Source organism: Pyrus communis, chromosome 1 (genome assembly GCF_963583255.1).
Source record: "Pyrus communis chromosome 1, drPyrComm1.1, whole genome shotgun sequence".
NCBI classification, from domain to species: domain Eukaryota; kingdom Viridiplantae; phylum Streptophyta; class Magnoliopsida; order Rosales; family Rosaceae; genus Pyrus; species Pyrus communis.
The window spans coordinates 42,598,376-42,666,863 of NC_084803.1; the positions used below are offsets into that span (position 1 = coordinate 42,598,376).

At 37.9% G+C, this 68,488-nt stretch overlaps 9 protein-coding genes and 1 pseudogene across 11 annotated transcripts in view; 2 read left to right on the plus strand and 8 right to left on the minus strand.

Annotated features, from left to right (window-relative positions):
* Window positions 1–4,196: 4,196 nt before the first annotated feature.
* On the minus strand, window positions 4,197–10,807 carry LOC137713020 (MACPF domain-containing protein At4g24290-like). Of its 2 annotated transcripts, XM_068452258.1 has the most exons (9): window positions 10,513–10,807; window positions 10,062–10,365; window positions 9,280–9,518; window positions 8,193–8,394; window positions 7,256–7,324; window positions 6,940–7,126; window positions 5,750–5,916; window positions 4,687–5,409; window positions 4,197–4,540 (listed from the first exon to the last, which is right to left on the minus strand). In XM_068452258.1, the coding sequence occupies exons 2-8, from the start codon at window positions 10,320–10,322 to the stop codon at window positions 4,723–4,725; spliced, it is 1,812 nt and encodes a 603-aa protein (XP_068308359.1). In that variant the 5' UTR covers window positions 10,323–10,365; window positions 10,513–10,807; the 3' UTR covers window positions 4,197–4,540; window positions 4,687–4,722. The 2 variants fall into 2 exon arrangements, with proteins under 2 accessions (XP_068308359.1, XP_068308352.1); XM_068452251.1 differs by having other exon boundaries at window positions 4,197–5,409.
* A 3,496-nt stretch (window positions 10,808–14,303) lies between these two features.
* On the minus strand, window positions 14,304–20,661 carry LOC137748978 (autophagy protein 5-like). Of its 2 annotated transcripts, none has more exons than XM_068489170.1 (8): window positions 20,367–20,661; window positions 20,081–20,205; window positions 19,657–19,723; window positions 18,041–18,130; window positions 17,754–17,841; window positions 17,032–17,172; window positions 15,794–15,916; window positions 14,304–14,800 (listed from the first exon to the last, which is right to left on the minus strand). In XM_068489170.1, the coding sequence occupies exons 1-8, from the start codon at window positions 20,469–20,471 to the stop codon at window positions 14,442–14,444; spliced, it is 1,098 nt and encodes a 365-aa protein (XP_068345271.1). In that variant the 5' UTR covers window positions 20,472–20,661; the 3' UTR covers window positions 14,304–14,441. The 2 variants fall into 2 exon arrangements, with proteins under 2 accessions (XP_068345271.1, XP_068345264.1); XM_068489163.1 differs by having other exon boundaries at window positions 15,794–15,928.
* A 1,418-nt stretch (window positions 20,662–22,079) lies between these two features.
* On the plus strand, window positions 22,080–23,250 carry LOC137728229 (RAF-like serine/threonine-protein kinase PRAF). The gene is made up of 2 exons (XM_068467076.1): window positions 22,080–22,263; window positions 22,397–23,250. The coding sequence occupies exons 1-2, from the start codon at window positions 22,080–22,082 to the stop codon at window positions 23,248–23,250; spliced, it is 1,038 nt and encodes a 345-aa protein (XP_068323177.1).
* Window positions 23,251–23,420: 170 nt separating this feature from the next.
* Window positions 23,421–27,363, minus strand: LOC137713084 (stromal 70 kDa heat shock-related protein, chloroplastic-like). The gene is made up of 8 exons (XM_068452339.1): window positions 26,682–27,363; window positions 25,908–26,160; window positions 25,720–25,799; window positions 25,228–25,370; window positions 24,996–25,094; window positions 24,653–24,842; window positions 24,099–24,497; window positions 23,421–23,983 (listed from the first exon to the last, which is right to left on the minus strand). Exons 1-8 carry the CDS (start codon window positions 27,192–27,194, stop codon window positions 23,573–23,575), a joined length of 2,088 nt encoding a protein of 695 aa, XP_068308440.1. The 5' UTR covers window positions 27,195–27,363; the 3' UTR covers window positions 23,421–23,572.
* An 806-nt stretch (window positions 27,364–28,169) lies between these two features.
* Window positions 28,170–32,099, minus strand: LOC137713103 (stromal 70 kDa heat shock-related protein, chloroplastic). The gene is made up of 8 exons (XM_068452362.1): window positions 31,492–32,099; window positions 30,601–30,853; window positions 30,402–30,481; window positions 30,117–30,259; window positions 29,916–30,014; window positions 29,516–29,705; window positions 28,952–29,350; window positions 28,170–28,863 (listed from the first exon to the last, which is right to left on the minus strand). The coding sequence occupies exons 1-8, from the start codon at window positions 32,002–32,004 to the stop codon at window positions 28,453–28,455; spliced, it is 2,088 nt and encodes a 695-aa protein (XP_068308463.1). The 5' UTR covers window positions 32,005–32,099; the 3' UTR covers window positions 28,170–28,452.
* Window positions 32,100–35,447: 3,348 nt separating this feature from the next.
* Window positions 35,448–36,704, minus strand: LOC137724850 (uncharacterized; annotated as a pseudogene).
* A 670-nt stretch (window positions 36,705–37,374) lies between these two features.
* On the minus strand, window positions 37,375–40,448 carry LOC137746922 (cytochrome P450 98A2-like). The gene is made up of 3 exons (XM_068486935.1): window positions 39,898–40,448; window positions 38,571–38,968; window positions 37,375–38,422 (listed from the first exon to the last, which is right to left on the minus strand). The coding sequence occupies exons 1-3, from the start codon at window positions 40,391–40,393 to the stop codon at window positions 37,778–37,780; spliced, it is 1,539 nt and encodes a 512-aa protein (XP_068343036.1). The 5' UTR covers window positions 40,394–40,448; the 3' UTR covers window positions 37,375–37,777.
* A 4,336-nt stretch (window positions 40,449–44,784) lies between these two features.
* On the minus strand, window positions 44,785–47,743 carry LOC137745907 (cytochrome P450 98A2-like). The gene is made up of 3 exons (XM_068485943.1): window positions 47,206–47,743; window positions 45,777–46,174; window positions 44,785–45,632 (listed from the first exon to the last, which is right to left on the minus strand). Exons 1-3 carry the CDS (start codon window positions 47,699–47,701, stop codon window positions 44,988–44,990), a joined length of 1,539 nt encoding a protein of 512 aa, XP_068342044.1. The 5' UTR covers window positions 47,702–47,743; the 3' UTR covers window positions 44,785–44,987.
* A 4,212-nt stretch (window positions 47,744–51,955) lies between these two features.
* On the minus strand, window positions 51,956–56,388 carry LOC137741540 (cytochrome P450 98A2). The gene is made up of 3 exons (XM_068481238.1): window positions 55,805–56,388; window positions 52,944–53,341; window positions 51,956–52,842 (listed from the first exon to the last, which is right to left on the minus strand). The coding sequence occupies exons 1-3, from the start codon at window positions 56,301–56,303 to the stop codon at window positions 52,198–52,200; spliced, it is 1,542 nt and encodes a 513-aa protein (XP_068337339.1). The 5' UTR covers window positions 56,304–56,388; the 3' UTR covers window positions 51,956–52,197.
* Window positions 56,389–59,454: 3,066 nt separating this feature from the next.
* LOC137713218 (uncharacterized) overlaps window positions 59,455–68,488 on the plus strand; it is a 9,453-nt gene continuing 419 nt past the window's right edge. Inside the window, exons 1-4 of the mRNA XM_068452499.1 lie at window positions 59,455–59,619; window positions 60,007–60,092; window positions 60,183–60,244; window positions 60,584–60,669. Coding sequence (XP_068308600.1) covers window positions 59,539–59,619; window positions 60,007–60,092; window positions 60,183–60,244; window positions 60,584–60,669 — 315 coding nt within the window. The 5' untranslated portion in view covers window positions 59,455–59,538. The remainder of the gene's footprint in view (window positions 59,620–60,006; window positions 60,093–60,182; window positions 60,245–60,583; window positions 60,670–68,488) is intronic.

Here is a 68,488-nt window from a genome sequence, read left to right on the forward strand (position 1 = left end):
TGCATCTGGATCATTGTTTTAGCTTGGATAGGATCCCTGACATGATAAGTTAACCCAACGAGCTCTTGTATTTTGCGTTTGTAATTAAGATTGAAACAGAAAATGAGGGTATCTTGGCAAGCACATTGAAAAAAATTATTCAAGCACCAAACTAAAACTCGGAGATTTGACAAACAAAATCAAAGCACTGCAAATAACTATTAATGCATGAGTCACCATATCAACTGCAGAACTTCCCTTTTTAGTTCCAAATTCATACAGTATTCGCGAAACACACATTACTAAATTACTAATTGTATACATGTTGTAATTATACTGCTTTGCACTTACCTGTAACTTGAAAAACTAAAACGTTAAGGCAGATGTACTTGATCGACAGTTGAATTTTGATCTGTAAAATGACCAAGAAGAATGCGGTTATCTACTCAGCGAGTCACCATTTTATCAACAGTGCTCCATTAACAAAATCATGCCTAGCGATATAAAGATTTTGAACAAAATAAGCAAATAAATATGATGCTACACAGTTGTAACATTGATACATACTTTAGCATCTAAATAAAAGCTCAATTACCAGAAAATGGTGGATGATGAGATTGGTAGAATTCACTCAGTGTTATAATTTGTAACGATCTGAAAGTGTCATGGATCCCGAGATGTCAAGATTCTGCAGTGGTCTTTTGAAAAGTATGGCAGGGTTTTTAGCTTAGGGCAGGCATGAATTCCTGGAGAAGAAAGGCATGGCATGTTTACTGTGAGTTCACAATCGTCTTTCTTCCACCCTTCCACGCCTTCCCACTCTTCCCACTCCGAAATTTCATAAAAGCTCAGTTCCTTCAGTTTCGGGAACACTGAGGAGGATGATTTGAATGATGTGTATTCCCAAAAACTCAGCACCAACCTTCTTCACTCTTTCCATCCATCGTAGTGTCAGTCTTTCAAGGGACGGCAATTTCCCAAGAGGAGGCAAAGTTCACACTCATCCCAAGCACAAAGAGTAAGGATTCTCAAATTTTGCAAAGTCAGAGCTTTTTTTTTTTTTTTGGTTTAAGATTGAACTGCGTTTGACTATTTAGTGAACGCTATGTTTGTAGCTCTTTTTACTTATTATTAATGACATTTTTAAACTTGCAATCAATGAGTGCTAAACTTCGTTTTGATTTAAGTGATTGTTTTCTAGTGTCAATACATTGTCTTACCTTTTTTTAAACTATCCCAAGGAAGGGGCCTTTTATAAATTTCGCATAAGGCCCCCAAAATCTCAGAGACAGCCCTACGTTTGAGGCGCAAGGTATACAAATTGTACAAATCGCAGATACTGTCAGGTAATGTCTCCAAACCAATATTATCACACAAATCAGCATGCCTCAAGTGTATCAAATCACCAATCTGCTAGAGTAGTTCTTTGATGGAGTAACCACTCCAATTTAACGTCCTCGGACCTTTCAACTGTGAAATAAAAATCAAGTCTACTGTTGAAATTCTTAACCGAGAAGCTCTGAGAGTACGTATGTTCTTGCGACTGTGAGATGAGATCGAAAGTGGACGTTGGCCATAAGGAACAAATGTTAAGGTCAAATGGCGAACCTTATCACCCAATACCTCTATTTCGTTCTTACCACCCTCAGCTTCCGTAAGCAAGCATTCATTCTTGGTGAGAAATTGTCCGATATCATGCATTTTGCAACTTATAACTTTACCACTATAACAGTCCTTAAAATCTTGGAAAAAAACCGTGCAGCTAAGTTATCAAAAAAATGTGTTACCAAGTATTCCTTTATCTTTATTCTCATTCCAGTTAAGATAATCTTGTGCTATCCACGAAGTAATCAAATAATCTTTGTCAAATACCTAACCTTTTGGAAAAATAGCACAAAATAAAAGGCAACATTTGATTGTTGGGGCCAAATCATAATAATGTAATAAGAGTGGTTGGAAAACTTCTTGCTCGAACTCTTCTAGCTCCCATATCTTGCTATTTAAAACATCATTCCATTCTTCATTCCCTTATCGTGCATGAGACTACCTAAAGCCTTTGCAGCAAGAGCCAACCCTTGCACTTCTTTACAATATCCTTGCTTATATCTCCAAACAAGTTAGACTCATCCAGTTCCTATCAGAAAATGTCATGTCATGTCATTGAAGATTGACAAACAATTTTGTTCACCAAATTGATCATGTGAGTGGTTGCTCTCATCATACTTGCAACCTTTTGTTTTTGAGTAATCACCAATATTCTACTACCTTTAGCACCACCATGCATTAGTGGTAGTTTTAAATTACCCCACTTCTTACGGTCTTCTGTCCAGACATCATCTAAGACAAGCAGAAACATTTTGCTCTTGATGGATCTAGACTTACATTGCAAGACATGGTCCAACTCATTTGAACTTGGGGTCTTGTTACCACAAATGGCATTGGCTATCTCAATCTCATCAAAAGAGTCTGACACACAAACCCATATTCTCTATTGAAAACGAGCTTTAACATTGTCATCGTTATATGCTAACTGGGCCAAAGTTGTCTTCCCTATTCCTCCCATCCCTACAATAGGGATGATAAAGGACTCCCTTCCGTCTTCACTACTATCATTCAACAGCCCCTTCACCAACATGTCCTTTTCAATTTCCCAACCAAATATCTTAGATACGTCGACAAAAGACGATGTTTTCTGCCGTTGAGGTTGTTGAATGACTCTTTCTGTGTGTTGAAAATTATACATTTCTCTTTGCTTAGCAATCACGGTTAACCTATCACTCAAATCTTTGATCTTGAGAGCAATGTATTGCCGGAAAATCACCGGACCCCAACTTACATGGCCAAAACAAAAGCAACGGGAAGAAATAGAGAAGCATACCTTCTTCTTAGGTTCTCTTTCTCGCTTGTCTTATTGTTTCAGAATTTCAGTGTTCCACTCGTCCAGCACGTCCCCCAATTCGTAGGGTATTTGCTTCAGCTTGTCCAACCAGTTTCTGACGCTGGCCTCCTTTACTTGCCTTTGCTCTGCATCCTCCAGCGCAGCTTGAATATCATTGAGATTGCTAGTGAAATCTTCTTCTTCTTTCTTGACGTTCAAGACTAATTTCAGCTCTCCTTCGATGTATCGATAAGTTGCTGAAGCCAACCGTTGTAGCAGCATGGAAACGAGCGCATCCGCCATTTTCGCGTAAGAAGAAAGAAATTGATTGAAAGTGGAACGAGAAGAAAGAGCAAGTGTATATGAACAAGAATTGCACGACTGCTTGTGCTGTTTCCTCCAGCAAGACTAGCAAAAACGCCAACTCTAATTATATATAATTAAGGGTATCGTCGTTAGAAATTAGAATTAAAGATAACGTAGAAAACTTGATCGAGGTCATGGAGGATTGAAGGCAGATTGTCTGCCCTCCTGATACAGTGCCCTCCCCCATGCTCTCCTATTTGTACGGTCATGGTTAAGCTATGTCAACATTTTATATTACTATTGCTTTTTGTCTTATTATTTCTATAAAAAAATTAATATAAAATGTTGACGTGACTTAACCGTAACAACATAAAATAGGAGGGCATAGGAAGGGCACCATATCAGGAGGGCAGACAATCTGCCTCTGGGAGGATTAGGACAGCCAATTTCCCCCCTTTTTTTTCAGATAAAAAGAATAATAAGTTTCAAGTTAACTTTATTAAACAATAAATGCCAATTATTGCTTTTTTTATTTTTTTATTTTTTTATTTTTTACAGACAATAACGTTAGCGGGTTAAATTGTTTAAATGTTAGAAACAACCGAATAAGTGAAAATCGAGCCCGCACCAAAGTATATAGGTATTATTGATTTAGGCAGGATAAATGCCAATTATTGATTTAAGCGAGAAGTCTTAAGTTCGATTATTGCCAAATGCGAATTTAAATCACATTATTGCCAGCACATTGTGAGACTAAGATCACCCCCTTTCCTCCTTAGTGTAAATAATACTATTTGTTTGGTTAAAAAAAATAAAATAAAATAAAAAACATTTCAAACTCAATAATTCAAAGAAAAACCCAACTTAAGGCGAAAGATTTTTTTATTTTTTTTTGGTCCAATCAACTCTTGGAAGTGTTTTTCTATAAAGTGGTTAAACAAAACTGCCAGCATTACTAAATTGTCTTCTCTCTCTCTTTTTTTTTTTTTTTTTCCTTTTAAATGTGAAAATACCCAAAAGAATAAGACTAGAATTGATACCTGAATCACCCAGAGGCATAATATTATATTAAGGCAGGCCAAGGAAAAATGGATAGTCTACAAGGAAGACAGATGAGACCGCCTCTTTTTTATGTTCCGGTAAATTCATCCAAATCTGGACATGGCGCCACCGCGCTCGTCACGCCTAATCACTACCGCCTCTTCCGGTAAATTCATCCAAATCTGGATATCATGCCACCGTGCCTTTCGCGACGCCTAGTCGCTAGTGAAAGCCGAAGCTCAGCTCTTGATACACACCCCATCCAAAGATTTACACCATATAATTTGCAAAGGGTAGAACCCTGCCCTGTTCTGAACTTGTGAAGGTCAGAAAAATCTACATTGCAAAAACAAATGACATCGGAGGTGAGAAATGAAATATACAACACTACCGCAACAGCCTCGGCAACTCTCACAGTATCGAATACCACCACCCCACCCCCGGTTCTTCCTCCCAGTACCAAACATCTATACCATTTTTACTTTTTTCCAATTTTCTTTGACAACACACGGAATCCGCTACTGTCCCTCCAACTCTTCTTCGTCAGGTAATATTACAGTCAATAGAGAGTATTTCACACGGAGGGATATCCTGCCCTTCTCAACCACAAGCCTTGCCCCAGAGACAACCCAATAACCCGGAGTCTCCTGTGGCCCTCTTACCATCTCCGTTGTGTCAACGAATTTCCGAAGCTTTGGGGCTTGGATGGGAACCGGAGGACCTCCAGGGTAAACGGCTGAGTTTATGTTCACATCTGCTGGCCGTGGAGGTGGTTTCTGAACTGTTGTAAAATGATGGCTGATTAGTGTTGATATGAGCCCGGACTTATGTGCCAAGCCTGGTGATCCATCCCACTCAGGATGCTTTACCTTTGTCGCACCAGAAACAGTAGAGAAGCGGAGTCTCAAGAAGAGGATATTCTTTATTCCATAATTCTCAACCTGTAACTGGGCTCCAGTTACTATTGAAAGATCCTCATCAGACTCCACAGGGGCAGTGCAGACATGGGAAAAGTTCTTCCACTGGACTTTCTCATAGTATTTACGATCATAGGAATCACGACGAAAGTTTCCATTTGGATCATCTTCGAGTTGGAAGGTATTTGGAAGAGAGGTGAGGTGTTGTAAGTGAATGGCCAAACGGTTGCTTCTTTTGCCCTCTAAATACAGTCGCAGACCAGTCACTGGCCTCTTTCCCACATCAACCTGATATCAACATACAACAAATAAGATTTCTGCCGGTAAGGAAAACTATTCTTAAGCACGACAAATACTCATGGATCCTTTTCTCTTTTTCTGCTCAACAGTCAAGAGGTTTAGTTTATGCCATGGAATTATTGGAGCATCATAAGAGAATGAATAGGAAAGCAGTAAATGACCACTCAAACAGAAGCCATCCATACAGCATGTAGTTTTTCCCAAGTTAATGGATGAATGTCTCATTTGGTTCAAAGTTCGAGATGATAAAAAACATAAACTTAATTAAAACACTCATGCAACAAAACTTTACTTCCGCTTAAAAAAAAAGGTAAAGGAGACACTTTACCAGACTGGTGTTGACGTAAAGTTTGGGCCCCATTAAGCTAAACTGTAGAGATACATTGCTTTGTTGCTTCCGCTGTGGACCAAGGGGCAGGTCACTAAAAACTGGTGCCCATTGCCTTGGCAGCTGAAACTCCAAAAACTGATGGAGTTCTTCAATTGGTGGTTTATCTGTAAGAATAGAATCAGAATAAAAATTTCCACATGTTAACTTCTGCCGTGTTAATATATATATTTGTTTCTAAGAAAATCATGTTGTCCTAGTTGATATTTTATTTCCTAGAAGAGAAGAAAATACGGTGAAGAATATTTTTCTCCAAATTACAAATAAAAGCATTTAGAGCTATGCATACGCATTTGAGATATTTTATGTTTAGGAAACGCCTTTAAAGTAAATTAGTTGTCTCTATTTAGTTTCCCTAACAAAAATATAAAAAAAATCCAAACAAGATTATGGTCAGAAAAATAATTGTCATCCAAGAAATTTATGTCTAGAAAAAGATTTAAGAAAGAAATGAGCATTAGAGATTTGGCTAGACTTTAGCTTGTGGCTTTTAAGGGGCTATAAATAGTGCCCATGAAGTAAAGCTGGCTACTTGTAGACCCTAGAGTTTTTTAAAAGGCTGTATAACAATTTTAAAGGTAGTGTGGTGGCTGTTCCATTGGAGAATTTGCATAAATTTGTTTAATAAAATAGATAGAACAACAGACCCTTGTACCATTAATTCCCCTAAGAGGGAGGTTGTGGATTTGTGTCCTACCACCTAGTGTTCCTTGGTATCACACCTCATATTAGGACTGCACATAATCTTGAACAAGCATCAGCGACTAGAAACCTGAAATTAGACTCAAGGGCCATAACAACAGCCGATCTTCAGAAGAAAACCCAACTCCTACAACTGAACTAAGTAAATACAAATCAGCAGCTTCCAAAGGCACGTGCTCACAAACACATGCTGCCAAACTGAAATGAGACCATGCATCCAAACAAGATTCCACTTGATCAATGATCCAGACTGACAATCTGGCAACCTAATAAACCAAACTATTTGGTTGAAATTTTAGTACGGCACTTACTATTGTTCAACATAGGAGCCTGCTATTATGACGCGCACTTATGAGGGTCAAGATTTTCAAAGCAGCAAATAGAAAATAAAACGTAAAAGTGACGCAAACAGAAAAACTTTTGCTTACATCGTAAATAAAGGTTTATGGCATGGCTCAAGAATCCACTCCCAGGGACTCCATTCAACAGAGAAGTAATTGGTATAAATGACATTGTGATCACATCAGGCTCCAACTGAACACTTTGTAACCATTCATTATGGGATATATTTCTCATCTCACTTCCACCTCTCCTCTTGCAAATGATTAAAATGTCCTGCAATTAAAGTAACTTAGAATTGAAAATCAGAAGTGAAAAAGTAGGGATTTATTTTATTTATTTATATATATCTGATAACCGACGAAGCCAGTTAGACAATCAACAAGGTTTAGTAACTATACGCACTTCCTTGTGTGAATAAGAACTTGATGGACTAGTATCTGCAAACCTTAACCGCTGCTCCCTGATTTCAAACTGAAAAACAAATGATTAGATAAGAAACTTTTTTGAACGGGATAAAAAGGATACATAACTTATGCATGTTGAGTTAAGAAATTAGAATACAGTAGAAATAGAGAAAAGCAGACTTAGAGCAAATTCAAGAGAACAACTTTTTAACTTAATTCTTGTATTATCAGTACTAATAAGAAAATCAGGGTTAAATTACAAGGAATGCCCTATTTATAAAGTCAATCCATAGTTGAAGAAAATAATTATATAAGCAATTCAAAGTAAAATCTCACAAATTCCTGCCAAACTAGCTTGCCACCTATGCTGCAAACACCACAATTCTCATCGCCTACTGGTTCCATATAACAACATTTAATCATTGGTTGATTATACTCTCTTATAACAATGAAACTTTCATGATAAACATTCTTCACACAAAATGAAAACTTTAGGAAAATAAAAAAGTTTGCACGTCTTAATCTATTATGGATTCATCAGAAGCTTTTCTTTTCAAATCATTTTGATCAACTCACAAATTTTGGCACACCTAGGAAAGGATACATCCTTGGTATCCAGACACCGTACACTTACTAGAAACTCTGAGATAGCAAGATTCATTATTACACTCACAACTACGTTCAAACACTTTTTAATCCATTTTTTTAGAAACAGGTCATTACATTGACAACTACTTTCTCACCATAAACTAAAAAACAACTATTTTATTATCTAATAAAGTGGACAGGATTCCTTTTAAAGAATTAAGAACTAAAACTAATAATTATTTAGCAGTCCCAACTTAACGTAAGGAATCAGATTGTATGCTTACAATTCATTGGAACATTTTAAACACTCAGCTATTAAATGAGATAAAATTAACCACCATACGAACCTTGCCATTCTTGTAACCTTGTTCCGAAGGCATACCATACCGACCATTGGCATCTAAAAACCTTTTATCTGCCATATCCTTTAGTTTTTTCTGTATATCAGCCGGTTGAAGAGTTGAAGAATGCTGCTGTTTCATATATATAACATCTTTCCCTCCCATCTTCACACCAACAACAATATGTGTTCCAAATCTCTCTATAAACCTAGAATAAACATAAAATATCAAAAAACACGTTCCAATTTCCAAAATTTTAATACAGTCAACATGGATATATATATATATATATATATATCATAACATGCCTCGCAGAAGACTCAATCCCATCTATTACTGCATTTTACTAATGCCATACAGATTATACCGATAAATGCATCAACATGAAATTAATTATTTCGCTGGAGAACCATGACACCCAAGTATTGCAGGAATATGCATAAGCATGTAACATGCTTAAGGTCCTCTGAATTTAATGCAATTTATTTCAGGCAACAGCATTTAAAAAAAAAAAGTATTCAACAATCAAATTCCCCTCTTCAATGGGGATTCAAGACTAAGATCAGTTGATGAAACGAGAAGAATATGTCCCATGAAAAGGTGGAATAATGCAGGCAGAAGGAGAAGGCATACAAATGACAGATACAGAAAATTTCACAAATACAGAAACCTCACTTGGTACAGATTTAAAAGGTAAAGTATATATATTGGACAAGCTTTGTGAAGCCTGATTCTTGCTTGTTTCTTTTCTTATTTATTTCCCCTTTTGTAACTTCCACAAAACAAGAAACATAGGCGCATGGCATAGGCAAACAACTAGCATATGAAGTACATTACAAAAACAAGCTTCCTATTAGAAGTTAATAAAGGGTAGTTCTATCACACACCCATTTTTACTTTCCACACACCCCTCTCAATTTTCGGGCGTCGGATTGAATGAATTGAAGATCAATGGCCAAAAATTAACAAGGGTGTGTGAGAAGTAAAAATAGGTGTGTGAATACACTTTCCTTAAGTAGCTCTATATGAAGCTTCAAAGACGGAGCTTAGCATTAATGTTGTAATTTGACTAAAAACTCCAAAAACCTCTCACCTTGCTAATGCAGCAGGTTCCCACGATGATGGGACTGCTTTAATAACATTCTCACACAGTACCATCTGAGATTTTTCCAGTGCAACAGTATAGAGAGTGATGAACACCCCATCAAAAGCAAGGGTCTTAGTGTTGGCTGCATCTTTCTGCCAACTACCTGAGAAATCAAACATAGAATTGAAGAGACCTGAGGGTATTTTTCCAGTCAACGATATTTCCTGATTGAACTGCTCTGACATCTGCAAGAGAGAGAACAAATTTAATTTCTCCTCTACTACCGCTTCAATGCTTAAAGTAAAATCACAGTTGCAAAACAAGATTCTACGAAAAGAACATATATTTTACTGAAAAGGCGGCCTCACCGCAACCCAATCCCCATAACCAAACAATATGAAGCCTGGATTTTGCCATATGACATTTTCATTTTCGTCTCTTATTTTCTTGGGGAAGGGAGGAGTGGTAACACGCATTGAGCTATATCAATGTAGTGTTCATTTTCAAATTAGTTATATATCTTTAATGATCAGGTAATCATAAAACACTTTATACGTATAACATTTTTCGCTTGATGTCTTCCGATCCCAATGTGAGTCTTATATGTCCTCCACTACTACTCTAGATTGCATCCAACTTCATAAATGTTTTAAAACAGGCCAAGCCGTGACAGCCACACATTTGAACATTAGGTTTAGATTACAAAACTTCAAGAACGACATGCATACCAAAAATTAAATAAATAAGAAAAACATGCGAGAATTGTGATTAAGAAAAACTGAAGATACCTGTTGGAAAGAGAGAACGTCGGACCTGAATCGTGTGCGCTCTCCTTTATCGCATTTAATCGATTTGGGAATATTTGGGATGGTAATCCCACCGGGAAGAACAATCTCGTGGCCTCCATCGTCATCGATTTCAATCAATCGAGCAGTGTGAGACTCCCCTTTACAGTACTTGAGCCTTAAATCAGTGGATACATCGTATCCACGCCCAATCGATGCAATTGCAATCTCAGCAGCTTCCGGAGCTGGAGCCTTAAGTGCCATCGCTCAGCACATCGCTCTCGTTCACCAAATCAAGATTAAATGTCTGCATTACATCCAAAAATTGAGTTTATACATAACAAAAAGTTCAAATTCAGAAATTATCTTTCTGCGGAGACCATAAATTCAGCTGAAAATATAGAAAAAATGGACAAATTTTACAGAGAAATCAGATCGAGGCTCAAGAACTAACCAAAAATTGAATTGAATTTGCGAATGTTGACGAGGATTCAATGCACTTTTTTGAGTGGAGCTGAAACGCCGTCGTTGTAGTCGGAATTCCCGCGAATTGCGCAATGCCAGTGCGAGATTCGGCTTGGATTGTGCAAAAACTTGGGTTGAATAGTGGACTGACTGGGTTTTCGAAAGAGAGAGAAACCCTAGTCACACAGGCAGAGAAGAGATAGAGAAAGAGATAAGTCAAATGAATGAGTGAAAAGCACGGGAGTGATGAGGGAGAGAGATTGTAAAAGTAGGAGTTGTGGAGTTTGACCGAATTTGAAAGAATTTGTTGACTCGTCGTCAATGACAACTGAGAACCAGAAAAACAGAAAGTAAAGTTTCTTAGTAGCTTTTAACTATCAGTTTACGATACTGTTTAATTTAATAAAAAATTATATTTTTACATTAAAAAATTAATTTTGATACTATTTACTTCACCCTTTATTTTGTCCTTATCGTTAAAATTTAAAGTTTTCAAATCATTTTCATCAGTTTTTCCTACTTTTTAAGAAAACTAATGAAAACGTCGAAAAGTTAAAAAAAAAAACTTTAATTTTAATAAAAATATGACAAATAAAGATGTAATAAATAATATTAGGAAAAAAATTAAAATGTGGTTTTTCATTAAAAGTGAACAGTATCGAAAATATTTCGTTAAAACTTCCTACTTTTTATGGGTTCTAAGGTCGAGAGAGCTATGTCAGATTAGTTAATGGCGGAGTTTAAATTTACGATGTCAATCGAACACTTTTGTATTATTGTGATAAAAGGTCACTTGCAATTGCTCATGACATTTATGAGGAAGATAATTGTTATTGGCTACTACGACCAATACAGTTCTACATAGAATTAAACCTTAAACTCTTAATCCAACAGTCATATGTTTTCAAATTTAGATGATTTTTTATAAACATGATATTTGAGGGAAGACAGTTCAGTTCGTTGAAATACATTACGAAGTGATTCTCATAAAAATGTGAGTAAGAAATTATATAAAAAAAAATGATGTCACATATCTATCAACTGACCAACCTCCCAAAAAAATAAAAATATAAAATGGAACCATTTTTCTACAGCTCTACCCTACCTGCATTCGTTTCCAAATCTGATATGTTTCACTTTTTCATCTGCACTGCACTCCAAATACCAAATGGTCAAAAATCTGCCGACCTGTATTAGTTTTCAACTTACATGGCCTCTCATCCACAACTTGTCTCCCTCCAGCTTCTTCTCACCTTTTACAGGCCCATCCTTTCTGCCTTCCATATTTCCATTCCTTTGTCTTTATATATACCTACTGCAAATTATCATCTTCCTCCTCATCCTCCTCCTACCACTTGTCACTAGCTCCACTTTCAAACATACAAAAATGGGTGGATATTCGAAGATCAAAATCATGGGTGCTGGTAGTAGTAGTCGCTCCCGAAACTCAAGATCCATTGACTTCTCAGATCTCCAATCATTTTCCAAAACCCAGAAATCTACCCCAAAAAACCCTACCTCCTCAAAGATCCAAGAAGAAACCAATCTCAATCTGCAGCACATGAAGAAAAACAACCCCACTCATGATTCTTCTGAGGAAGATTGTCAGAACAAAGGCAATGGTGGAGAGAGGTTTGGCACTCATGTTATGCACAAGAGGAGCAGCTCAGTTTCTTCTTTTTCTTCTTCTGCTTCTGCTTCAGCAACTGGTTTAGGTTTAGGTTTAGGGTTTCAATCAGCATTGAAGGGAGCATTCTCATCCATGAGAAGATCTTCTTCTGTGTCAGAGAGGTATTGCAGGATCCATGACCAGTCTGCAACTACAGCTTTGACATCTTCCATTGATGGCAATGAGGAAGATGATGAAGATCATCAAGCAACAAGATCTACCAAGAAAAAACACAAGGGAGGAGGCAAGATCCTCAAAGTCTGTAAGCGCTTTTTTAGAATGTAGCTATTCTAGCTTGTAGATTATTATTATTGTTCAATGAGTGAAATGTATTTGGTTTTAAGAAAACTAATAAAAATTACTTGAAAACTTTGAGTTTTAACGATAAAGACAAAATAAAGGGTAAAGTGAATAGTATCATGATTGACTTTTTAATGTAAAAATGTGGTTTTTCGTTAAAGTGAACAGTACCGTAGGGTTTTCGTTAAAACTCCCTTTGTTTTTTGGTCTCAGAATGAAATTTAATTTAATATATATTATAATACTTAATGTACCGGATCGTCTTTTCGGCACACTAAAAAAAATTTCTCACACTGGTGCACTGAGCTCTATATCTTATTTTTTGGTTGAGCAATGAGAATTGAGATCCTCTTAGTTTTTTGTTTGAGCTTTTGAGGAGGAAAAGTGGATTTAGGATGCTGCCATTATTGGACAATTAAAATCATATATCTCAACTCGTCTTTGTCAACCAAAAACTAATGAAATTACTATTATACTGTATAAAAGAATCAAAAGAAAATATTAGAAAAGAAAAAAATGTAAGCGTTAAAGTATTGCATAACCAAATTTGTCTTTTTTTTTTTTTTTTTTTTCTTCTGAACCTCACAGTTATGAGCCATGCAACATATCAATACCTAAACTCACATCTCCTCTCTCTCTCACTTACTAGTCAACCCCCTTTTCGTCGATGCCTGCCGTTAAAAACAAATAGCTCCTCCAAAAAACAAAATAAAAGATAAAGAAACAACTATTGGAGGAAAAAAATTAAAAAAAATGTTTGTTTAATAAAATATTAGCACACAAAGAAAAAGTAAAAAACATAAAGACATGAATATCATGTTGCACCGACGTACTTGAGATTCGAAAACCCTCTGTATGAATAATAACTAGAGGCGTGCTATCCAGTATTCACACATCTTTTTTTATTTCTCACACACCGATGTATGAGAAGTAAAAATGTGTGTGTGGATATCACATCCGTATGAAAAATGATCATCGTTTGATCATTTTGTTGAGGATCCTAGGGATTCCGTGATCGTAACCCGTTCATCATACATCAGATGGTCATAAATCATTTCAAAATTTAAAATTTAATATTAAATATAAATAGTACCTAACAAAAACCGACCGCACAATGTACGATGAACGGTCATGATCACGGGATACCTAGGATCCCCAGAGAAAGGATCCAGCGGGGATCCTTTTCCCACCCGTATAAAAAAAAACATGATTCGGGATTTTTGCAATGACACCAGTCTTTGTCACATTAAACATCAATGTGTGAGAAATAAAAAATAGTGTGTGGATGTCACATCCTTGTAACAACAACATGATTCGGGATTTTTCAACGGCACCATTCTTTGTCACATTAAACTAAGAAAACGTTCTGATGATGCATGCATTACATGTGAGCCAAACGGTCGACTTTAGATGTTAAAGAACACCGGGTCACCTTAGCATGTGTATTTGAAAAGCGACTTTCATGGGAAAGGTTTACCGTCTTGTTACGTCTGGTTCAAGTTCTTTAATGCATTTTAATGTGAAGAACATTATTGGATCGAGACTCCACATAACGATATACTCTTATCATATAAGTCTTTCTCGTGTGTTTGCAAGTTTTTGACTGAATCTAAGGAGAAAAACTTGTGAAGGAGCACCGTGACCGCAACTCACAAAAGGATAAGACCACCTGTGTTTTGGTCGCGCCAGAAATCATGATGGTCTGATCTAAGACCTTTTCTAAAGGAGCTTAACGATGGCATGAGAGAGCAAGAGAATACCAAAGAAAAAAGCACAAGCCAAGATGAAAAAGAAAAAACACCTAGAAAACCTGAAGTGAATGATAGATATATACCGACAGTTAATCTTCTGTACACTTCTATACAGTAAAATACATTTCAAAGTCCCCAATGGAAGATGCCTCGCTTCGCCTTGTGTTTTAAACGCGGCGAAATGATTCCAAATGCAACCTACCTACGCATGCTATTGATTTGTGGTACTTTCAAATACACACAGATATGAAGAAAGTGCTCGGGGTTCAGTAAGTTGTTTGCCACCCAAAAGAACGGTATCTCCAATTTCGGCTCAATACCTTGGATACGGACTAGTTTGATTTCAGCATCATCGTATTGGTTGCAAGACTTTGTATGTTCGCTTGACTTTTCTACTTCCTCTTTGGCTCCTATATCGCTCTTGATTGCATCTTCAGAGGAAACCTTTTGTTCATCCTCCTCACCTACCGTTGGTGATTCTTCAGGGATCAAGGATTTGTCAGGAAAATACTCTGGCAAAAGGCTCTTGATTGCATCATTTAGAGTGAAGCATCTACCTGTAACGCAAGATAGATGAACTCAGTCAAAACTTAAAAGATTGAACCCTAATATGATCAATCTGACATGCTCAGCGGTACCAATTTAATCAATAAATTGATGAGGCCACCAACACATTTACACCTGGAACTGATGTAAAATTAAGCATTCACTTATGTGAGACATGACAACAGTTCCTGTTCGGGCATTCTGGTCGTTAAGTACACCCACTTCCAGAGGCCAGGTTGGGAATCAAGACGCGGCTTTGTGTCAAGCATAAAACAAAAACAAAAATAGAAGGAGAGATTTGATGTCTGTCTGTCTGTTTAACATGCGCACATGCATGAACGTTTATGATTGAAGTCTGTCTCACTGTACTCAGATCTCATCCTCCCAAATCTAACAGATCATCAATTTCAACGAAATAATAAGCCACATGATTGACATTCTCTCTTTCAAATAAATAACAAAATCCGTTGAAGAACTAAGCAACCAAAATATAGAACTATGTAGCTGCAGTAGCCAGGACGACTGGCAGAAAAGAGAGAATAGATTTCCAGCCTAGAGTTTTTTACGAGGAAATGTTTCTTATACCAAAAAGGTGCCAAGAAAACCATTCTTTCACACTTATTCAGACATCTTTTTTAAAACAGTGTAGGGGAAACGCTTAAATGAGAGCTTGATTGGTAAGAAATCAAGTGTCAGTTAAACCCTACCAGCTTACCCAGAACAGGCATGAAAACTAAGAATATGATGTGGAATCCAATTCCAAAACAAAACAGGTCATGGAGTACCGTGGAAAGAACTGCAGTCCATGCAGCTTCAGTACAAAACAATCCACAAGAAAGTAAACAAAAGGTGTTCTTTCCATCACTGACCATATTAATAGGTAGGCCAAGTCTATTTTCTATTAATTGAAAAAATCCTTGTTCATAAGTTTACTGCAAAATGTAAAGGGAAATGAAGCACATATTTCTGAGAAGGGTTTATGAGAAATAAGAAAGCTGCCTTACCTCCTTCTCCTCCTTGTATCTCAACAGGCCGGTTAATGTAAGAGACTTTGTCCCAACTATCAATCTGAGGTGCATCTTCTAAATCATCAAAATCCTCACCGACACTCCAAACATATAAACGAACTGGAACACGACCTAAGAAAGATCAATCATTTGAAATTTAATTACAACATTAATTGCGTATCTAAAAACCTTCACTTCAATTTCAAAAGTATGATGCTCTTTCAAAGTTTTTGTCATTCAATTTTAACCTGGGCTATTAGACAGAGAGATTCAGGTAAAGGGATACAACCTAAATATCCACTTTAAGTCTATACTTGATTAACACTACGCTATACACCCTTTTGCAGTTCTTTCTTATTACATATTGCAAGTCTGCAACTACTTCTAGGCAATTAGAAGCCAGAGTTGCTCCAAAAACCCAAGACAATGTTTCAGTACTGTTCTTAGTCCCACATGATCAACTAAACTTGGTAGTGATGCAGGAGCATCTAGGGGGCCTTCAGGATCTAAGGGGCCTTTGGTTCTAGTTAGTTTTCTGTCATTGTTATTTCCTTGTCCTTATCTGTCTTTCTTGAATTTTAGTATTTTCGAGGGCTAAGATTAAATAGTTATCTGCAGTAACGCTAGTACAAATACTCTCTCAACAGGCTCTGTATGCAGTTTTTACCCTTTTTAGAAATTACAGACTAGAGAGTTTACCTTGGGTCTCATTGCCCTAGAACATAATGATCAACATTCCAACTTTGGTCCTATTTCCCTTTCTCTCTATTCATATGCTTGTTATTTGCTGGTTTTGCACTGCTGCAGCAACCAAACTGCCCAAACGCTTCTGTCCTACATCAGTCTGCCTAATTACTTCAACCCTAGGTCCAGAAATCTCTCTAAAACCTTTAAAATTCCTAAAACTCCACAGTTTTTTTAACATTTTGCCATCAATCAACCTAAGGCGAAAAGTTTTAACAACCTCTTGTTATCTGAAATCTCAAAAGCTAGAATAGTAACACATAAAAATTTGACACAGGTCATCCCAAATAGAGACTGTACAGAAAGTAAGGAACTGATGATAGCAATGGAATTGAAGCAAGGCAGCAACTTCAAATAAGGAGTGGGTTGGAAGTAAGGTGTGGGCTTATAGTTCAAGTTAGGAAGATAATATGAAGTTGTAAAGAGATTTGGCTGGAAAATGTGAGCACACCAACCATGAAGACAAGCTAGAACATTAAATCTTCGCTCACCTGCCTTCACTTGTCCAGAAACATCAGTTTCGCCCATATTTGGTCTGGATTTTGGAGAGCATGAATTCTTTGCTGCCCATTCTTCCCCAACAGTTCCAAGCTTAAGTTTAGAAGATACCCGGAAGTAGGCTTCCAAATTACCTCCAAAAAAAAAAGTTTGAGGAAGTGATTAAGCTAAGACGGCTCATTCATAAAAGGCACATCCACAGCCATAAGTAGAAATCAGACAATTAAGACCTGAATCAGATGAAACAAAGGGAAAAGAAGGGAGGAACCATGCATAAGCCATAATATTAGCAGAATACAACCTTAAGAAACTATGTGCATGCACGAAGGTCTGAATGCAAGTCTTAGAATGTAAGCATCAACCCCAAAACCAATGGTGGACAGGTGGCAAGATCTATTACGCACACATTGCAAGACTTCCATCTCCAATGTGGGATAGTCTCAACAAAATGATAGTGCTACGTAAACAGTTATTACCAAAGTTTGGTGACTAATGGTCAACATTCCACTCCAAAGATTATCCCTATATAAAATGTTTAATTATAGGTAACATTTTTTACAAAAATTTATACAAATTTTCTTATACCTTCTCAAATATATGTAGATATAAAATATCTCGTAGATGGGTAATCACCTATATTTGTTCAACTTAACTAAAACGAACGAACCCAAAAAAATGTCACAAACTCCAAATCAGCAGCAATTAGCAGGTATACCATTTAAGACTGAACGCCAAAGCTCCACCTGATCTGGCTGAGACATGTTCATCACATTCTTACAGTTTCCATTTATTATATATGCAGCCTGCAGATTAAGTAAATGCCATTAAAAAGTAATTTAAGGACATCTGCATTGTCATACAAGACTTTCCAATGAAAAATTGTAACTTTATCACTAGATCCCAAACTAAACAGTAAAATCAAACTGAGTCAAATACAATATATGGCAAGAAATAAACAGTTGTATAAATAGACAATATGAATCTAACAAAAGAATCCCTGACCTCTTTCAAAGAATTGATAAAGCTCCACTTTACACTATCTTCACCATCACAAGGAATCAATATGTTCCCCGGATATCCTGTAAAATGCACCTGCACAAAGATACAAAATTGAGAGCTGATTCCCTGTAGCACCAGAAGAAAAGGAGGTGGTGCAAGACAATTTATAAAAAATAAAAAAGATCATCACAAAATATTGTTGCTTGATTCCCCGAAACTCCCCAAATCCACTTTGCAGACTTGGATGAGAATTTGGCGCCCTTGACCTTGGGAGGCAGAAGACTCTAGCAAATAGCTAGAGGAATCAACCCCAGACCACATGGGAACAAACAACAGGTATGACCACTCGATTACACCTCATTGGCAGATAATCCAAAAATATACAAAACTCCATTCAAGGTGTTGTGTACTGTGATGTAAATGAAATGACAATGAAATGCTAAATTTACGCGTCCACTCATCATAAAATTATTGTTAAACATATTACATGGTCCATCCAAACTTATCCTCTACACACAAATGTATAGTTAGATGTATGTGAATCCTATAATTAGTTTATACCAATTAACCTACTAGGCTGATAGCTAAACTAGTTTGTTTAAATTGAGTTATAACCTTTAGAAATTTACTGAGAGAAAAAATATTAGAGCATTACATATCGTATAAGTAACATCTAATCAGTCTAATTCAATTATTTGTGAAAAAAATGGAGGATAACTATTACGTCATTGGTGGTAAGTAATGCTGGTTGAGGTAACAGCAAGGCGTGGCAGTGCTAGTTAGATGGTGGCAGGGATGGTGGTCACTGTAACACCAGTGGCAGAAACAGTGTAGCAATAGAAATGGTGGCAAATGGGGCAAGTTGAAGTGGTGGCAGGCAATGATAGTGGCAAAATGCAGTATTGTAGCACCAGTAATGGTATTGAAATGTTGGGAGAAGATGATGAAAACCAAGTCTTACTGGGTTCGATTAGAATTGGCTAGGTCCCATATTCATTCAAACGAGAATTCGGTTTTCCCACTCCCACAAAACACACCTGGCCATTTTTTTGAGATTTCCCAAACTCCACCAAAACAAGAGAATAAATCTTGATGCCACATAGCAGCTTGATAAGTGTTTGTGACAATAATTTCTTGGGTGGTGCTATCCACACACCCATTTTTACCTCTCACACACCCCTCTCAATTTTCGACCGTGAGATTGAATGAATTGAAGAAGATCAATTGACCAAAATTAACAAGGGTGTGTGGGAGGTAAAAGGGTGTGTGTATAACACTACCCTAATTTCTTATCTGCTTATCTGTAGTAAGTTAGTAACTCCAAAACGTTCAGCCTTAGAATAAAATAAATAACTCCGTAATGTCCAAAATCATTTACCAAGAATAACTTCTGAAATACACTTATGCATGTATGTGGTTTCTGATAGCCAGCCATCTCCTATTTACATATAAGAGAACCAAACGCAGGTACGATTTCTGTTCATAATTCTGCATTTCTTTTTTGTGACTAATTTCCTCCTAAGTTTCTATAAAAGCTTCCAACGCGAAACTAATGGCAGCCTCATCAAATTTGAAACACGGGAATGAAAAAAGATACCCTGATAAGAAAAAATATTTACCGTGAGATTCCAAGGTCTTTCTGGCTCTGCACATAGAAGATCAAATAGAACTCCTGTCGGTATATACCTGCAAGAAGCTCTTGCAATGTTATGAAACAAATAAAACTAACACGAACCTAACAACTTATGAAAGCATCGTGCGCTAGTCATTCACTCTTTCCTCCCTCAGTCACTTCAAAACACGAACTTCTGGCACGCAAACCTTAAACAGGCATGCAAGATCATTTAAAGAACCAAAGGGGCAACAACAAACAATTAGAGAGAAACCAAAAATCTAGTGCCAATTAGACTGGCAGTCACTAACATCAAAAATCAAATGGCATATCAATTATCAACACTTTGTTTCATATACGAAAACCATCACATTGAGCATTGTAGCAAAACCGAATTTTCGGGTATGGAAAAAGAGGAAATGGGCGCATACCATTTCAAGGGCAAGCCTTTGTACTCGAACCAAATGGCGTCTAAGCGAGGAGGAAGTGCAGAGCTGAAGTGAGGTTTTAGAACCGAGGCCAACAATGGCAGATACCCAATCCGAGGAGCTAAGATCTGAAATCAAACAAGTTACAGAGAGAGAGAGCAACAATCATAGTAAATTAGGAGGGTAATCGGAGGCATAAATGGAAATTTTAAAGAGAGAGAGAGAGAGAGAGAGAGAGATATATATATATATATATATATATATATGTATGTATACAGAGGTTTAGTACCAGGGCAGGTGGGGGAGCAGGAAGAGTGGCGACGTCGGATTCATGGAGATGAATCTGCAGAGGAATTGCTCCGCCCCATACAAACCTCTGTGCTTCCATATCCATATTCTTCTTGTCTTCCTTGGCACAATTCTCTCTCTCTCAAACGGTGTCGTTGTGCTTCCGCTTCCACACAGAGACTGAGTTTTACACCGGCGAGAATGCGAGGAGGAGGAGGGATGGAGGGAGGAGGAGTCCACAGCCCACTCGCTATGTCCTCTTTGCGCTGCGATCGTATGCTTCTCTCATACGTATAAAATGTTATCAAATTGTAAGCGTAAATCGAATTACGTAAGGAATTAATAAACCTTATTTATTACGTGGTTCAATACGTAATTAGTTAGGCTATTTTTTATGTAAGTCTAAAGTTTATACAGAGTGTTTTAACGCATTGGCGGAAAATAATAATCTATGAATCATAATGCAGATTCAATTTTCACTAATTCTTATTTTCTGATCCATTAACGTTGTTGTTTATAAAAAAATAATAAATAAATAGGTGCTTTAACGAGAAGAAAAAATATTTTAATTTCTCCTCCACTTAATCTATATTTTATTCCAAGAGTCTCATATTCCAATTTCAAATTAGACAAGTATAAGTTTTGATTCCATTTGGTATCATGTTTACTGTAATTCCTTTTTACTTCCACTGCTATAACTTTGATATATGATTTTTTTTTTTTTTTTCATTTAGAGCGTGGAGTTTTATACAAAAAGTATCGATGCAATTTGTATATGAACTATTTTTTTTATAGACGATTGGATCTTCTCCACTAAACGTCATTTTTACTCAAATGATGGAGATTTGAACTTGGATGTAAATAGGCAAGCATAGTGCTCTAACCAACATGACTAAGCTCTAATTTGTGGTAGTGAAGTCATTTAATGTCAATGTACTTAATTCGATCAAATTATATCATCATAAGAGTCGATCAGCTTTTTCTACCAATAGATAGTCCTTTGTTGTAGCTCATAAAACACAAAATGTAACTAGTAGTAAGATAAAATAGACGAGCAAATAAGACGGATGGGCATGGCAGCACTCAGAAAAACTAATACATCACTAGCTAGAATTGATAATCGGGAAGAAATTGAGTGAGTATAGGTAATAGTTGAATTATATCCGAAATTTGTCCCTAATAAAACGGACCATATACAAAATGTTTGTGGGTAGGTGAGTGATGAAATATGCGTACGAAATAAGGGATATTAGCGTTTCCGTTTCATGCAAGTCATTCTTATTCTCGTACAAAAACGAGAGATTTAGGGAGATCCGTAGAATTTCATTCAGGAAAAACCTAACAAGAAGCTTCTCTCTCTCTCTCTCTTTCCGCTATTTTTGGATGATTCTTCTCAGTCTTCAAAATTCTCTCCCCAATTCAATCTTCTTTCTCTTGCAACTGCGCCACCCCTCGTCCGTACAAAGTAGGCTCTAATTAAGCATAATGGGAAACAAAATTTTTGTATAAATTTTTAAATAATAAAAATTACAAACATTTTATTAATTTTATAATTCTTTTTCAAAGTCGGATTTTGATGTTTTGATTGATTAACGCCATCGTTGCAGATTCCGGGGACTTTCATGACGGCGATTCAACGTCCCTGAGGAAGAGGGGAGGGGGGCTGCAGTCGCAGACTCGCTGAATTGATTAGTTACATATTTTGACATGAAAAATGGCCGGTGAAATTGGCGGTAGTTGTGGCGGTGAGAATGACGCGCCGTCCTCCCCCAAAAGCCGGATCAAGTTCTTGTGCAGCCATGGCGGCAGAATCCTACCCAGGCCCGCCGACGGGCAGCTCAAGTATGTTGGAGGGGAGACTCGCGTCATTGCATTGTCCCGCGGCATAACATACGCAGGTGCGCATTTTGTTAGTCTATTTGTTTCTTTTTGAATTTTAGGTGAATGAGATTTGAACTCGGAACTTCATAACCATACGAAATTTCTAAGAACATATATGTCTAAAGGTACATTGCCTTATCTACGTTTCAGAGTTGATGGAAAAGCTGAGTACGTTGTCTGACGGGGATATGGTGTTGAAATACCAGCCAGCCATGGAAGATCTCGATGCTTTGGTCTCTGTGAGAAACGACGAAGATCTAAAGCACATGCTCGACGAATATGATCGACAAGAGAGCGATGGCAGCCCGAGGCCAAGAGCATTCTTGTTCCCGTCCAAGCCAATCATGATCGAGAGTCCAACCCCGCCGTTGGAACACCAGCTGGAGCAGCGTTACATTGACGCCATCAATGGAATCATCCGATCGCCACCAAAAATGCAGCCTCCACCGCTGCAGCAACAGCAGCAGATTGCTCCGGTTGCCCCAAAGGTCATCGCAAGTAGCCCCATGGGCAGCCTTGGCTTATATTCAGCGTGTTCATCGCCAAAATCAGCATCTCAATCAGCATCCCCTGAACACCACGCGGTTGTGGCTGACATGAGCACGGCAGGTCACCGGTTCACGATTTCACCTCCAGTGCATAGAGTGCACAGCTCTCCAAGTATTTGCAGTGCATACCAAGGCCATGTTCAAGGGCGTCACCAACACCCTAACTACCACCAAAACCACCACCACCACCACCAGGCGTACCAGTCTTCGTTTAGTGCAAGAGCACACCACCGAGGGATTAGGACTCCACCTCCTCTGACCTCGCCAGGTATATCGGAGTCTGGGAGCGCAAGGTGCTCGTTGATGGGGCCGAATATTTCTCCAGGTCAAGGCCAAAATCATATTCCTTCCAACTTATCTCCTAGTAGCAACAACAGTAGTCCTAGATCATCACTAAGACTCAGTGGTGGCGGAGGAGGACGAGGTCATGAAAGCCTCCCTCGAAGTCCTAGATAGATTGTGTTGGTTTGTTACTATTGGTATTGGTTTTCACTGCTAAATCCTGTTCTTTTGCATTTAAATCAATCGACGCTTTAACCAATTTGCAAGGGCTCTAATCGCCGTAATGTTTCGGTATCGGTCTTCTTAAGTCCTCTATTTAAGTACAAGTAACTAGTCCTCTGTCATCTAAACAACATTGTTTCTCATTCTCCATAAAACAAAAATGACACAGTATCCCCAACACCACGATCCCATCCCGGCAGAATCATTCTAATATACACATTTAATCTAAATAGTATAAGCAAGAAGGCTACTAACTTCTGTCCAACGGTCTTGCTCACTTGCTGTCCGTGAAATCTGCATCGATAACATCACCGTCGGGTCCCTTGCCGGATGATGAATCTGAAGACCCACCAGCTTCAGAACCGGGTGGAGTTGGCCCTGCACCAGCACCAGGAGTGCCGGGCTGGTTGTAAAGCGACTGGCCAAGCTGCATCACTTCCTGGTTAAGGGTAGCGATGGCATCTTTTATGGCCTGAGTTGAACCCCCTGAGACTGCATCCTTGAGCTCTCCAAGTTTTGCCTCGACCTTTCCTTTAACTTCGGCTGGAACCTTGTCTCCCAGCTCTTTCAGTTGCTTCTCTGTTTGGTAGATAACTGAGTCAGCCTGGTTCTTTGTGTCGATGGCGTCTCTCTTCTCCTTGTCTTCCTTTGCAAACTTCTCAGCTTCGCTAACCATCCTTTCCACCTGTACATTTGCAGGCATTTCTCTTAATATAATTCAAGACTTAAAAAATGCAAACGAGTAGTTCCAAATTTAATATCACAAAGCTGACAATTTTAAAACTTGCTAGTCGACTAACCTCGTCACTTGGCAAGGTACTGGCACCAGTGATGGTGATGTCTTGCTTCTTCCCTGTGCCCTTGTCCACAGCAGCTACGGATAGAATACCATTGGCGTCAATGTCGAATTTGACTTCAATTTGAGGAACCCCTCGTGGTGCAGGGGGAATACCATCCAAACGGAAGCTCCCAAGAGACTTGTTATCTCTAACAAATTCTCTTTCTCCTTGAAGGACATTAATCTCCACACTTGTCTGCCCATCTGCAGCTGTTGAAAACACCTCCGACTTGGAGGTCGGTAGAGTCGTGTTTCTTGGGATGATCTTAGTCATGACGCCACCAAGAGTCTCCAAACCCAGTGATAGTGGTGTCACATCCAAGAGCACAATGTCACTGACATCTCCAGCTAATACACCAGCCTAGAATCAAGCGAAAAAGGGATATCGTCAATACGATAATAGCAACAGAAAACACAAAAAATTAAAAAATAAAAACCAATAACTTCACAACAATAGTCTTATAACAATGGACATAACATGTCACCAAATTGAAGAAAGAAATCATAGAGACCGACCTGAACTGCAGCTCCAAGGGCAACAACTTCATCAGGATTAACTGTAACATTTGGTTCCTTCCCTGTCACCTTTCTTACAAGCTCCTGCACAGCTGGTATACGTGTTGAACCACCAACAAGTATCACCTCATCTATATCTTTCCAGGCAAGCTTTGCATCCCTCAAGGCGGTTTCAACTGGTGTTCTAAGCCTAAAATATCAACAAAATTATAACTTTACTTTAGAATCAAATATATACATTAAGGCATCAAAGGGGATACATTGAAATTAGCAACCAAAAAAGCTACAGCCAAATATGCAGATATCCACAATCTCAATTGCAAATTGAAACAAAGGTCCACACCTGTCGAGCAGATCTGAGCACAACTCCTCAAACTTCGCCCTTGTAAGAGTTGTCTCAATGTGCTTCGGCCCATCTGCAGTTGCAGTAATGAAAGGCAGACTGGAACATAACAATTATCACCGATAAAACATTGTTAGGAATGAAAACAGCCCAGACAGATGATCACAAGAGAATACTCAACAGCTGAAAAATGCTTCAGAATAATGAAGGTTCTCAGATATTGGCAACATACCTAATGTTAGTCTGAGTCAAAGTTGACAACTCCATCTTGGCTTTCTCAGCTGTCTCTGTCAGCCGCTGAAGAGCCTGTTTATCCTTTAACAGGTCTATTCCTTCATTGCTTTTGAAGTCTGCAGCAAGCCAGTCAACAATCCTCTGCAAAATAACAACATAATCAAAACCATATCACCATTTAGGCCTCCAAACTTAAACTAAAAGGAATAAAGTTTTTAAATATAAAATGTTTAAGAACTCGTTTGGATGTGTTTTTAAAATGATTGAAAGCGCTTTTAGAGAAAATATTTTTGGGTTCCAAAAGCAGTTATGTGCTTCTTCCAGGTAGCACTTTAAGTGCTTTTCCAAGATTTCTTTGCATGTACACTAAAAATTTGTTATAAAAATATTTTCACCAAAAGCGCTTTTGGTCATTTTAAAAGCACTTCCAAACAAGCTCTAAGTGTATAGTCATGCATAACAAAATTTAGAAGAAATAGCGAATCCAAACCTTATCAAAATCATCGCCTCCCAAATGTGTATCTCCTGAAGTAGATAGAACTTCAAACACACCATCACCAACCTCAAGTACTGTAATGGAAGGAGTGCAATTTAGAAAAAGATTTAACAAAAACACACAAACCAACATTTGCACGGCCATAATGGATAAAGAACACAACCCAATAACAAACACTGTACCTGAAACATCAAAAGTACCACCTCCAAGGTCAAATACCAAGATAGTTTCATTGTTCTTCCTGTCAAACCCGTATGCTAAAGAAGCAGCAGTAGGTTCATTTATAATCCTAAGAACTTCCAAACCAGCAATACGGCCGGCATCTTTTGTAGCAGTTCTTTGAGAGTCATTAAAGTAAGCAGGCACAGTGATCACTGCTTTACCAACTTTATCATTCAAAAACTTTGAAGCATCATCCACAAGCTTCCTCAACACCTAAACCAGCAATAAAACTAAGTTCAACAAAATTTGACAGCTAAAGTACATTGTTTCCAAAAACTAACCAAGTTATGTTAGCAGAACCAGAATCATGCAAATGGCACACTCCAAAAGGTTAAATAATTTTGAAGGTAACTGCGGAGCGCCGTAAAGTTTAACATTTCAAAATTCACATTAGCAGACAAGAAAAAAGGGTTTCGAAGAACTTAACCACCACCAACACGAAATTACCATCAACCTTATTCATTTTCCGAGCGGCCAAACAGAACTGTAAGTCAATTTCGCAACACTCATCACCAAAACTACAAAAACAACACCCCACCACTGTACGACCACCATTGACTACCAACAAACGACGTCAAAAATCATAATTTTCAACAAATTAAAACGTAATAATACCACAAATTACTCTAGCAACTTCCCCTTTATTGAAATAAGTAAAATTTCAACAATCCCACTGCTAAAAAACACAGAAGCAAGAAAAAAATAAACCCAAAAATGTCAGTAAAAAATTATACCTGAGCTGAAATTTCTTCAGCGGCGAACTGCTTGCCGATAGCAGGGCAGTCGATCTTGACATTGCCATTCGCATCCCTTACGACCTTGTACGACACCTGCTTCGACTCCTCGTCCACCTCAGACATCCTCCTCCCGATGAACCTCTTCACGGAGAAGAAGGTGTTCTCGGGGTTCACAACGGCCTGTCGTTTGGCAATCTGGCCCACAAGCCTATCCCCGTTCTTCGTATACGCCACCACGGACGGCGTCGTTCTCTGGCCCTCGGCGTTGGTGACGATGGTGGGCTTCCCGCCCTCCATAACCCCAACGGCGGAGTTCGTCGTTCCCAAATCGATTCCCACAACTTTCTCGTTGACTATCCGGAGCGGCCCCACCCTTCTGACGCCGTTGGGTCTCACGCTCACAAACGCCTTCGACGGCGTCGTTCGGCCCAGTCCCTGACCGAAAAACGCCGACCTCGGGGTTGTGAAATTGGGCTTGGTGCTGAGGACGTTGATTTGAGAGGTAGCCATTTTCGAGAGCTTTCAGGTGAAATTAGGGTTTACTATTGAGTAGCAGAAATCCTAATCCTTCCCTAGGTATTTGTAGAAGGAGAAAAGCGAGGAGAGAGGCGAAGTGAACCGAGAAGATGAGTGAAGCTGTAGAAGACGGAGGGTTTTTTGAGGGAGAGGGAGAAGGTTGTAGAATGATCTACTGCCCGTGAGATTTTTGATTGACGGGCAGGGGTTCCTGGCCGTTAGATTGCGAGCTGCCCGTTGGAAGAATCGGGGTCTTTCTTTTATTTTCTGGTCCCTTCTTTTTGGAGGCATGGGCGGCTTGGCCCTAACCGGATTAGTTTGGACTTATTTCTTTTTTTCTTTTTTCTTTTTTTTCTTTTTTTTTTTTTTTTTTTCTTTACACTAAGGACGTGGAGATATGCTTAGTTTTACGATTGATTATTAATAATGTGATTTAAATTTACTTTTAACGAAAATCGAATAAAAAACTTTTTATTTACGATTGAATAGAAATATTACTAAATCGTAGTATTAAGTGACATAACTTATTTATCTAAAACCTCTTTTCTTAAAAAACGCTTAGAACTAATTTTTAAAGAAGCACATATCAAAACTTTACAAGTGATTTTTGTAAGACCATAAGCACTTTTAACTTGCAGGGCTGATTTGACATTATGATGCTTTTAAAAAAAAAAAAAAACTTATTAACAAATCTGAAATATCAAATGTGTTTGGTAAAACAAATTCATTGTCAATCACATTAGAAAAGTACTAACTTCTAAAAAGATAGCTTTTTCACCTCTTGTGATAACAAATCCACACCTCGGTCTTTTAAGTTTTTAATATTTTTCTTCTTTAAATGTTAATGGTATGTAGAAAATATTAAAATATTATAAAAATATAGAAAAAGTAATTTAAAGTGTGAATATAGAACGTCGGTTTTTACTGCTTAATGCATACATGGAGCCTGATCTTTTTTCAAACTAAAGAAATTAATAATGCTCTTCTGCATTTAAATAAATCGATGCTTAAACAGTTTGCAAGGGCACTAATCGCCCTAATGTTTCGCTGACGGTCTTCTTAAGTCCCCTAATTAAGTTCAAGTAACTGGTCCTCTGTCATCTAAACAGCATTGTTTCTCGTTCTCCATAAAACAAAAATGACATACTATCCCCCAACACCACAAACCCATCCCGGCAAATCATTCCCCTATACACATTTAATCGGAATAAAATATGAAAGAAAGCCACTAACTTCTGTCCAACAGTCTTGCTCACTTGCTGTCGGTGAAATCTGCGTCGATAACATCACCGTCGGGTCCCTTGCCGGATGATGATTCTGAAGACCCACCAGCTTCAGCACCGGGAGGAGTCGGCCCTGCACCAGCACCTGGAGTCCCGGGCTGGTTGTAAAGCGACTGGCCAAGCTGCATCACTTCCTGGTTAAGGGCAGCGATGGCATCTTTTATGGCTTGAGTTGAACCCCCTGAGACTGTCTCCTTGAGCTCTCCAAGTTTTGCCTCCACCTTTTCTTTAACTTCGGCCGGAACCTTGTCTCCCAGCTCTTTCAGCTGCTTCTCTGTCTGGTACACAACAGAGTCAGCCTGGTTCTTTGTGTCGATGGCGTCTCTCTTCTCCTTGTCCTCCTGTGCAAACCTCTCGGCTTCACTAACCATCCTTTCCACCTGTACATTTGCAGGCATTTCCCTCAATATAATTCAAGATTTCAAAAACACAAACGAGATGTTCCAAATATAATATCACAAAGCTGACCTCATCACTAGGCAAGGTACTGGCACCAGTAATGGTGATGTCTTGCTTCTTTCCTGTGCCCTTGTCCACAGCAGCAACGGATAGAATACCATTGGCATCAATGTCGAACTTGACTTCAATTTGAGGAACCCCTCGTGGAGCAGGCGGGATTCCATCCAAACGGAAGCTCCCAAGAGACTTGTTATCTCTTACAAATTCCCTTTCTCCTTGAAGGACATTAATCTCAACACTTGTCTGCCCATCTGCAGCTGTTGAAAACACCTCCGACTTGGAGGTAGGTAGAGTTGTGTTTCTTGGGATGATCTTAGTCATGACGCCTCCAAGGGTCTCCAAACCCAGTGACAGTGGTGTCACGTCCAAGAGCACAATGTCACTGACATCTCCAGCTAATACACCAGCCTAGAATCAAGTGAAAAAAGGTATCATGGGTCAGTACAATAATAGCAACAGAAACTGTCGCATAAAAGATAAAAATAAAATGAACCAATAACTTCACAAAAATTGTCATATAACAAAGGACATGGCATGCCACCAAATTGAAAAAAGAAATCATAAGAGACACACCTGAACTGCAGCTCCTAGGGCAACAACTTCATCAGGATTAACTGTAACATTTGGTTCCTTCCCTGTCACCTTCCTTACAAGCTCCTGCACAGCTGGTATACGTGTTGAACCACCAACAAGTATCACTTCATCTATATCTTTCCAGGCAAGCTTTGCATCCCTCAAGGAGTTTTCAACCGGTGTTCTAAGCCTAAAATATCAACAAAATGATAACATGACTTTAGAATCAAATATTTCCAGAGCTCATGGAACCAAAATTATACCACCAAATATAGCAACCAAAATACATTCCACAACATTAGGCATCAAAGGGGACATCTTGAAATTAGCAACAAAACAAACTACAGCCAAACATGCAGATATCCACAATATCTGAGCATGTTGAAACAAAAGTTCACACCTGTCAAGCAGATCTGAGCACAACTCCTCAAACTTCGCCCTTGTAAGGGTTGTCTCAATGTGCTTTGGCCCATCGGCAGTTGCAGTAATGAAAGGCAGACTGGAACAAAACAATTATCAACAAACAGATGACCACAAGAGAATACTCAATGGCTCAAAAATGCTTCCAAATAATTAAGGTTCTCAGATATTGGCAGCATACCTAATGTTAGCCTGAGTCAAAGATGACAACTCCATCTTGGCTTTCTCCGCTGTCTCTGTCAGCCTCTGAAGAGCCTGTTTGTCCTTCAACAGGTCTATTCCTTCATTTCTTTTGAAGTCTTCAGCAAGCCAGTCAACAACCCTCTGCAAAATAACAACATCATCAAAATCATATCAATATTTAGGCCTCTAAAACTAACCCAAAGGGAATAAAGTTTTTAAATATAAAAGGATCCGAGTGTATAGTCATGACATAACAAAATAAGAAGAAATAGTGAATCCTAACCTTATCGAAATCATCGCCACCCAAATGTGTATCTCCTGAAGTAGATAGCACTTCAAACACACCATCACCAACCTCAAGTACTGTAATGGAAGGAGTGCAAGTTAGAACAAGGTTATACATAGATCTAACAAAAACATGCAAACCAACATTTGCACGGCCATAATGGATAAAGAACACATCCCAATAACAAACACTGTACCTGAGACATCAAAAGTACCACCTCCAAGGTCAAATACCAAGATAGTTTCATTGTTTTTCCTGTCAAACCCATATGCTAAAGAAGCGGCAGTAGGCTCATTAATAATCCTAAGAACTTCTAAACCAGCAATACGGCCGGCATCTTTTGTAGCAGTTCTTTGAGAGTCATTGAAGTAAGCAGGCACAGTGACCACTGCTTTGGTAACTTTATCATTCAAAAACTTTGAAGCATCATCCACAAGCTTCCTCAACACCTAAACCAGCAATCAAACGAGATCAACAAAATTTGAAACCAAAGGATTACATTGATTCTGAAAACTAACCAAATTTTATTAGCAGAACCAGTTTCATGCGAATGGCACACTTTAAAAAGTAATATAATTTTGAATGCAGAAGTGGAACACCGTAGAGTCTTAATGTTTCAAAATTCATATTAGCTGACAAGAACAACTGTTTTGGAGAACTTAAATATGCAGTTAGCCTTCATCACTGTTATCTATACATGCAATTTTAACAGCAGCGAAGCTCAGTTGTGCTTAATTCTACTCACCAGCTTCATTCAATGCAAGTTCTACATAGTCCATTAACCACAACCAAAACAAAATTACCATTAACCTTATTCATTTTCCTTCACTTTCCCAGCGCCCAAACAGACCCGTAGACAAGTTTCGCAACACCCATCACCAAAACCACAAAACAACACCGCACCATTGTAGGACCACCGACAAACGACATAAAAAAAATCATATCTTTCAACAAATTAAAACGTAAAATACCACAAATTATTCTAAAACTTAACCACATTGATATAAGTAAAATTTCAGCAATCGCATTGCCAAAAACACAGACGCAATAAGAAAATAAACCCACGAATGTCAGTAAAAAGTTATACCTGAGCTGAAATTTCTTCAGCGGCGAACTGCTTCCCGATAGCAGGGCAGTCGATCTTGACATTCCCATTCGCATCCCTTACAACCTTGTACGACACCTGCTTTGACTCCTCGTCCACCTCCGACATCCTCCTCCCAATGAACCTCTTCACCGAGAAGAAGGTGTTCTCGGGGTTCACAACGGCCTGTCGTTTGGCAATCTGGCCCACAAGCCTATCTCCATTCTTCGTATACGCCACCACGGACGGCGTCGTTCTTTGCCCCTCGGCGTTGGTGACTATGGTGGGCTTTCCGCCCTCCATAGCCCCAACGGCCGAGTTCGTCGTCCCCAAATCGATTCCCACAACTTTCTCGTTGACTATCCGGAGCGGCCCGACCCTTCTGACGCCGTTGGGTCTCAGGCTCACAAACGCCTTCACCGGCGTCGTTCGGCCCAGTCCCTGACCAAAAAACGCCGTCCTCGGGGTTGTGAAATTGGGCGCTGTGCTGAGGACGTTGATTTGCGCGGAAGCCATATTCGAGAGCTTTCAGGTTGTGCAGAAACCCTAAACCTTCCCTGGGGATTGGGAGAAGGAGAAGAGCGAGGAGAGAGAGGCGAAGTGAACTGAGGAGATAAGAGAAGTGGTATAAGAAGGGTTTTTCGTGGGAGAGAGAGAAGTTTAGGTGTTGCCAGCTACCCGTGAGATGGGTTCCTGGCCGTTTGATTGCGGGCTGCCCGGTGGAGCAATCGAGGACCTACAATTCGGAGGCGTGGAACGGGCTCTGCTTCAAGGTAAGGATGTCGCATTGGGCCTAACAGATGGGCCTAAGACTTGTTTCAAGGATGTTTTTTTTTTTAAGAATCCGATCGATTAAGTGCTCGTTTGAAATTAATTTTAAAATAGTTGAAAGTGTTTTTATGAAAATATTTTTGAAATTAATTTTTAATAAAAATGCAAATATTAAAAAAATATTTGAAGTTCTTTTCACAAAAAATACATAAATAATGCTTCTTGTAAAAATCACTTTAAATCATTTTAAAAGCACATTGAACTCGAAGTATTTTTTGTAAGATCATGAGAACTTTTAACTGTTTTCGCGAGACATGGTCAGTGATAGATTATTGGTTAACTTATTCGTACTTTTATAAATAAATTTTTTTGGGAGCCAAGTATTTTGTTTTTTTCATGTATAATTACAAGCAAAGTTGACACTTGTTGGATTATTTCGTTAATTACTTTGCTTGTATTCCAAGACATTGTATATATAAAAGTGGGTTGACTCTATTAATGAAAGTATCCAATTATTATATTTGTATTATTTGTTTAAGTTTTATTTTGTGCATGTGTGCACTCTACCTTCAAAACTCCAATTTTCTTCAATTTATTTGAGAAATAATAAAGGAACTTTGAGATTCTTCTTAGACTTTTTGTCACCTCACAGTTTAATATAAATTCTCATGCAAATATTATAAAATATTATATAAAAAAATATAAGGTAACGAAAAGTTCATAAAAAAAAGTCTAATATTAATTCTCATGTGAATATTATAAAATATTATGCAAAAAAATGAGATAACAAAAAGTCCATAAAAAATCTAATTTTAACAAAGTCTCCTTAACAATTATCTTTTTTTTTTTTTTAGTTTTAATGAAACACTTCCGGTACTGTTCACTTTTAATAAAAAAATCATATTTTTACCTACTATTCACTATACATTTATTTGTCATTTTTCATTAAAACTAAAAAAAATTTGAACTTTTCGTTTGTTTTTTTTTTTTTGGCCATTGGCCACCAGCCTCTCCTCATTGGCCTTTTCAGCTGCTTCACCCCCCCTCCCAACGTCATCAATTATGTTGAACTTACTACCGTCACATCCCGGCCCTGGTGGGACCACTTCCCGGGCCCAACTCCACTACCGTAGCACGATATTGTCCGCTTTGGGCTTACCATTCCTTCACGGTTTTGTTTTTGGGAACTCACGAGCAACTTCCCAGTGGGTCACCCATCATGGGATTGCTCTAGCCCCCTTCTCGCTTAACTTCGGAGTTCCTACGGAACCCGAAGCCAGTGAGCTCCCAAAAGGCCTCGTGCTAGGTAGAGATGGGAATATACATATAAGGATCACTCCCCTGGGCGATGTGGGATGTCACAATCCACCCCCCTTAGGGGCCCGACGTTCTCGTCGGCACACCACGGCCAGGGTTAGGCTCTGATACCAATTTGTCACATCCCGGCCCGGGCGGATCACTTCCCGGGCCCGCTCCACCACCGTAGCACGATATTGTCCGCTTTGGGCTTACCATTCCCTCACGGTTTTGTTTTTAGGAACTCACGAGCAACTTCCCAGTGGGTCACCCATCATGGGATTGCTCTAGCCCCCTTCTCGCTTAACTTCGGAGTTCCTACGGAACCCGAAGCCAGTGAGCTCCCAAAAGGCCTCGTACTAGGTAGGGATGAGAATATACATTTAAGGATCACTCCCCTAGACGATGTGGGATGTTACAATCCACCCCACTTAGGGGCCCGACGTCCTCGTCGGCACACACGCGACCAAGGTTAGGCTCTGATACCAAATTGTCACATCCCGGCCCGGGCGGGACCACTTCCCGGGCCCGCTCCACCACCGTAGCATGATATTGTCCGCTTTGGGCTTACCATTCCCTCACGATTTTGTTTTTGGGAACTCACGAGCAACTTCCCAGTGGGTCACCCATCATGGGATTGCTCTAGCCCCCTTCTCGCTTAACTTCGGAGTTCCTACAGAACCCGAAGCCATTGAGCTCCCAAAAGGCCTCGTGCTAGGTAGGGATGTGAATATACATATAAGGATCACTTCCCTGGGCGATGTGGGATGTCACAATCCACCCCCCTTAGGGTCCCGACGTCCTCGTCGGCACACCACAGCCAGGGTTAGGCTCTGATACCAATTTGTCACATCCCGGCCCGGGACGGATCACTTCCCGGGCCCGCTCCACCACCGTAGCACGATATTGTCCGCTTTGGACTTACCATTCCCTCACGGTTTTGTTTTTGGGAACTCACGAGCAACTTCCCAGTGGGTCACCCATCATGGGATTGCTCTAGCCCCCTTCTCGCTTAACTTCGGAGTTCCTACGGAACCCGAAGCCAGTGAGCTCCCAAAAGGCCTCGTACTAGGTAGGGATGAGAATATACATTTAAGGATCACTCCCCTGGGCGATGTGGGATGTTACACTACCACAATATTTTTCTTCCCTTTTGAAGAAGTTGTCTTAGTGGTCACTCAATACTACGATCTGGTGGTATTTCTCTTTACTTAAAAGTGAGAGGTCTTAGGTTCAAATCTCGTAGATGACGAATTTGATACCAAATTAGGTTGCTCATTGTGTGACTTAGTCGAACTCCCCCTCTCTCTTTAGTGTAAAATATATCGTTGTACTAAAAAAAGAAACACTTTTGGTGATGTAAAAGTGCTTTTAATTATTTTAAAAGCAGGTTTTAATAAAATGGTATTCCATGTTGACTGCTCGCACTTAAATACATACCATATAATGTAAAATAATGAAGTTATATGGGTTTTATTTTTATACACTGCAGGGTTATAATTCACTCCTTAGTAATGGAATAATGGATAACCAATTAGCAAATTAACGGGTGCACTCAATTGGAATTTTAAGGATTTTAAGAGAGTTCAAGACATCGATTTTGAGAGAATTTTTATATTAGGTTTTAGAGAAGTTTATAAGACTTCTGTCATGAAGAATTTTTTTACAAGGAGCACTCAATATGCTAAAAACCAATATATACAATAAGTAAAATCATGTATTCATAGGAGGAAGGAAACGTATTAGTCCCAACTAATTAGGGTAGTTTCTCTGTCCCCTTCCATCAAAGTTCAAATTTCTCTCCGTATATATTAGAGTGTTACAAATATATATATGTGTGTGTGTGTGTGTGTGTGTATGGGGTGTCATATCCACACATTTTTTTTTTTACTTTTTACACACCTTTCTAATTTTCGGCCATTGAATCGGATAAATTGAAAAAAATCAAATAACAGAAATTAACAAAGTATATGTGAGAAGTGAAAAGGGGTGTGTGGGTACCACATCCCTATATATATCGAAAGGGATCTGCTCCGGATCCTCTCCTCCTAATCCATCAAATCAGGAGATTCGTACCGTTGAAATTTGATCCAACGGCTACAAACAGGAACCCACTAGTTATAATAACTTCAGTCGTTGAATCAATTTTCAACAACACGGATTATCTGATTTGGTGGATTAGAATGAAGGAATTCGGAGAGAATCCCTTTCCATATGTCTCTATCTTGTAAGAGGTAATAAACCTAACAGCCTAAACTTTTCCGGCAAGCATAAATGCCTTGAAGGTAACATTTCTGACCACGTTAGGCCCTCCCCAAGCTCTTTGAATCTCTTCAATCACCTCTTGTGATAACAAATCCACGCCTTGATCTTTAGCTGTATGGACTGATGAGGACGACCTTAACATCCTCAACACCCCTTCAAATGACACTTCCTTTGGTATTTCCAGTGCCACAGGCTGCCCTTCAGAACCCAAACCAATGCTCTCAAATGGAAATGGAAGTGTCCTATACCCTTCCCACAAGTACTCCCTCTTCGGGTCCCAAAACGGTTTACTTGCTTCATAAAAACGCTTCAGTACATCCTCGATTTCGGCATGTGTTACGCAAGCATTGTAGCCCCAAACTGCAATTACACCTCCTGGCTTACGCAAAACGCGCTTGACGAGCGAGTAGAACTTTGGGAGGTCGAACCAGTGCACGGCCTCTGCCACGGTCACTAAATCAACTGAGTTTTCGCCCCCTATTAGGTCAACCAACTCGAGGATGTTGGAGTGCACTCTTCAATTGGGACTCACTTATATCAGTTCCTATTACTTGCTCATAATGCTCTCCAAGCTGCACAAAGTAAAAAAAAACAGCACAAATTAGTACTCTTATTTTCTACAGTACACCGTTGTATGTGATCCATCGGTATTTGAATTGAGACTGTCATAATCTAGTCGTCCAATATACCAGTGCATTTTGGAATTTTCGGAAATTAAGAGGAGTACTAACAGAGAAAGCAGCTTGGCCATTGCCGGTGCCGACATCCCAAGCTAAAGAGTGTTTTGGTGTGAGAGCCGCCAGCATGGAGTACCATTAATCCTTGGGGTACGTTGGCCTTCCTACCAAGTAATCTTCTGCCTGCTTGTCAAATAAACCTGCCATTTTTCTGAAAATATATGTAAATATTTAGCCTTAATTAAAGAGAGACTAGCTAATGAGGAAGAGTGTAGTTATGGGGGTTTTAATTTAAAATGAACTTTAAAATGAAAACTGATTTAGTAACTACCTTCAATTTTCAATACTAAAAACCAAAAATAAAAACTAACAAGCTAAAAGTTATCGGACGAGTTTTCAATTTTTCAACTTCAATTTTTGAAAGAAATGAAAACTAAAATAGTTATCAAATCGAACCCTGAGGACTGCAGGAAAGCTAAGACAATTCTCCTTTCTCTTTGAATAGTCTAAGGTACGGGTTTATGGCCATTGTACCCTAATTAATTTTGACTAATCAATACCTGTTGAATTTGACATTAGAGTTACTTATGCAAGTGTTTCTTTTGCAGCACCCTCCCGTTTTATCTCCAGATTTTGCACGACAAATCTCTTAGTTCATAGATTTGATTGTAGCTAGCTCAGAATTCATGCATGATCAAAGATTCATTTTAAGAGCTTCTGTTTATTGATCCATAATGTTATGTTTGGACGAAATATTTTTAAAAAGCCCAAAGCATTTTAGACTCGATTTTTTAAAATGCTTTAGAAGAAAGTATTTATGGAACTTAGGCTAAATTCTTGGAACTTTAAAGTCCCAAGAATATTCAACTAACAATATTGTTAAATTGTCATGGAATGGCTTCAAACTGTTACAAATACATTGAAGCATAACTTTTCCAGCAAGCATATATAAAACACTTTAGCCATGCACCTTTTTATCTAACAAATTCACACCTTGTTCCCTAGATGCAGTGACCGGAGTTCGGACCTCAAAATCTTCGAAAACCGTTCAACGACAGCTCCTTCGGAATGTCCAGCGGCAACGGATTCCCCTCGCTTCCACAACCAAGGAAAGGGAAGTGTCTTATTACTATCAAACACATACTGGAACTTTATTGTCCCGAAAGGGAAGGGTTGTGCAAACAAGTTGATTCACAATAGGATCAAGTGCCAAACAAACTTCAATGTCATCGGAGCCCTAAACGGAGAAAAGACAATAACAATACGAAAGACACTGAAAATTACATATTCGCCTCCACACGCTTGTACAAGTATGATGGCAGCCTTGGAGTAGGCACAACTTCTACTGGGGTTGCCATGTAAGTGACCGCACCTGGATTTTCGGACATGTCAATCTCCTTTGGGTTCACGCCTTCGGGTGGAGCCCAACTGAAATGGTGCAACAGATGACCCAACATGGAGGCAACCAAGTTGATACCGAGTTGGGCTCCAGGGCATACTCGCCTGCCAGCTCCAAATGGAAGTAGTCTAAAATCATGGCCTTTGATGTCAAAGTCTTCTTCTAGGAACCTTTCAGGACGAAATTCATTTGGGTTTTTCCACACAGCCGGGTCACGCGCTATAGCCCAAATATTGACATGAACGATCGAACCCTTGGGGACGTCGTAGCCACCAATCTTGACATCGGCATTGGCTCGGTGTGGGAGCATTAGCGGTGCTGGTGGGTGCAAACGCAGTGCTTCCTTTGCAACACATTGTAGGTAAGGAAGGTTTGAGAAATCGTTTTCGGTCAAGACCTGGTCCACCCCAATAACCTTATCTAGCTCCTCTTGAGCCTTTTGTTGCACCCTTGGGTTCTTAATCAGTTGGGCCATGCCCCATTCAGCTGTAATAGCTGTAGTGTCTGTACCGGCAGCCATCATATCCTGAACAAATCGCTTGCTTCATTAGTTTTGAATGTAAGGAAAGTGTGCGCGATGACTATCTCATAGTGCTAATAACAGTTTCGTTAACTAATGAAAAAGGAAGCAACAAAGTGAGGAACCATTGATGTATTAATGTATACTAACTTACCCAAAGAAGTCCTATAATAGTGTCCATACTAAGGTCATACTTGTCCTTCAAGGTAAATAATGCATCCACGAAATGGTTCTTGGCAACGCCACCTCTGGAGCGTGCCTGAGTGTGTTCGTCCATGATTTCCCTGGTGAGTTTGTCTCTGTTTGCCTCATGTCGAGCAAACGCCTCTTCGTCAAACGGGCATGCCCAACGCAACCACGAAATGTGCTCAGCCACCGAGAGCGATCCGCTCTTCTTCACTCCATTGGCAATAAGAGCTCTGAATTCTTTGCCTTGCTCGTCTGTGATTTCATCTGAGTTGATGAAACGTTTCCCAAATGCTAGCCTTGTTATGTTGTTGAAAGCCACGGTTCCCAAATACTTCCTTACTGTCAAACTTTTTCCTTTGTTTTCTGTAAAATGGTGAGTAAATTGTTAACAACAATCACTTAACTGGTATAATGACGAGTTCGCAAGTGCATTCACCCAAACATATTCTTCCTTTGTTTTTTTTTTATTTTTTTTATATATATATTTATTAAATAATAAGAACTTAAAAAGATAACAAGTTTTGAAAGATCACATTCTGAATAAGTCGGGAGGGCTCTCAAACCACACTGGACAATTATTAATTGGGATGTCAAAAGTCAAAATACTGAGAGGCCAAGCTTTGCGATCCTCTTTGTGAGAATTCAGCAGATCCTCCAATCACGTCCATTGATCGTAAATTGTGCGATCAGTTTTTATCAGGCACTATTTATATTCAATTTTAAATTAAAAAAAAACTTATAATAACTTTTTATTGCACGATGTACGATGAACGGACATGATTGGAGGATCCTCATTCAAGGTTTGCTCTCCAGTGATCAATGTTATCATTCACTAGTGATCCATTAATACCCCCCTTCCAAAGCTACCAATCTTCAATGCTATCCAAAGCTACCAATATTCAATGCTATCCAAAGCTACCAATATTCAATGCTATCAATCTTCCATTAATACCCATCTTTTCTATGTTTTTAAAACGTTTTCGGTAAAATCTTTTGTGTTATGCCAAATTTCTGTCTTTAGTGGCGGATTCAGGAGAACAATTTGTATGATAGGAATATACTATTATAGTAATGTTTTGTGTTAGTAATACAAGGACATGTGAATAAATACTAAACAGACATGAGATGCTATGTGTCATACTTCTTCTCCTCCTTAATCAGGGGTTTATCTATTTGTTGGTTGATTTGCAATTTTCTCCAATTTATTTTAGTAAATATTTACTTTTCTTAAGAAGATTATACTTTCAATTAACTATTTCATAAAAAGTTAAAAAGTTAAGAGAAATACATACCAGGTTTGGTGCAGTGGTTGAAGACGGACTCCACCATAGCAGTGACCTCATCCTCTCTAATGGGTCTCAGATCCTCCAGCCTCTTTGCAGAGAAAAGCTCAAGAGTGCACACCTTCCTCACCTTAACATAGTGGGGCCCATAGTCAGCCCAAATAAGATCCTGGCCGTCCCTGCTGAGCTTTGCGGTTGATCTGTTCCTGTGCCTGTCAGCCAGTTTCTGGTCATTCTCCTTGAGTACTTCCTTTGCAAGCTCTGTGTTGCTCACTACGACGTTCAGTGTGGATCCAATCCACACTGAAATGATGGGTCCGTATTTCTGAGCCCACTCGTTGTAGCAGCGGAACCTCACCGGCGTTATCTGGTAGAGGTTTCCGATGGCGGGCCATGGACGTGGACCTGGCGGGAGCTTGAACCTGAGCCGTTGGTAGAGCTTGTATGCAAGGAAGATGAAGATGATGATTGATGAAATGGGAAGAAGTAGTCCAGAGAAAGCCATGTGAGAGTGCTAATGGTAAAAAAGTCCACGCTCCGGAGAGAGAGGGTTACTTTGTTGGACTTGAAACCTTGAAGATATATATATATATATATATATATATATATATATATATATATATATATATATATATATATTATTTAATTGAAACCTTATTGGTTTAAATGTTTGATCAAAATTCTTGAATTATGTACACCTCGGTAAATTAGTATTAATGTAAAATTTTGATGTGGAAATAACTCAAAAACTTCAATCAAAAGTATAAACGACATAAGGTTTGAATCAAGAAAATGTCATGACTAAGAATTGGAACCTAAGTTTTTCATATAAATATGAACAGAGAGATGTATGAAGTTATATTGCGATGTGGAAGTGTGAATCGAATATATAGATAGATGGAATTTAACTCTACATTTGTGGGCTACAAGTCAAGTACCCTTGCCAAGACTCCCAAGGATTTGTGGAAGTTCCTCCACAAAACAGTCGTTGGTCAATTTACAGACTTTTAAGCAGCCAAGCTTTATTCTTAATATTATGCATTTTTTTTTGGAATTTCTAGCTAGTGAATTTATTATTATTATTATTATTATTTTCTAGTGTGTTGGTTCTAAAAATTTCTAAGCTTGCATGGTACGCAGGTACCTGTGATGGAATGAGTGTGTAAAGTACATCTCGGAAAACATCGAGTCAAATTGTGATGGAAATGATTTGAATTGGTTTTCTTTTGGAAATTGCTAGCCGGACAAGTTCTTTTTTGTTTTTTTTTTTTTTTTTTTTTGGTCAAAAAATAAATTTTGTTAGATTTGTCACCAACAGGTCCGAACTCACATCATCATGTAAGAATTCAATACTTTTCTACGCTATGGTAAATGGTCACTTATAGCAAACACAAATCTTGCTTGCTAGACACGTTTCATTAGAAAAACAAATTTAGAATAAAAATCATGCAAAATCAAATGGATCAAAGATTTCAACACGGTACCCACTTCTTAGAAAATACAAAATAGAAATTGTCATGAAGAGCTTAAACCTTTTTCTTGTTGAGTGTATAAGAAGTCAAGCATAGTCCTGGTGAAACTATACTTGATGTTGTGATCATAATTCTTTTCAAGAGTGCTAACATCTAACTTAATTGATTTACAATGTTAATTCTTTCTTCTTCTTTTTATCATTTAATATAAGTGTAATCATAACTGTGGGCTTAAACATTGATTTAAACTCAAATGTTGAAGTTTAAAGGGTAAAATGAGAAAGTAGGGGGTTTATGATGACCATTTTATTTTGGTTTTTAAGAAGTGGGTTCCAGCTTGTATTGAAGTCTTCGATCCATTCGAGTTTTTCATAAACTTTTTTATTTTGTTTTTTGTTTTCTAATGAAATGGGTCCCAACTTGTACTGAAGAATGGATGAAAATGAAGCGTGTCTAGCGAGTCTTGCTAGACTTGCTTCGCTAGCCGTGTTGAAGAAGGGATGAAAATAAATTGTGTTAGTGAGTCTCGTTGGACTTGCTTTGCTAGCAGTATTGAAAAAGGGATGAAAAAAAAAATTATGTCTAATGAGTCTTGCTAGACTTGTTTCGCCAACGAGTCTGGCTAGCAATTTCCTTGTTTTTCTGGGATGAGTGGACAACAGAGACACACACAGAGTGTTAGGTGAAATAGAGAGAGGATTCTCGAAGAATCCTTTTTGTGAAGATCCCAAAAATCTTTCAATCACATCCGTTCATCGTACGTCGAGTGGCCAGTTTTCGTCAGATACTGTTTATATTCAATTTTTAATAAAAATTTTACAATGATTTCTAACTGCACAATGTACGATGAATGGATGTGATTTAAGGATTCTCTCTCGAAATATTCAGTTCCCTTGCTTTTTTGGGATGAGTGGACGGAAGAGACGCACAGAGAGTGTTGGGTGAATTATTTTTTATCTCAACAGTTCCTATTTATTTGTTTGGAAGGACATGGGCCATCGATATTTTAAAGAGAAATACAAACATCTTTTCAAATGAACCGTAAATTTAAGGAGGTCATTTAACATGTCTTCAAGAAAAACAAGAAACACTACAAATTAAATATCTGCAGCGACACGTTTGTATAACTGTGAAAGCAGCCTAGGAGTAGGCACAACTTGTAAAGGGGTTCTCATGTATGTGACGAGCCCTGGATTTTCCGACATGTCAATCTTCTCCAGCTTCACCCCTTCCACTGGAGCTCAATTGAAATGGTGTAATAAGTGGACCAACATAGAGGTCACCAAGTTGATACCAAGTTGGGTTCCGGGGCATACTCGTATTCCCGCTCCAAATGGAAGTAGTTCATGTCCACGTCCTCCTCGAGGAGCCTTTCGGGTCGGAACTCATTTGGGGCTTTCCAAACCACTGGGTCACACGCTACTGCCCAAACATTTACTTGAACGTTCGAACCCTTGGGGATATCGTAGCCGTCGATGTTAACGTTGGCATTGGCTCGATGGGGGAGCATTAGTGGTGTTGGAGGGTGCAACCATAGGTCTTCCTTTGCTACACATTGGAATAAGTAAGGGAGGCTGGAGAAATCAACTTCGGTCATGACCCGTTCGACCCCAATAACCATCCAACTCCTCTTGAGCCTTTTGTTGCACCCTTGGGTTCTTGATCAGCTCGGCCATGGCCCATTCAAAAAAAATGGTTGTGGTGTCCATATCTGCGTAATCATGTCCTGCAAACTTATAACCAACCAAATGTCAAGTGTATATTATATATAAAATTTGCACAGTTTTATTTCAAATGTAAAAGATCAACTACAAACACAATATATTAGAACATAAACACTTAATGAGATTATATATAAACACACAAATCACTGACTTGTTTCTTGCAGATAGAGGCTTGCAGAAGCAATCTCCTAAGACAGAAATTCGTCCCTACACCAGTGCAGCAGTCCTTGGACGTCTATCTTGCAGGATACAACTATCTAATCCAAGTTCTTGCACTAGAACTCGGATTCTTGGCGAATTGGTTGTGTTGTTCTCAGTGGAAAAATAAAGGAATGGTTATGTGAATTGTATTCTGTTTCTGTAATGCAAACCATATATATAATGGCATCATTTGAACTTCCCAACCGTTCATGCTTATCAGTTTTTGTTAAAAAGAAAACTGAATGCAACTGTTCATTCAAATTAAAAACTGAATGAAACTGACATTTGAACTTCCCAAGGCCCATCTTTGACATTTAATATATACACCCAAACTCTCCAAGTCTAAGGCCCAAGGTCCATGGCTTTGGCCCAATTCAATTCAAACTATAAGTGAGTGAACTCACTTATAAAGAGTTGTTCCAAAAGGTGTATGGCCAATGTGGGACTGGCAGTCCCACATAACACAAGTAAGTTCCAACAAACGCGACACAATTATTAGAAACATTCAGGAGACTGCACGGTAATAAAGTTGGAGTGTGAAAATCATTTTCCAAAAGCCTTTTAATAACTACTCACCCAAAGAAGTCCAATAATAGTGTCCTCACCAAGGTCATACTTATCTTGCAATGCAAGCAACGCATCCACAAAATGTTGCTTGGCACCACCGCTCTTGTTGCGTGCTTGTGTGTGCATACGACACTATGGGCTAGTACTGTAGCTAGGGAGACTAAATTTACAAACTAAATTATGTGTCACTATTAACAAATAAGCACATTAATCAGCACTTCAGTAATAATTCAATCATCAACTTTCATATCATTTAGTTTACAAAAACTTGGTCTACAAATTTATTCTCACCAGCATTGGCTAGATTATGGTTCATATCTACCAACCCCACAGTGCTAATTTAATTAATTAATAAGTGACTTTATGACCATGAGATATGAAAAATGCTAAGGGTACTTTCTAAAAAAAAGTGAAACTCTTCATGGACTCTCTAGCACTCTATGTTTTTTACACAATGTGTTATAATGTTGGTATGATAATTAATGTTAAATTGTGACGTGACAGAAAATTTATAAAGAGTCACTTTCAAGAAAATCCTCTTAACATTTCTCATGAGATATTGAGATGTATTGATCCAACGATGAGTCGATACATTATTATTAAAATTAAATACTTTTAAGATACTAGTTTTATCCGATCCATTGGTATTAGATTTGTAAACCTACATTTAACATTTCCCTTAAAAATGAAAACTGGTTTAGTAACTACCTTCAATTTTCAATACTAAAAACCAAAAAATAAAAACTAACAAGCTAAAAGTTATCATACGAGTTTTCAATTTTTCAACTTCAATTTTCGAAAGAAATGATAACTAAAATAGTTATCAAATCGAGCCCTAAGGACTGCAGGAAAGCAAATATATGAAAATAAACCTGCCATTTTTTGTGAAAATGTATGTAAATATTTAGCCTTAATTAAAGAGAGACTAGCTAATGAGGAAGAGTGAAGTTATGGGGGTTTTAATTTATACATGCTGAAATTAACTGTGAATATATTTTCTAGCTATTACTAGTAATAATTTTCAACTTCTTGGACTTTTAATTTTCTCCAGTCCAAGGGCCAAGAAAAGATCAATTCAATGTCATCGGAGCCCTAAACGGAGAAAAGACAATAACAATACGAAAGACACTGAAAATTACATATTCGCCTCCACACGCTTGTACAAGTGCGATGGTAGCCTTGGAGTAGGCACAACTTCTACTGGGGTTGCCATGTAAGTGACCAGCCCTGGATTTCCGGACATGTCAATCTCCTTTGGGTTCACGCCTTCGGGCGGAGCCCAACTGAAATGGTGTAACAGATGACCCAACATGGAGGCAACCAAGTTGATACCGAGTTGGGCTCCGGGGCATACTCGCCTGCCAGCTCCAAATGGAAGTAGTCTAAAATCATGGCCTTTGATGTCAACGTCTTCTTCTAGGAACCTTTCTGGATGAAATTCATTTGGGTTTTTCCAGACAGACGGGTCACGTGCTATAGCCCAAATATTGACATGAACGATCGAACCCTTGGGGACGTCGTAGCCACCAATCTTGACATCGGCATTGGCTCGGTGTGGGAGCATTAGCGGTGCTGGTGGGTGCAAACGTAGTGCTTCCTTTGCAACACATTGTAGGTAAGGGAGGTTTGAGAAATCGTTTTCGGTTAAGACCCGGTCGACCCCAATAACCTTATCTAGCTCCTCTTGAGCCTTTTGTTGCACCCTTGGGTTCTTAATCAGTTCGGCCATGCCCCATTCAGATGTAATAGCTGTGGTGTCTGTACCGGCAGCCATCATATCCTGAACAAATCGCTTCATTAGTTTCGAATGTAAGGGAAGTGTGCGCGATGACTATCTCATAGTGCTAATAACAGCCCCGTTAACTAATAAAAAAGGAAGCAACAAAGTGGGAAACCATTGATGTATTAATGTACACTGACTTACCCAAAGAAGTCCTGTAATGGTGTCCATACTAAGGTCATACTTGTCCTTCAAGGTAAACAATGCATCCACGAAATGGTTCTTGGCAACGCCACCCTTGGAGCGTGCCTGAGTGTGTTCGTCCATGATTTCCTTGGTGAGTTTGTGTCTGTTTGCCTCATGTCGAGCAAACGCCTCTTCGTCAAACGGGCATGCCCAACGCAACCACGAAATGTGCTCAGCCACTGAGAGCGATCCGCTCTGCTTCACTCCATTGGCAAGAAGAGCTCTGAATTCTTTGCCTTGCTCATCTGTGATTTCACCTGAGTTGATGAAACGTTTCCCAAATGCTAGCCTTGTTATGTTGTTGAAAGCCACGGTTCCCAAATACTTCCTTACTGTCAAACCTTTTCCATTGTTTTCTGTAAAATGGTGAGCAAATTGTTAACAACAATCACTTAATTGTACAAGGACGAGTTTGCAAGTGCATTTACCCAAACATATTCTTCTTCGTTTTTTTCTTTTTTCTTTTTAAATAATAAGAACTTAAAAAGATAACAAGTTTTGAAAGATCACATTCTGAATAAGTCGGGAAGTTTAAAGTCGGGAGGGCTCTCAAACGAAACTAGACAAGTATTAATTGAGATGTCAAAAGTAAAAGTACTGAGAGGTCAAGCTTTACAAATGAGGATTCTTTCTTGATCCTCTTTATAAGAATTCCGGAGATCCTCTAATCACGTTCGTTCATCGTAAATTGTGTGATCGGTTTTTGTTAGGTACTATTTATATTCAATTTTAAATAAAAAAATTTACAATGATTTTTTACTACACGATGTACGATGAACGATCGTGATTGGAGGATCATTGGGATCCTCACAAAGAGGATCCGGAGAGAATCCTCGTTCAAGCTTTGCTATACAGTGATCAATGCTATCCAAAGCTATTTTTACCCAAAAAAAAAAAAAATGCTATCCAAAGCTACCAATCTTCAATGCTATCAATCTTCCATTAATACCCATCTTTTCTATGTTTTTAAAATGTTTTTAAAATCTACCAATCTTCAATGCTATCAATCTTCCATTAATACCCATCTTTTCTATGTTTTTAAAATGTTTTCGGTAAAATCTTTTGTGTTATGCCAAATTTCCGTCACAGGTGTGGTATATGTAGTTTTGGTGGCCGATTCAAAAGAACAATTTGTATGATACGAATATATTATTATATTAACATTTTGTACTAATAATACAAGAACACGTGAATAAAAACTAAACACATATTGACATGAGACGCCTAGTGTCATACTTCTCCTCCTCCTTAATCAGGGGTTTATCTATTTGTTGGTTGATTTGCAATCTTCTCCAATTTATTTTAGTAAATATTTACTTTTCTTAAGAAGATTATACTTTCAATTAACTATTTCATAAAAAGTTAAAAAGTTCAGAGAAATACATACCAGTTTTGGTGCAGTGGTTGAAGACGGACTCCACCATAGCAGTGACCTCATCTTCTCTAATGGGTCTCATATCCTCGAGCCTCTTTGCAGAGAAAAGCTCAAGAGTGCACACCTTCCTCACCTTAACATAGTGGGGCCCATAGTCAGCCCAAACAAGATCCTGGCCGTCCCTGCTGAACTTTGCGGTTGATCTGTTCCTGGGTCTGTCAGCCAGTTTCTGGTCATTCTCCTTGAGCACTTCCTTTGCAAGCTCTGTATTGCTCACTACGACGTTCAGTGTGGATCCAATCCACACTGAAATGATGGGTCCATATTTCTGAGCCCACTCGTTGTAGCAGCGGAACGTCACCGGCGTTATCTGGTAGAGGTTTCCGACGACGGGCCATGGACGTGGACCTGGCGGGAGCTTGAACCTGAGCCGTTGGTAGAGCTTATATGCAAGGACGATGAAGATGATGATTGATGAAATGGGAAGAAGTAGTCCAGAGAAAGCCATGTGAGAGAGCTAATGGTAAAAACACTCCACTCACGGAGAGAGGGTTACTTTGTTGGACTTCAAACGTTGAAGATATATATGCACTTATATAGAAAGCCTTCAAGTGAAGGGATCTCTATTTTTCAAAAAAAAAGAAAAAAAAAGGAATATCCTCATGATCGTTAGATTTGATTTTAATGAAATTCTGTGGTTGAGATTATATGGCTTGTGATTTAATTTTAACCATAGAATTTCATTAAAGTCAAATATAACGGTTAAGAAGGGTATCCACATTATTTTTTAAAAATGAGAATCCCTTCTCTTAAAGGGCCTATGTGTATGTATATATATATACTTTTATATATATATATATATATAAACGTATATATATTCTTTAATTCCTTATTAGTTTTCAATGTTGGATCAAAGTTCTTGAATTATGTAACCTCAATAAATTAGTATTAATGTATGTAATTTTTTAAATTTAAAAAAGTTTTGTAATTGCAGTTACCCATATTTATAGAATTAAAAACTCATAATTTGTTATTTAAATATTAAAGACAGATTAAACTCTTAAAAATCTTTATCATAATAATCTTCACAATCATCAATACCAGCCTTAAAACCCAGAACCTTGAGGAATAATGTACTACAAAACATTGGGTACATTCTCTTACGAACAATGTACTGTATATGTCACATCCCGGTCCGGGCGGGACCACTTTTCGGACCCAACTCCACCGTAGCACGATATTGTCCGCTTTGGATCCCCAGCACACCCTCATGGTTTTTTTTCTGGGAACTCACACGAAAACTTCCCAGTGGGTCACTCATCATGGGAGTGCTCTCGCGCGCTACTCGCTTAACTTCGGAGTTCCAACTGAACCCGAAGCCAGTGAGCTCCCAAAAGGCTTCGTGCTAGGTAGAGATGAGAATATACATATAAGGATCACTCCCTTAGGCGATGTGGGATGTCACAATCCACCCCCCTTAGGGGCCCGACGTCCTCGTCGGCACACCACGACCAGGGTTAGGCTCTGATACCAAATTGTCACATCCAGGCCTGGGCGGGACTGCTTCCCGGGCCTGACTCCACTGTAGCACGATATTGTCCGCTTTGGACCCCCAGCACACCCTCACAGTTGATGTGGGATGTCACAGTATAACATGGGTCCATTCTTCGAATAAACCTTGTATGGATACATACGAGGTTTATTCTAAGACTGAAATAAAAAACATATGGGAAAACTCCACATGAACTCATATTATGCATCCATGTTTATAAGTGGGTACAATATTTATTGACGTATGGGTGGACCCAAAAAAAAAAACACATAGGTAAGTGAAATGGGGTACATAATAAAAACATAAATATTGCACCAAAAAATTATAACATGGATACACAAATGAATACAAAATTATAGTGTTCACTTATATATGGATACATAATACAAAATATTTTTTTCGCACTTTTAATTTTTTTGGTAGAATGAAAAAATAAACAAAAAGTTTAGGAATTAAATTGTATTGAAAAAGTAATTAATATAGGATGATAATTAGTTGCATGAAATAGAGGGGTTAAACACTCAATTAAATTCTTATTTATAATACATAAAATAATCTAAAATGTTGATGTAAGAATAACTCAAGGACTTCAATTAAAAATTTAAATGACATAAGGTTTCGATCAAGACAATGTCATGACTAGGGATGGGAACCTAAGTTTTTATATAAATATGAACAGAGAGATGTATGGAGTTATATTGCAATGTGCAAGCGTGAATCGAATATGTAGATAGATGGAATTTAATTCTACATTTGTGGGCGACAAGTCAAGTACCCTTGTCAAGACTCCCAAGCATTTGTGGAAGTTCCTCCACAACACAGTCGTTGGTCAATTTACTTGACTCCAAGCTTTATTCTTAATAGAGTAATCATTTGAAAATTTTGCAAAACTCAAGAAAATGAAAAAGAAAGACTCCTTATATACCACAATCATCATTTAATTAACTAATTTTTCTTAATTATTAGTTTATTAAATAATAAACTAAATTTAAAATTCTGATTAATTCAAATGATGTGGCTGTCCACATTAAATACCACCTAAGGTGATGTGAAAATGTGGTACAAAAAACATGGAATGAATAGCATTACTCTTCTTAATATCATGAGTAATGCTATTCATATCATATTTTTGTACCATATTTTCATACCACCTTAGATGACATCTGATGTAGATAGCCACATCATTTGAAAAATTTGCAAAACCCAAAGAAAGGAATGAGAAAGACTCATTGTATACCACAATCATCATTTAATTAACTAATTTTTCTTAATTATTAATTTATTAAATAATGAACTAAATTTAAAATTTTGATTAATTCAAATGATGTGATTGTCTACATCAAATGTCACCTAAAGTAGTATGAAAATGTAATACAAAAACATAGTATGAATAACATTACTCTAATATCATGCATTTTTTCCGAATTTCTAGCTAGTGAATTTATTTATTTATTTTTTCTAGTGTGTTGGTTCTAAAAATTTCCAAACTTACATGGTGCGTAGGGTCAGCAGGAAATTGTGATGGAATGAGTGTGTAAATTACATCTCGATAAACATCGACAGACAAATTGTGATGGAAATGATTTGAATTGGTTTCCTTTCGGGAATTGCTGGCCGGACAAGTCTTGCTTTTTTATTTTTATTTTTATTATATCAAACTATAGATTTTGTTAAATTAAATATTAAATTTGCCACCGATAAGTCCGAACTCATATTATCAAGCAAGAACTCAATACATTTCTACTGTGATAAAAGTCACAGCAAAAGCAAGTCTTGCTTGCTAGGAACGTTTCATTAGAAAAACAACTTCAGAATAAAAGTCATGCAAAAATCAAATGGATCAAAAGATTTCAACACAAACTGGGACCCACTTCTTAGAAAAAAAACAAAATAGAAATTGTCATGAATAGCTTCAACAGCAAAAGGTTGAGTGAGATTTGACATGACACCTTCAATGCCTATCCGTTCGTACTTCTATCTGGATTCACTTACCAAAATTGCAGCTCATTCTACATCGAAAAAAAAAAGAGAAATTAATAAAAATATTTTAAAAATTTTAAGTTTTAATGATAAAGATAAAATAAATAATAAAATAAATAATATCAGGATTGACTTTTTAGTATAAAAATGTAATTTTTCATTAAAATAAATAATACCGGAAGTTTTTCGTTAAAATTTCCAAAAAAAAAACTGCTCACTTACTAAAATTGCAACTCATTCTAGATCGAAAAGAAAAATTGCAGCGAAGCTGGAGCTTGGTCAATCTCATATGTGGACTGTGATGGGGCAAATTTCATTGGTTGTTTTAAGGTAGTATATCAATATTTTTTTTTTTCAAAAGTAATATATCAATATTTATGTGTGTCGTTTTTAATTAAATACACAAGAACATTTATATATGGTATGATAAATCATGATGTTTTTTTCTTGTCGAGTGTATAGGAAGTCAAGCATAGTCCTGGTGAAATTATACTTGATATTGTGATCATAATTCTTTTCAAGAGTGCTAACTTAATTGATTTACAATGTTAATTCTTTTTTTTTTTTTCTTTTTTTCATTTAATATAGGTGTAAGCATAACTATGGGCTTAAACATTGATTTAAACTCAAATGTTGAAGTTTAAAGGGTAAAATGAGAAAGAAGTGGGTTTACAATGATCACTTTACTTTGTTTTTTTTCGTTTTTTAAGAAGTGGGTTCCAGTTTGTATTGAAGTCTTCAACCCATTCGAGTTTTTCATAAACATTTCTACTTTACTTTTTGTTTTCTAATGAAATGGGTCCCAACTTGTATTGAAGAACGGATGAAAATGAAGCAAGTCTTGCTAGACTTGCTTTGCTAGCCGTGTTGAAGAAAGGATGAAAACAACATGTGTTAGCGAGTCCCGTTGGACTTGCTTTGCTAGCAGTATCGAAAAAAGGGATGAAAATAAAACTTGTCTAACGGGTCTTGCTAGACTTGTTTTGCTAGCGAGTATGGCTAGCAATTTCTTTGTTTTTTTGGGATGAGTCGGCGAGAGAGATACACAAAGTGTTAGGTGAAATAGAGAGAGGATCTCACCGAATCCTCTTTGTGAGGATTATAGGAATCCTCCAATCATATTAGTTTATCGTATATCGTGCAGTCAATTTTCGTCAAATACTATTTATATTCAATTTAAAATAAATAAATTTACAATGATTTCTGATCGCATGATGTACAATGAACAGATATGATATGAGGATTATTACTCGAAATATTCTGTTCCCTTGCTTTTTTGGGATGAGTGGACGACAAAGACACATAGATAGTGTTGGGTGAATTATTTCTGGTCTCAACGGTCCCTATTTATTTGTTTGGAAGGACATGGGCCACCGATATTTTAAAGAGAAATGCAAACATCTTTTCAAATGAACCGTAAATTTAAGAAGGTCATTTAACACGTCTTCAAGAAAAACAAGAAACACTACAGATTAAATATCTGCAGGGACACGTTTGTATAACTGTGATGGCAACCTAGGAGTAGGCACGGCTTGTAACGGGGTTCTCATGTATGTGACGAGCCCTGGATTTTCCGACATATCAATCTCTTCCGGCTTTGCCCCTTCCGCCGGAGTCCAATTAAAATGGTGTAATAGGTGGCCCAACATAGAGGTCACTAAATTGATACCAAGTTGGGCTCCGGGGCATACTCGCCTTCCCGCTCCAAATGGAAGTAGTCTAAAATCATGCCCCTTCATGTCCACGTCCTCCTCGAGGAACCTTTCGGGTCGGAACTCATTTGGGTCTTTCCAAACAGCTGGGTCACGCGCTACTGCCCAAACATTTACGTGAACGTTCGAACCCTTGGGGATGTCGTAGCCGCCGATGTTAACGTTGGCATTGGCTCGGTGGGGGAGCATTAGTGGTGTTGGAGGGTGCAACCGTAGGGCTTCCTTTGCTACACATTGTAAGTAAGGGAGGCTGGAGAAATCAACTTCGGTCATGACCCGTTCGACCCCAATAACCCCATCCAGCTCCTCTTGAGCCTTTTGTTGCACCCTTGGGTTCTTGATCAGCTCGGCCATGGCCCATTCAACAGAAATGGCTGTGGTGTCCATACCCGCAGTAATCATATCCTGTAGACGCGACACAGTTATTAAAAACATTCAGGAAACTAAATGGTGATAAAGTTGGAGTGTGAAAATCATTTTCCAAAAGCCTTTTAATAACTACTCACCCAAAGAAGTCCAATAATTGTGTCCTCACTAAGGTCATACTTATCTTGCAATGTAAGCAACGCATCCACAAAATGTTGCTTGGCACCACCGCTCTTGTTGCGTGCTTGTGTGTGCTCCTCCATGATAGCCCTAGTGAGCCGGTCTCGTCGTGCCCCGTGCTTGGCAAATGCCTCTTCCTCCAGGGGGAACATCCACCGCAACCACGGAATGTGCTCCGCCATGGCAAGCGATGCGCCAAGCTTTAGTCCGTTGGCTACGATGGCCTTGAATTCTAGGCCTTGCTCATCAATTACATCCTCTGAGTTAACAAAACGTTTTCCAAATGCTAGCCTTGTTATGTTGTTAAAAGCCACTGCTCCCAAGTACTTCTTCACTATCAAACTTTTTCCATAGTTTTCTGCATCAGGGGAATTAAAGTCAACGACTATCATTAATCAAAGAAATATGTGCATACGACACTGTGGGCTAGTATTGTAGTTAGTGAGATTAAATTTACAAACTAAATTATATGTCATCAATAACAAATAAGCACGTTAATCAGCACTCAAGTAATAATTCAATCATCAACTTTCATTTCATTTAGTTTACAAAAAATTGGTCTACAAATTTATTCTCACTAGCATTGGCTAGATTACGGTCCATATTTACCAACCCCACAGTGCTAATTTAATTAATTAATAAGTGACTTTATGATTATGAGAAATGCTAAAGGTATTTTCTAAAAAAAGTGAAACTCTTTATGGATTATTTGTCACTCTATGTTTTTTTTATACAATGTGTTATAATGCTGATATGAGAATTGATGTTAAATTGTGACGTGACAGAAAATCTATAAAGAGTCACTTTTAAGAGAATCCTCTTAACATTTCTCATGAGATATTGAGATGTATTGATCCAACGACGAGTCGATACATTATTATTAAAATTTAATACTTATAAGATACTAGTTTTATCCGATCCATTGGTACTAGATTTGTAAACCTATATTTAATGCTTTAATATCAGTGTAAGGTTTTCCACCGTGAGTCGAAAAAATTGAGCGTGATACTAATAATATAAAAATCAAACTCCTACAGTGAGAAGGAAATTTTGCGTTCAATGAGAGTGATCCTTATTTTTTAGTTTAATATATTGAACTCATGAGTGTGATGTCTATACAATAATGATAAGAGAGAAAACAAGTGGCCAATTATAAAATAGAAAAAATGTAAAAGTAGACAAGTCCAATATTTAATATAAAAAACTAACTCCTTTCAAACTCACACTATATCAATAGTGTAATACAAATCAAACTTGCACCTCTTAGTTCTTATTTATAAACATTTAACTCACATATGGAAAGCCTCTAATGCAATAAAAATGTCAGAGACAACAATTATATTTGATATCAATTTTTTATATTTTATTTTCTCTTCATTATGCATTGTAAAAGTTCGTCATGACTCTTAAGTCAAATACAAAGTTATATTTTACCATGTATTTAACTCGAAGATTTACAGTTGAAACTCCAATTAGAATGAAATTTGACCACTCTCAAATAAATTCCAAGTGTACATATTGATATGTATTATGTATTTATGGGGGCGTTCGTACTAGGTCATTTGTACGATACATACACTTTTTTCAAATATATGAAGCTCTCCTTAATTTTGAACCAGTTGTCCTCAAGTCATTTGTACGACAAATACACTTTTTTTCCAAATGTATGAAACTCTTCTTAATTTTGAACCAGTTGTCCTAATAGTCAACTCTACCGACAATTCTCTTTTTCATTTATGAGAATCGAAATTATATCATTATTATAAATGAGAAGCTTACGGATCAATGGATCCATAGAACTCACTAGGATAGACCCTTATTACCCAGCCTGAAAGCGAAGCTAATGCGGTTCACTTATTGGACAACATAGAAATTCTATGATCGGTCCATAAATTTCAGATTTCATCACTGACCATATAACGTAGTCACAAGGGACCAAATGGGCAGAAACATATTTGGGAAGGTCAAGGAAACACGACATACGTGACAAAGCACCTTGTCAAAGTGCTTATTATCGTTGACTTTTCTCTTCTTTTTCCCTTCATTCCCTCCCACGATACCCCAAACTAGTGGACCAATTTGATAACATATATTGACAGCGAATAAATCAAAACCAAACGACTCTTCCTGCACCATATTTTAGTTGACCAATTTGATAACATATATTGACAGTGAATAAATTAAAAGGAATTTTAACGAAAAATTTTCGGTACTATTTATTTTAACGAAAAATTACATTTTTATACTAAAAAATCAATCATGATACTATTCATTTTATCCTTGATTTTGTCTTTACCGTTAAAACTCAAAGTTTTCAAGCCTTTTCATTAGTTTTCCTTAAATATATTATATATATATATATATATATATATTATACAAGAGAACAAAAAATTTCACTGCTGATTTTCGTCGTTTGAACAAAAACAAAACAACAATTACTTGCAAAAAGGAAAATGTTCAATAATGTTATATAATGTTTTACAATTTCATTGAAATTTACCATTCATTTCTTGCAAAGATAATATAAGAATTGGCCAAAATGATCACTTTTCAAAATTCAATTGTTGAAATTATCAGTTTTTTAGTATATTGTTAATATCAGATTTTTATTCATTAACATCAAATAGCTATGTCATTTATATTTGATCGTATACTGTAGTTATTTAGTTTGGACTTTCACAATTGAAATTTAACTTATAAGATCATTTTGGCCAATTTTTTAGGGTAATAACGGTTAATTAACAAAAAAATTTGATTGTGGCATATGAAATAAGTAAATTCATGAAAAAAAAATATATATATAATTAGAAGCCATACGTACCAGGATTGGCGCAGTGTTTGAAAATGGACTCAACCATGGCGGTGACCTCATCTTCCCTAATGGGTCGGAGAGCCTCGATCCTCTTGGGAGAGAAGAGCTCCAGAGTGCAGACCTTCCTGACCTTGACGTAGTGGGGTCCGTAGTCAGCCCAGATAAGATCCTGACCGTCCTTGCTAAACTTCGCGGCCGATCTGCTCCGATGCCGGTCCGCCAGCTTCTGGTCGTGCTCCTTGAGTACCTCCTTGGCCAGCTCCGAGCTCGACACCACCACGTTCAGCGTGGACCCCGTCCACACCGATATGATGGGGCCGTATTCCTGGGCCCACTCGGCGTAGCAGCGGAACCTGACGGGCTTTATGTCGTAGAGGTTGCCGACGATCGGCCATGCACGCGGGCCGGGCGGGAGCTTGAATCTGAGCCTTTGGTAGAGCTTGTAGGCGAGGGAAATGAGAATGATGATTGATGAGATGGGAAGTAGTAGCCCGCCGGAGAGAGCCATGTTGGATTGATTGAGCAAATTAAGGTCAGAGTTGGAAGGAGATTGATATATATGAAAGACACTCGGGATGGAGTTGGTGAATGGATTTGTACCAGGGGGAGGGAGGGAGAGAGAGAGAGAGTGGGTGACCCACTAAAGGCCTATGAAATTTGGAGCAGGGAGTTGGTGAGTGAGAGTGAAATGTACCAACTCAGATGTGTGAGGAGGTATATTTGAAATTACTTTTAAAATAATTGGAAATACTTTTGAAGTAAGTAATTTTATTTTCAAAAACACTTAAAAGGTTGGTTTGTTAGGATGTCTTTTTAAAATGATTGAAAGTGTTTTTCAAGAAAATATTTTTGGATTCTAAAAGGACTTTAAGTGTTTTCTGCAAGAAGCACTAATTATGTGCTTTTTCCAGGAAGCACTTTAAGTACTTTTCCAGAATTTACTTGCATTTTTACTAAGAATTGGTTCTAAAAACATTTCCATCAAAAGTATTTTCAGTCATTTTAAAAGCACATCCAAACGAGCTCGCATAAAATAAAAAAGTGTTTTTTTTTATCAGAATTTATTTATTATTTTAGTAATAATTTATTCTAAAATATACTTTTACTAAAAACATTTTCAACTATTTTTGAGGCGTACTACTTTTAGATGGAGACTGATCAACACATTGCGCCGGCTGAAATAGAAAATAGTAACTACCCGCGGGTAAGGTTGGATTGCTAATCCGTTTATTATTGATTGATGTGGTTCGTGGCTGAGTACGGTGTGGGGAAGGAAGTTATTGGGTTATGGCGGTTGGTGAAGACTTTTTTATCTTTCTTTTTGTATACTTATATTTTGTTGGATGGTGGTTGGTAAAGCTAGAATCGATGGTAGGGACTTCATCAAGCTCTGCGTAGGGATGAAGGAATCAAAGGTTGGTGATGATGTTACTGGATAAACAGAAAAAGGTAAGAAGTATTGTAGGTTCAAAAAAGCACTTGATGTGTGTCGCACTTCAAGTTCTTTGGTGTTGCAAGTTTATAGAAGGAATCATTTGGGTTCCCTTGTATTGACATGTTGAGAGTTGTTACCAAAATTTAGCATTGCGAACTTCAGCACGTCTATAAAGATTTTTTTTTTTTTTTTTTGTGGTGGATAGTTTGGCTAATTATAATTTTACTTTAGATTTAGGTAATTTTTATTTTGATAATATTACTTTTTGTTCCATTAGTTTTGTTAGTGAAGATCAATTTGGGATGTCTTATTATTGAATAGTTTTGGTTGGACTTTTAGCCCCATTTTTCCCCAAAAAAAAAAAAAACCCAGTATTTTCAATAAAAATTTCAGTGTGCTTTTAATAGAAGCGCTTATGAGTAGAAGTTTTTTTATTTTTGTTTTTTTGAATTTTAAAAGCACAAGTTCTGAACGAGTGTACACTATAACTTTGTTAACAATTACAGTCCAAATAGAAATTATGTTAGTCTTCCTTAAAAGAAAGGAGTTAATTTCATCATTTAAAGTACTTGAAGCCAAGAACATGTTCCATACGGGTTGGGTCTTGGTCAGTCTCTACTCGAGTACTCTTAATTCTCATCTTCTTAAATTTAGCAAATCTTTGTATTCATACATGAACAGTGTTGCTCATGGACGCCTTCAATCAATTTCCATTGCGTCTATACATTTGTTGTCGTCTTCCTCACCACCAGGAGCTTCAGGCTCATGCCAACTTCCTCCTCGACGAACCTTTAGTCGAACCCTTGGGTGTGTCGAAGCTACCAATCTTGACGTTTGCATTGGCTCGACGAGGGAACAGTACTGGTGTTGGTGGGTGCAACCGTAGCGCTTCTTTTGCTACACATTGTAAATAAGGCAGGCTTGAGAAATCGACTTCGGTCGTGACCCGTTCGAATCCGATGACCCGATCTAACTCCTCTCGTGTCTTTTGTTGCACCCTTGGGTACTTGATGAACTCAGCCATGGCACATCCAATTGAAAATGGATGTGGTGTCCATACCCGTTGTAATCATGTCATGCAAAAAAAAAAAAAACAATTAGGTCATTCTATACTTTTCACTCTCATTTTCTCCTTCCTCACTTCTCAGTTGTTTTTTGTTCCTTGATTCATCGTTGATTTATTCAATCATGTGAATAGATGTGGTGTCCATACCCGTTGTAATCATGTCATGCAAAAAAAGAAACAATTAGGTCATTCTATACTTTTGACTCTCATTTTCTCCTTCCTCACTTCTCAGTTTTTTTTTTTGTTCCTTGATTCATCGTTGATTTATTCAATCATGTGACCAAATATAAGAGAAAGACTAGCCACAAGCGGATAAAAGAGTGTGGAAATCATTTGCTGATACCAAATATTACCACTCACCCAAAGAAGTCCAATAATAGTGTCCTCACTAAGGTCATACTTGTCTTGCAATACAAGTGACGCATCCACAAAGTTTTGCTTGGCACCACTGCTCTTGTTGTGTGCTTGTGTGTGTTCTTCCATGATTACCCTAGTGAGCCGGTCTCGTCCTGCCCTATGCTTGGCAAAGGCCTCTTCCTCTGGGGGGAACATCCACCACAGCCATGGAATCTGTTCCGCCACCGTGGCAAGCAATGCGCCGAGCTTTAGTCTGTTGGCTACAGTGGGCTTGAATCCTAGCCCTTGCTCGTTTGTTACTTCCTATGAGTTAACGTTTCCCAAATGCTAGCAGCTTGTTATGTTGTTGAAAGCCACTGTTCCCCAATACTAGCCGTGGCATGTGTAGTTTTGGTGGCTGAATCAGGAGACCAACTTGTGTGACACGAATACATTGCCATGATGGTATTTGTGCCTATGGACCCGTGTTTCCACTTCGGCTTCCGGAATTGGTGAGTTTTTTAGTATGCCGGAACATCACCTACTCACAAACAAAAAAGGTGATGATCTTTAGCTTTACTTGTGTAGGTCCGTACGCCATGTCATTATATAAGTGGAAGGATACTTGAAAAAAAAACTTCTCCACTTGTATAATGACCTATGACGTATCATCATGTGTTTCCGGCACATTAAAAAAATCTCTGCCGGAGTTGCTTCATGTGCACACTCCTTGGGGCCAATTGGGCTTTCATTCTTTTTAGCCAGATTCTATTCAGCCTGCCATTTGGAGAATACGATTTTTGACAAAAATACCCCTAACCATTTCATCATCTCAGTGACAGTCGTCGTCGGAGGCCATTTCGCTGGAAAAAAAAAAAAAAGCAGAGAGAAAGCGAGGGAGATCAGATGGCGACGACGGCGTGTTTCATCATCGTCAGCAGAAACGACATCCCTATTTACGAAGCTGAAGTCGGATCCGCCGCCAAAGTATCGTTCTTTCTCTCTTTCCCTTTCAATTTCTGATTTCCATTGCTTGATTCCTCGTGACAATCAATCAAATTATTTCTCTCGAAATCTCATCAACTTAAATCGAATTTTCAATTAATTAAAGTGGGTTTCTTCATTTCTTGGCAATCTCTGCATCTACAATGCTTGCTTCAATTTCTGTTATTTTTGTTTAATGATTGAATTTCTGTTATGTTTGTTTAATGATTATTTAAGTAATCTAAACTGCGGGGAGGGGGATTCAAACTCGGGTGTACAGCGGAACACATTCGCGCTAGGCAATGTAGTTAATGATTTGCAAATTCATCAGAATATTTGTGTTTGTATGGCTAAGTACTCAGATGGGTAATGGGTGTTGGTTTGACACAGAGAGAAGATGCTGCTCAGTTGCATCAGTTCATATTACATGCTGCTCTCGATATTGTGCAGGACCTTGCCTGGACTACCAGTGCCATGTGAGCCAGCCACTTTTTTCTGTACCCTCTATGCTCCTCTCCTTGACTCGTTTACGCATATTATTGACCTTTGTGACATTTTCGGTGCAGGTACTTGAAGGCAATCGATCGCTTTAATGATCTGGTGGTTTCCGTATATGTTACGGCTGGTCATATCCTTCATATTTTCAGTTCAAATATTTGTGCCAACTCCATCTATCTTAGAATTGTATGTATATTGATGATGTGTTATTTTCTTTGCCGGTTCTTGGGCGACTCCTTCGTTTTTTTAAATCAAGAAAGTATCTTTAACTTATAACAGTGATAATGTCAGCAGATGTCATAACTACGATGCCAAATATATATACTTATGTTGTCTTCAATTTCCAAATTCATTGCTGTTGCCATAGTTGTCAAGGCTGAGTGAAAGGTCTCCTTTTTTTTGGTGCCTATTTGTACTCTGTTAGGTAGCTTACAGTTTCCAGTTTGACATTTTCTTTAACTATGCATACATACACGACTTATGCTACTTCATGACTCTCGTAACGATGATGGAATCAAGAGCTTCTTCCAAGAGGTTCATGAGCTTTATATCAAAGTAAGTCACTACATACCATCAGCCCTTTATTTAAAGTTCATTTTTACAATTCCGCAGGTTCTTAATGTTTGATGTGTTCTTTGTGGAATCCCTATGTCATCTACACTCTATACTTCTAATCTTGTAGCCTTGGGATGGCATGAGATGAATAGAGGTGAACTATGTATTTTCTGCTATGCGTTTTGTAATTAGGAAAAGTAGAAGTTGGATAGCTAAATTTTAATTATTGTTGCTTAGTAAAAGGGCTAGCTCTCATTAGAAAGCACGTAGTTACAGTGCCTAGGCACCCAAATCAATTTGATTCATATAGAATGCATAGTTCAGAATCTCTGTTTTTTTTGAAGACTATTTATAGTTCAGTGTTTCTCTGGAACTATAAATGCATTGGGAACCAAAACAAAGCAAGGGATTGAAATATGAATAGGTGAATAGTCTTAGAAGTTAGAGAGTAGCAATTCACTGGCAATATCACTGAAAGGAAAATATGTAGAAAAAATATACGTGTGTCATTCTAAATCCTGCATCATGGAGGTACACGTTTGGCAACCTTGTATTAAGTCCAAATATGAATAACATCGTTTTCATTTGTGTATTACCATTAACAGTGTTTGCAATCTCGTTTTTCTCATTGCGTTTTCTTGTAAATACCTATTTGTAACCCACGAGATTGACATCAGGCAGGGTTTGGATTGCCGGTCCAAAAACACTTCGCCTTTCTAAGGAATTTAATTCTGCCTGAATTGCATCTTTCCACTTAGGTCAATCTTGTTTCTGTTTGCATTAATCAACAGAGCAGAGCTCAATATCATCGCTTAATATGATTTCAATCGCTACTGCGAATGCAAACATGTTGTCGATGATTATTTTATTTCGATCTCACAATTCGTTAGTACATGCATAATTTAAGAAGATTTCTTTGCTTTCATGTACTTCCGTCTCTTTAGGGACATGTGTCTCATCAATGACATTTTTTTTTTCTGAAAGTTCAAAGGAAATTGAAATGCCACATTTATTGAATTGAACTGCGAACTTTAAACTACAAGTTCATAATAATAAGAGTACATCAAACATAAATGATTCAATTGGAACGATACACTTCATTCCCCCTTTCCACAATGAAGTCTGAGACATCCAGGTGTGTTGTGTTCAATTACCCTGATAAATCAAACATTGGATCAAGTATATCTATCAGTTTAGTCTGGTCAATGAAATTGATTTCAACAACTTTCTTCTTGAGGGAGGCTTGATACAGGTCCACCAGATATTTTGGGGTACGATAGTTACACGCTCAGTGTTAAGTGCCACTGCACTTATGGCAAACTCCTTTAGGATTTCTAGGAGAGCCTTTGTGGCGCTTTGCATTCTTGAAGTTTGGGCCTGAATTATGCCTTGGAATCTAGTTGTGAAATTGGACATCATAATTCTTGCCTTTCTCATTCCACTGACCTCGCTTGTACCCACGTCCTTGTTTGTAATTATTGTCATGAGAGGATGTGATATTTACTTCAAGAGAAACAACATTCATTTCTGGGAATGGTGCTGATCCAGTAGGTCGGGACTAATGATTCTTCATTAGAAGGTCATTGTTTTGTTCAGCCACAAGAAGCACATATATCAGCTGGTTGTACTCAGTAAAGTTTCGCTCTCTATATTTCTGTTGCAGGATCACGTTGGAGGCATGAAAGCCACCGCATACGTTTACTCTTTAATTAATTTGTGAGATTTGCGATCGCCTCGCTGTGTTGAAAGTCTTTTCCAACATATCTTCCTCAGCGATGGTTTCCCATATAAGCTTCATTTAGGAGCTAATTCTGAACATTGCAGAACTGTACTCAACCACTAACTTGAAATTTTAGATCCTTAGGTGAGTCCACTCATAACGAGCCATTGGAAGACTCATCGTATTCCGGTGATTGTATCTATTTCTTAGTGCCTTCCAGAGGGCTAATGGATCTTCAGTCGTTAGTTACTCGCTCTTCAGTCCTTCATCAAGTTGGCGACGAATAAAGATCATGACATTCGTCCGATCTTGAAAAGATACAATGTTCTCCTTCTTGATGGTTTATCCAATATTCTCTACCTCCAGATGAATCTTGGTATCCACTACCTAGGTAAGGTTGTTCTTTCCGATAATGTTCAAGACAACAAAATGAAGCTTTGATAAGTTCGTCTTTTAAAAAAAAAAAAAAAAAAAAAAAAAAAAAAAAAAAAAAAAAAAAAAAAAAAAAAAAAAAAAAGATGTGTAAGAATTTGCAATAATATGTATTATAGAGGAATATAGTGTTAGAACTTCTGGTTCTTACAAATTTTTCACGCTTGAAATTTCAAGCTCGAGATTTACATGATTAATGAGGATGATTGTACCGCACCTTTCATTGAAACAATATAGCATAAGATGGACGATTGTACCGCACCATCTAAAATTGTAGTAAACTTAAATCTGCTGTTCAAGATGGGCAATGATATCGCATCATCTTCGATCACTGTAAAATTAACATAAATAAACATTAGGTTAATAATCAGGAGTTACACCAACAGAAATGGATTGTAGATAAAAAGAGGAAATGAGGGATACTAATATTATTGCTTTCAGTTTTTTTCTCTTTCGGTTGCTGTGTATGAATCATCCACAGAGTGCTCTATTTATAGAGCCATATCTGTGAAGATTTACATAAAATGAAAAGTCACACTCGTGACAAACCAAACAACACCCGTGACATTGCACTTTTAGAAAAAGCATCACACAACAAACTATTTCCTACTATTTCCAAGTCTACCTTACTGTGTGGGCATTCATTTATCCACCGATTTTACAACATAATTCATATTATAATATGTTGGTACGAGAATTCACGTTAAACTGTGAAGTGGTAGAGAGAACATAGAGTCTCATTTTTTTGAGTCTCCTAAGCATTTCCATACCAATAAAATGGAAAATTTTGCTAGTCATAGATGGACTTGGAACACATATTAGACGAAAAACAATACTCAGGATTGTGCAAATACTGCTTTGAAAGAACATGCAAATTTGTATACATACATGTCAAAAGATTAACAGCACAAGTGTGTACATTATCAAACAAAATTATTTCCAAGGTGTTGTAAAATTGGTGGATGAATAAATGCCCACAAAGTAAGGTAGATTTGGAAATAGTAGGGAATAATTTGCTGTGTGGTGCTTTTTGTAATGTCACGGGTTTGTCTTTTCATTTTATGTAAACCTTCACGGATGTGGCTCTATAAATAGAGCAATTTGTGAGTGATCAATACACATCAACTGAAAGAGAAAATAATTGAAAGTAATAATATCAGTCCCTCATTTCCTCTTTTTATCTGCAATCATTTTGTATTATAGTTACGAAACAAAAAATGTGATATTTTGCATATGATTCGTCCCTGTCCTTAGCAAATGTTCTCTTTAACTTTTATCCATTTATGACACGTTATCAGCATGACTCTCTAACCCTAAAAAGTTGTCTCAACTCCATTCGCTGAAAAATGCTTCCTTCAATGATTTTCCTATTCTTCTTCCTCTTCTGTCTCACTTGTTGAATGTACCATCGCGGAAAACTACTAACACCATGCATGCTTCTGGTGCTCAATATAACAAGTGCTTATATCTTTGATTTCTTGTTTAATGTAGATCCTGATTACTAACTCAATGTTTATTTATGTTAATTTTATTGCAATCGAAGATGGTGTAGTATCATCACTCATCTTGAACTGCAGATTTAATTTTACTACAATTTTAGGTGGTACGGTATAATCGCTCACCTTACTCTACATATTTAAATTTTCCTGCTGCTTGAGTGGTGCGGTACAATCACCCATCTTATGCTATGTTGTTTCAATGAGAGGTGTGGTACAATCGCCCTCCTCATTAATCATATAAATCTCAAGCATGAAGTTTCATTTTGGCATGAAAATCAAAATGAAAAATTTGTAAGAACCAGAAGTTCTAACACTATATTCCTCCAAAATACATATTATTCCAAGTTCTTGCACATCTTATTTTTCTTTTAAAAAAGAAAATGGTGAACTTGGCAAAACTTGATTTTGTTGCCCTGTACATTACCGGGAAGAACTACCTTACCTAGGTAGTGGATATCAAGATCCATCTAGAGGCCAGAAATCTTGGAGAAACCATCAAGGAGAACAGTGCATCTTCTCAAGATCGGGCGAATGTCATGATCTTTATCCATCATCACCTTGATGAAGGACTGAAGAGCGAGTACCTAACGGTTGAAAATCCATTAACCCTCTAGAAGGCACTGAAAAATAGATACAATCACAAAAAAACGATGATTCTTCCAAGGGCTTGTTATGAGTGGACTCACTTAAGAATCCAGGGTTTCAAGTTGGTGACTGAGTACAATTCTGCAATATTCAGAATTAGCTCTATATGAAGCTTTGTGGGGAAATCATCACTGAGGAAAATATGCTGGAAAAAACTTTCAGCACCTTTCATGCCTTCAACGTGTTTATGCAGCAGCAGTATAGAGAGCGAGGTTTTACCGAGTACAATCAGCTAATATATGTGCTCCATGTGGCTAAACAAAACAATGAGCTTCTGATGAAGAATTATCAGTCCTAACCTACTGGATCGGCATCATTTCCAGAAATGAATGTTGTTTCCCTTGAAGTGAATACCACATCATTTCGTGGCGATAATTACAAGCGAGGATGTGGCCATAAGCGAGACCGGTGGAATGAAAAAACCAAGAATCATGGTGTCCAATTTCACAATCAGGTTCCATGACATAATTCAGGTCTTAGCTTCAAGAATGTAAATCGCCACAAAGGCAAAATTCATATGAATAACACTTCTGGAAATCTTGAAAGAGTTTGCCATAAGTGTGGTAGCATTGGACATTGGACACACGTAACTGTCGTACTCCAAAACATTTGATGGATCTATATCAAGCATGAGAAGTGTGTAAAAATCAATTTCTTCGACCAGGCTGAACCAATGGATATACGTGATCCAGTGTTCGATTTATCAAGGTAATTGAACACAACCTACTTGGATGTTTCAGACTTCATTGTGGAAAGAAGGAATGAAGTGTATCGGTCCGATTGAATCATTTATGTTTGATGTACTCTTCTTAATATGAAATTGCAGTTTAAAGCTCACATTTCAATTCAATAAAAGTGGCATTTCAATTTCCTTTAAACTATTTTTAACTGTGATTCCCTTACTCAGAAAGCATGGATAAAAACGATGGTTATTCTCAAAACAAGAGCAATGGCGGATGTGTTTGTCTTGCAGATAACGTAATCATGCATACAATACTTCGAGATTGAAAATATTTCTCAAGTTTGATGCTAACAACAATATTACGTCAATCAGATGTAATTGAAGACTTGGGAAAAACTCAGATTATATTACCAAATGGAACAATATTGTCCATACAAAATGCGTTGTATGTTACTTGATCTACTCGAATTTTGTTGAGTTTTAAAGACATACATTTAAATAGATACCACACTGAAATGAAAAGTGCAGAAAATATGGAATATCTATGCATTACCTCCAATGATACCCAAAAGTGTATATTGAAGAAGTTGAATGGTTTATCAAGTGGATTGTATTATACATACATAAAGATAATTGAAGCACATACTGTTAGGGATCAGAAGTTCATTGATTCAAAAATTTATATGCTTTGGTATGACTGTCTGGGTCATTCAGGATCCACTAGGATTTATAGAATCATTACCAACTCTAATGGATATCTATTATTGAGCAGACACATTGCTATTTCAAATGATAACCCCTTGCAGGCTTGTTCTGAAGGGAAGTTGGTAATTAGACAATCTCCTGTAATGGACGCAATTATATTCCGTTACTTAATAAGCTTGGTGGTTTCAGAAAAACTTTACATGTGACCTATGGATGTCGTCACTGTTTAACTATATGGAGAATTAGATACTGACATAGATATGAAAATCCCAGAAGGACTTAAGTTGCCTGAAACGACTAACAAACCACGAGGTGTGCTCCCAATCAAATTAAGACGATCGTTATATGAAAGTACCAAAGAGCGATCGCTTTTGCTATCTATGATCTATTTTGCAAAAGAACGGAGAATTAGGTGAAGACCTCAATCATAGAATACAAGCTAGATAGATGAAGTAGAAGAGTGCATCCGGCGTGTTGTGTGACCGTCGTATGCCACTGAAGCTCAAGGAAATTTTTTATAAGAAGGTAATAAGGCAGGCGATGCTGTATGGCACGAAATGTTGGACAGTGAAACATCAATACATACATAAAATGAGTGTAGCGGAGATGAGGATGCTCTGTTAGATGTGTGGGCACACGAGAAAGGATAAGATTAGGAATTAGGATATCCGAAGTAAAGTAGGAATAGCCGAAATTAAAGGAAAGATGAGAGAAAATCGGTTATGGTGGTTTGGACATGTGCAAAGGAGGCCTACAGACGCTCCGGTTAGAAGATGCGACTACGAGACAGAAGTCCGGGGTTGAAGGGGTAGAGGAAGACCTAGGAAAATTTTGAAAGAGACTCTAAGAAAAGACTTAAGAGTACTTGGATCTAACGAAGGACATGATACAGAACCGAGCGCAATGGCGTTTTAGGATTCATATAGCCGACCCTACTTAGTGAGAAAATACTTTGTTGCTGTTGTATGGTTTTTTCCCATTAGCTTTTTTCAAGTAAGGTTTTAATAAGGCAACTGATGTTGATATGTGAGTATCCAAGGAGGAGTGTTGTAAAATTGGTGGACGAATAAGGTAGACTTGGGAATAGTAGTGAATAGTAAAGAATAGTTTGTTGTGTGATGCTTTTTCTAAAAGTGTAATGTCACGAGTGTGATTTTTTATTTTCTGTAAATCTTCACGGATGTGGTTCTATAAATAGAGCATTCCGTTGGTGGTCAATACACAACAATTGAAAGAGAAAAAACACTGAAAGCAATAATATCAGTATCCATTTTTTCCTTTTTTATCTGCAATTCTTTTGTGTTATAGTTACGAACTAAAACAGTGTGATATTTTGCACCTGCTTCGTCCTTATTCTTAGCAAAGGTTATCTATCTAACTTTTGCTTTGCCTATTTATAACAAATTGAATGCAATTTGGGGTGGTATCCAGTATCCTATCTTCAAACCTAAGAGCCTTCCAGCACAAGTCTCGTCTTTTAAAAATAACTTTTAAGATTTCTGTCAATGTGACTTGGTGGAGAAGCTTAAGCATGGGTTCTGTGGGTAAATAGTTTTCCCAAGCCTTATCTCTTATAGTGCATTTGGGTGTGGGAGTTTAAGAGTGCTAAAATTTCAAATCGATGACATTTAAAAACACGGGATAAGTTATAGCATTTGTAACATTTCTTGTTTGGCTAACCTACATGATGAGATTTAACTACGAAATTCAAAGTTGTGTATGGAGGTATCAGTTATTTGTAAATGGACGGTGGTGACGGCGGTTGCATAAAGTTTATGTTAGTAGTGGTGATGGTGCTAGTGGTAAAGTGGTGGCATGGTGGTATAAATGGTGGGGGCGATGACGGTGGGTGGTGGTGTTAATGGTGGTTATGGTGCTGGTTATGCCTTTTTTTCTCTGTCTCTCTCATCTTCAGATGTTCGGATTGAGGTAGATTTTAAAGTTAGGATTCATGAAATCTAAATACTGAGTTTTTGTCTTTCCTTTTCTGGTGAATCCAAATAAGGAAATTAGTTTGTCATTTCACAGAATCTTGAGATGTGTCTAAACACTGTTAATTATTTCATTACACAGTTTCCATTTTCATTTCACACTGTTAATTGTTTCATTACACAATTTCCATTTCATAACACAAAC

What these genes read in the sequence shown, in the direction of transcription:
- LOC137713020 (XM_068452258.1), bottom strand. Translation starts at nt 10,322, where the DNA reads ATGGCACTTAAGGCTCCAGCTCCGGAAGCTGCTGAGATTGCAATTGCA. An exon ending in ACGTTCTCTCTTTCCAACAG is followed by an intron (nt 9,519 to 10,061) that starts GTATCTTCAGTT and finishes TCTCTCTTGCAG; the next exon opens with ATGTCAGAGCAGTTCAATCA. An exon ending in TTTACGTCAACACCAGTCTG is followed by an intron (nt 5,410 to 5,749) that starts GTAAAGTGTCTC and finishes TGTTGATATCAG; the next exon opens with GTTGATGTGGGAAAGAGGCC.
- LOC137741540 (XM_068481238.1), bottom strand. Translation starts at nt 56,303, where the DNA reads ATGGCTCTCTCCGGCGGGCTACTACTTCCCATCTCATCAATCATCATT. An exon ending in CAAACACTGCGCCAATCCTG is followed by an intron (nt 53,342 to 55,804) that starts GTACGTATGGCT and finishes CCCCTGATGCAG; the next exon opens with AAAACTATGGAAAAAGTTTG. An exon ending in CAATTATTGGACTTCTTTGG is followed by an intron (nt 52,843 to 52,943) that starts GTGAGTAGTTAT and finishes TCGCGTCTACAG; the next exon opens with GATATGATTACTGCGGGTAT.
- LOC137748978 (XM_068489163.1), bottom strand. Translation starts at nt 20,471, where the DNA reads ATGGATATGGAAGCACAGAGGTTTGTATGGGGCGGAGCAATTCCTCTG. An exon ending in CTGCTCCCCCACCTGCCCTG is followed by an intron (nt 20,206 to 20,366) that starts GTACTAAACCTC and finishes GTTTGATTTCAG; the next exon opens with ATCTTAGCTCCTCGGATTGG. An exon ending in TTCTGGACAAGTGAAGGCAG is followed by an intron (nt 15,929 to 17,031) that starts GTGAGCGAAGAT and finishes GATCTTTCTTAG; the next exon opens with GTCGTGTTCCAGTTCGTTTA.
- LOC137713084 (XM_068452339.1), bottom strand. Translation starts at nt 27,194, where the DNA reads ATGGCTACCTCTCAAATCAACGTCCTCAGCACCAAGCCCAATTTCACA. An exon ending in CTGAAGAAATTTCAGCTCAG is followed by an intron (nt 26,161 to 26,681) that starts GTATAATTTTTT and finishes TTGCTGGTTTAG; the next exon opens with GTGTTGAGGAAGCTTGTGGA. An exon ending in CCCTTGGAGCTGCAGTTCAG is followed by an intron (nt 24,498 to 24,652) that starts GTCGGTCTCTAT and finishes GCTTGATTCTAG; the next exon opens with GCTGGTGTATTAGCTGGAGA.
- LOC137746922 (XM_068486935.1), bottom strand. Translation starts at nt 40,393, where the DNA reads ATGGCTTTCTCTGGACTACTTCTTCCCATTTCATCAATCATCATCTTC. An exon ending in CAACCACTGCACCAAACCTG is followed by an intron (nt 38,969 to 39,897) that starts GTATGTATTTCT and finishes ACCATTTTACAG; the next exon opens with AAAACAAAGGAAAAAGTTTG. An exon ending in CTATTATAGGACTTCTTTGG is followed by an intron (nt 38,423 to 38,570) that starts GTAAGTTAGTAT and finishes CGATTTGTTCAG; the next exon opens with GATATGATGGCTGCCGGTAC.
- LOC137713103 (XM_068452362.1), bottom strand. Translation starts at nt 32,004, where the DNA reads ATGGCTTCCGCGCAAATCAACGTCCTCAGCACAGCGCCCAATTTCACA. An exon ending in TTGACTCAGGCTAACATTAG is followed by an intron (nt 30,015 to 30,116) that starts GTATGCTGCCAA and finishes GTTTTGTTCCAG; the next exon opens with TCTGCCTTTCATTACTGCAA. An exon ending in CCCTAGGAGCTGCAGTTCAG is followed by an intron (nt 29,351 to 29,515) that starts GTGTGTCTCTTA and finishes ACTTGATTCTAG; the next exon opens with GCTGGTGTATTAGCTGGAGA.
- LOC137745907 (XM_068485943.1), bottom strand. Translation starts at nt 47,701, where the DNA reads ATGGCTTTCTCTGGACTACTTCTTCCCATTTCATCAATCATCATCTTC. An exon ending in CAACCACTGCACCAAAACTG is followed by an intron (nt 46,175 to 47,205) that starts GTATGTATTTCT and finishes ACCATTTTACAG; the next exon opens with AAAACAATGGAAAAGGTTTG. An exon ending in CCATTACAGGACTTCTTTGG is followed by an intron (nt 45,633 to 45,776) that starts GTAAGTCAGTGT and finishes CGATTTGTTCAG; the next exon opens with GATATGATGGCTGCCGGTAC.
- LOC137728229 (XM_068467076.1), top strand. Translation starts at nt 22,080, where the DNA reads ATGGCCGGTGAAATTGGCGGTAGTTGTGGCGGTGAGAATGACGCGCCG. An exon ending in CCGCGGCATAACATACGCAG is followed by an intron (nt 22,264 to 22,396) that starts GTGCGCATTTTG and finishes TCTACGTTTCAG; the next exon opens with AGTTGATGGAAAAGCTGAGT.